The sequence below is a fragment of the Sceloporus undulatus genome, chromosome 1 (assembly GCF_019175285.1).
Source record: "Sceloporus undulatus isolate JIND9_A2432 ecotype Alabama chromosome 1, SceUnd_v1.1, whole genome shotgun sequence".
In the NCBI taxonomy this organism is placed as follows: domain Eukaryota; kingdom Metazoa; phylum Chordata; class Lepidosauria; order Squamata; family Phrynosomatidae; genus Sceloporus; species Sceloporus undulatus.
This window is the reverse complement of record NC_056522.1, coordinates 277,814,707-277,886,795: the sequence shown is the minus strand read 5'-3', so window position 1 is coordinate 277,886,795 and position 72,089 is coordinate 277,814,707. Positions and strand designations below refer to the sequence as shown.

At 39.6% G+C, this 72,089-nt stretch overlaps 1 protein-coding gene across 3 annotated transcripts; it reads right to left on the bottom strand.

Annotated features, from left to right (window-relative positions):
* Positions 1-17,436: 17,436 nt before the first annotated feature.
* Positions 17,437-68,230, bottom strand: SWAP70 (switching B cell complex subunit SWAP70). 3 transcript variants are annotated; one of them, XM_042461241.1, is made up of 12 exons: positions 68,028-68,229; positions 52,947-53,087; positions 49,253-49,429; positions 45,795-46,022; positions 38,685-38,831; positions 36,349-36,457; positions 32,523-32,704; positions 28,727-28,834; positions 28,347-28,513; positions 26,393-26,591; positions 25,260-25,359; positions 17,437-22,675 (listed from the first exon to the last, which is right to left on the bottom strand). In XM_042461241.1, exons 1-12 carry the CDS (start codon positions 68,127-68,129, stop codon positions 22,563-22,565), a joined length of 1,773 nt encoding a protein of 590 aa, XP_042317175.1. In that variant the 5' UTR covers positions 68,130-68,229; the 3' UTR covers positions 17,437-22,562. The 3 variants fall into 3 exon arrangements, with proteins under 3 accessions (XP_042317175.1, XP_042317183.1, XP_042317191.1); XM_042461249.1 differs by having other exon boundaries at positions 25,263-25,359; positions 68,028-68,228; XM_042461257.1 differs by lacking the exon at positions 25,260-25,359 and having other exon boundaries at positions 68,028-68,230.
* Positions 68,231-72,089: the final 3,859 nt, after the last annotated feature.

The window sequence follows — 72,089 nt, the reverse complement described above, 5'->3', positions numbered from 1 at the left end:
AGGTCTGTCATGTCACTATGACACTGCAGGAAAAGATGCTATTTGTGGATACTTATCAAAAGAGAAGATATGCTGCACATACCTGAGGGAAGAACACATAAGTGATTATCCCGGACACTGGAACTTCTGGATGCTTTCTTCCTCGGGTCCCTTGTTTAAGGTCTGTTTTCAGCCTATGATTGATGACATCTGCCTTAATATGTGCCATTTTTCTTGTTTTGAAAATATAAATAGAACAAAAGAAAGATAAATTCCTCCATAAGAAAAAAGTAAATAAATATTTATATGTAAATACATTTTTACACATAAAGCCATAGTTGCAAAATCATAGAATCAAAGAATCATAGAGTTGGAAGACATCGCTCTAGTGGAAACTTTCACATGCAATTCCTTCCTTCCCACTCTGCGAAGGATGATATCACAGTGACAGAGAACCTGCACTGAAGGCAAGAGATATTGGGTACAATTGCTAACAACTCCAAGTAGGGCTTGGGATGCTTTCTGTCTGAAATCTGAGAAAAGTGTTCTCAGTCACAGCTAGATGAGCTACTAATCTCATCTTCCTGTATTCCCAAAATTGATTTACTTTAGGCAAGGCCTGTAAGTGAGTGCTAGAGCACATGTTTGATATGCAGAATATCCCAAGCTGAGCCCCTGGCATTACCAGATATGGCTAGAAAAAGTCCTGCTGAAACTCTGGACAGCTTTCTGGATCAGGATGGGCAAGATGTGGCTCTCTAAATGTTGCTGGGCTTGAACTCTCAGGATTTCTTACTAATGTCTGAGGCAGCTAGGGTTCATGGGAGTTGCAGTCCAATAGCATCTAGATGACTGCACTCGTCTACATCTGGTCTAGATGGACCAGTGGTTTGACTCAGTACCAAACAAATCTCTACATGAACCCAACTGTTCAGTTATGCCTTTCTAACTAACCTAGAACATTTGAATTCCAAGAACAAAGGATAAATAGCTGTTATGATGATATTACTAAGCACACTCAGCAATTGCCACTGACTCTGCCACTGTCATATTTGTCTCAACTGAATCATCTCTTTCTTCTTTGGAAATAGTTTCAGTGCTTACAAGATAAGTTTTAAAACTTACATTATTTTTTAAAAAAACAAACTAGTAGGGAAAGAACCCAAAGATTGCTATCACTCTGTGAAGTGTAGCATACAGCTACATTTATTCCTTCCCTTCAAAATAATCTGAAACCAAGATTACTGTCTTTCTTGTGCAGATTGTGTCTGCCATCTAGTGCCCAAAAAACTACAGTACTGTATTTTCTTAAGGCTCTGACTAAGCCTATGAAAAGCTAGAAGTAAATCCCCTATTTCCTATTTCCAAGGAAAATGTGTTTAAGGTGGGCCTGTATCAGTGTCATTTGTTTGCAGCCAACAAAACATTTAGTACATATCAAATGTGAAAATACAACACGGAGAAAGGCGATAGAACACATGCTACAATGCAAAGGATAAAACTACAAGGATTTGAAATCATATTCAACGGTCCCAAATAAAATGTAGGAACTAACAATCAAATAGGATCTGTAAGATACAGCAATATTTTAAAATTAGTACAATTCATTCACTACTTTTAAAAGTCCCATCGATAAAGACTGAGCATGTACTTAAGACAAGGTGCTAAACTGGAAATGAAGCTTATTACCCCCAAAATATAGCAACAGGTAATACTTCAAGGAAAAGCCGGCATGGTGCATTGGTCTTAAGTGTTGGACAAGGATTCTGGGAGACCAGGATTCAAACTGCTGTCTAACCATGAAACCCGCTGGGTGACCTTGAGATATACTCTCAACCTCAGAAAAAGACAATGGCAACCCCTCTAAACAAATTGCCAAGAAAACCCCCTGATAGGGTCCTTGACAGGGTTATCTTAGGTTTGCCATACATAAGTCAGAAACAACATTTATATTTCAGGTATAAAATAGGGATCTGATAATATGCAGAAATCATAAAATATGTTGCTTGAAAACCTGTAACACAGGTTTTGGCAAATTTGTTCCCTGTTTGCCACCTGTTCCCAAAACCTGAGTTGTGTAGTTTGGGATCATGCTTCCACTCCCCCAAGCTATTCCAAACCCTTCCCTAATCTAGAGTAGGCAGCAAGTAAAAGTGGACCATAAATATACTGTGATGAAAAGATAATCTGTGTGCCTGATTGTTTTTGAAAGCTAATTAATCAATCAAAAAAATCTGGAAGGCAGTCATGGTCTTCTACTTTGAGACCATGAACCGTAATATATTCTTATCTAAATAGAATTTTACAGAGAAATCTGTTTAGAATCTGCAACATTTGTCACTGATATGACACCTTTATGATTTGCACTCTTATTTTACGATTGTAAGATTTATTTCTACAGACTTCATCAATACGTCTCATGTACATTTAGTTCTCTCTTCACAATATAACTTTGTATGTGTTTGTGTGTGTGTACAGTAATCTCATGTGAGCACTCAAAGAATAATCACTTGCCAATAATTATTCTGGCAAAGGTGTTAATTGCCTAACAAGCTGCCTGTACTGGTTCCCTTTGTTTGGCTGCAGGCTGTAGCATTTTTTACTGGGTGAAAGGGCAACAAAAATCCTGTTGTGGGAAACTGCTGCTTAAGGAAATGTGCTTTGGAGCACGTTCTCACTTTCACCTGCTGATGTTCAAATCAACCCCACCAGCTGCTGTGGAGTCTAACTCAAGAGTTCAGAGTGGCCTGCAGGAATCATCATTTCCTCATTCTTGGCCCTGCTAAGCTATAGAGTTAACAACACCGTAATAAGCCTACAGTTTCAGCCCTAGAGAAATGAAGCCAAGCACTACTTGCTCTTTCAATGGCTTGGATATGTGGATTTTGGATGTTATTGTACTTTCGATGGTTAGTTTTTTCAAGTAGACATCACAATTCATTAAAGTAGAGTTGTGTGTGGGTGCATGCCTTCAAAGGGGAGAAGCATGTGTCTGATTCAAAAGTGGAGAAAAAGCTCCACGTGCTGATAGGTGGTAGCTTGTTTTATTTCTTATTAATTTAAAAAGCCCAATGTGTTTCAGCTTCAATCTTTGAGCCTTATCACATTACAAAAGTAAGACAAGACAAAGGAAGATAGAAGTGGTTTTCTGTTTACTGATCTGTATGCCCTTAAAGCACTTTTGTTCTATTCCTGAGGGAGAAGATTGTAAAAGTGTGCCATTCGTCCTGCTGGAAAAATCAGTTGGCAAAAAGCACACTTTTATTACCGTCTCCCTCTGGAGGAAGAACAGAAGTGCTACAACATCGTGCAGAGAGGGGGACAGAAAGCCATATCTTACTACCTCTCATCTTATTTTTGTAAGTTAAGTTTCTTCAGGGGCTACACTAAAAAATACAAACACTTTTCATTAAATATATTTTCAAGGAGAACACAAAATTGGTTGCATTCTTTAGCATTGCTATATAGTCAGCCCTCCGTTCTTGTGGGGGATCTGTTCCGGACCCCCCTCCCCGCGAAAACGGAGACTCACATATATTCAAATGCCATAGACTTGAATGGGGCACACCCCCAAGAGCACATGGGGGGTGCACGCCATGGGGAGCGCCTCATTGAAGATAACAGAGGTCACCTCTCCATGGATAATCAAGAATGCAGATCTCAAGTCTACAAGAAAGGAGGGGAGACTGTACATATCAAAGTGTGTGTGTACACACACACACACACACACACACCTTTAAACAGAAATGTCTGGAATTGTATAAGACACTCTCCAAAGAACTGGACCATTAGGCAGAGAGAACTAGAGACTATTGTTCTTCGTTATTTATACAGAGATTCAGATAGCAAAAGAACCAATGATTTATCCAGAATTGGTCACAAGATTATCTGATGCAATTGCCCTGAATGTTGTATCAGTTTACTTAGAATCATAGAGTTGGAAGAGATCACAAGGGCCATCTCGTCCAACCCCCTGCTATGCAGGAAATTTCAATCAAAGCATCCCCAACACATAGCCATCCAGCCTCTGTTTAAAGACCCAGGGAAGGAGACGCCACTACACTCCCAGGGAGTTTGTTCCACTGTCGAACAGCCCTTACTGTCAGGATGTTCCTCCTAATGTTGAGGTGGAATCTCTTTTCCTGGAGCTTGCATGTCTCATGTCTATCACATTTATCTTTATATTAGAGATTGTAAATTCAAATCTGATTTTAATCTTGGGATATTTCCCACTAGAAACAAGTGACTAATAACAAATTCATAAATATAAATAAAAAAATACAAATTGACCTGTACACATGTATACCTTTATGGAAGCCATTGACACAGTGGTTTGAGTGTTGAGTTATAACTCAGGAGACCGGGATTTGATTCCCAGCTCAGCCATAAAACCTGCTGGGTAACCTTGGGCAAGTTGCATGCCCTCAGCCTTAAAGGAAGGCAATGGCAAATCTCTTCTGAACAAATCTTGTCAAGAAAACTCCATGATAGGGTCCCCTTAGGATCATCATAAGTTGGAAATGACTTGAAGGCCCACAACACATAATAAAACCAAGATTAGGTGAGCACCTTTGTAATTTGAAGAATAAAAGGATGAGTGCTCCTTTAGCTAACCATTTCTTAAAAACAAAACATTCTATATCAAACGTATGCTTTTGGACTGTGAATAGAATTAACAATCATAATGAAGAATTAAGGGGGATAGAATGGATTTTAAGATTAAAAATCACTTGTGCCAACAGGTTTGAATGAAGATTGGAATAACCCATTTTTGTGAGTCCCAGAGATTATGAAGAAGTACGCTATAATAATAATAAATTTTATTTCTATTTCCCGCCTCTCCCGACAGATCGAAGCAGGATTACAACAGTATTTCAACTACAAAATTTTTAAATTACAATTTAAAAACATGTAATATCAAAACGTAACAATACCATATTAAAACCACATTGCATCCTGCGGTAAGGCTATCTTATTTTTCCTGAAGTGAAGTTTCTTCAGATCTTTATAGAAGATCAGGGGGGAGACTTCCGGAAAGATGGCGAGGTAAGAAGTCGCAAGTCACAAAGGCAGGTGACAAGCGATACCACTCGAGGGCTTATTAGCCAATAATAACAACAACTTTCAGCACTGAAAGACGGCTAAAATATCCCCCCGATAAAGGGGATCCGGACGGAGCCCAGAGGGGTCCCCATATCGGAGGATTCGTTTGGATCCCCCCCGCTCGCGGGAGGGAGACAAGGAGACTCCGGGGGACGAAGGGCAACCGCGGCCGCGAGTGGTGGCTGAAACCATATTAGAAAGACCGCAGCAGCAACCTCGCTTTAAAAACTCCCGAAAGGGGAAGAAAAGAAGATTTATCTCAAGGTGCATGTAGGACTACACAAAGATTCCTGTGAGCAATACTTCATCGGAAGACTGAGGAGCTAACAGAGTGGGGAAAGAAATAAGGACACCGGGCTATGGGACTTTGAAATTGGATTAATAAGAGGAGTTGTATTCGGGAAGCTGTTTGACTGCGGGAGCCCTCAGGAGATACAGGAAGGAAAGAGGACGGTCCGGAAAGAAAATAAGAGAAACCTGATGAAGGGAGGACGGTGCAGTAAGGAGAAGAGCGGCAAGCGAAAGTGCTGAGAGCCTGGCAAGAAGGGAGAGGAGTGAAGGGAGAAGAGGGCTCTCGCAAGGAGCGGACTGGTCCGGAGGAAAGAGAGGGAAGAGGGTACCCTTCGGCAGACCCCAGGAAAGAAATAGACAGAAACGAGGACGAGAAGCAGACGGAGAACGAGGACGAGAAGCAGACGGAAAACGAGGACGAGAAGTAGACGAAAAACGAGGACGAGAAGCAGACGAAAAACGAGGACGAGAAGCAGACGAATCGAGGAGGAGAAGTAGACGGGAGCGAGGACGAGAAGCTGAGGAGAATGCGAAGCGGACGGAGAGCGCCCTGAAAAGATTTGAGAGACTTGAACATTTTGAGCAAAAAGGGCAGGTAGAGTAATAAGAGGGTCTGATAAAAGAAAGGTTTCCTGGAAATAATAAAAGAAAAGAGAAGAAGAAGGGAAAAATAGCTAATAGGGAGGAGAGTTTTACCTGTTAGCTCGGCGTTTTCAAGGACGCGGACCGCATGGTGTACAGGAAGTAGGGGGGGCGGAAGTGAAGAGGTAAACAAGAGGAAGGCAGAAAGAGGGAAGAGAGGAATAGGTAGAACTAAAGCAATAGGAAATCACAGCGACTCCTAGAGGCGAGGAGGGTTATAGCTACTATTACTGAATAATAAAGAAATAAGACAGAAGGGGAATAGCGACACGTGGTGGTTGAAAGGGAAAGTGTAACGCTTTAAAAAATTAAGGAAAACAGACATTTAAAGCCCTGAAACTAAATTGAAAGATCCTATTGGTAAAACTGAAATAGAAAGCTATAGAAAGAGGGCAGAAAGTCAGTTTAGGACTGATTGTTTTGAGGGAAAATAGAGACTGCCCTTTGGGGTTGGGAGAGTGTGTGGGTAGGAGTTAAAAAATATGAGTAAAGTATATACAACATCAATGGTGACTACAAGAGAGATGGCAGCAAGAGAAAGAGAAAGGGAAAAAAAGGCGCAGGGACAGGGGGAACATAAGCAAACAATAATAAGAAGGGCATCAATTGAGCTGAAAACACCAGACCCAAATCTTAAAGTATTGGAGGCAATACAAAGAATTGAGACAAATATTAGACAAGAGATTAAGGACTCAAGAGATGAATTAAGAAGAGACTTCAAAAGAGACATTGATGATTTAAAGGACACGATGAAAGGAATGATGGCAGATATAAAGACAATGAATAAAAGAATGGGAGAGTTAGAAGAAAGAACAAATAAGGTGGAAAAAATTACCAAAGATCTAGAACAAGTACAGAAACAGGAAGCAAACCTACAAAAAATTGAAAGAAGTTAAAGAAAGGAAAAAATGTATCAAAATTCGTGGAGTAAAGGAACAACATAACGAAAATTTGTATGAAAGAATAATCCCAGTTCTGGCAGAGTTGTTAGAAACCTCAACTGATTATGTGGACGCGGAGGTGGACAAAATTTTCCGAATAAACTCAACGGCAGCGAGGAACCGCAACCTGCCCAGGGACATAGTGGTTTACTTTATACGGGAAAGGATAAAGGACAAGATTATTCAGGAGAGTTATGATAAGAGAGTGGATATAGACGGAGCAGAGATTAAAATCTTTAAAGATGTCCCTGCAGAGACGTTGAGAAGGAGAAGGGATTACACACTACTTACAAGAATGCTACAAGAAAGGTCAATAAGATACAAATGGGAACCCGTGGAAGGAATATCATTTACATGGAGACAGAAGCAAATGAAGATAGATACACCAGAAAAGGCAAGAATCTTTTATAACAGATGGTTTAAAGATGAGGAAGTAAGAAATAGAGAAAGAAAAGAAAAGGAAAGGTGGAGACTTGAAGAGAAAGGTAAAGAAAGACAAGCCCCAGGAGAGAGAGATGAACAGACGCGAGTAACAGAGGGAAAAGAACTGCAAGAGGAGGAAAAAGGCGCAGTCGGAGGAATTACAGATAAAGAACTGGAACTGGAAATAATTAGAGCGGCACTGGAAGAAGAACGGCAAAGAGAAGAGGAGGAAAGAGAGGGCGAAGAAGAAGGAGAAGAAGGGGGAGAAGAGGTATAGAAATAAGAAAGCAAAATGAAGTTCCTTTCATGGAATGTGAAGGGAATAAACTCAATTTTTAAGAGAAAGAAGATTTTTCATGAACTTGAAAAAGAAAAACATGAGATTATTAGTATTCAAGAAACAAGGATAAGGCTACAAGATGTTAAATATATTAGAAACCCGAGTGCAGATAAGAAAAAGAAAAATGGGGTAGCTATGTATGTAAAAAATAATATACCGGCTAAAGAGATGTTAAATGATGAAAATGGGAGATACATAGGAATTGAAATCGAATGGAATGGGAAGAAGACTTTGATATTGAGTGTTTACGGACCACTACAAAATAAAGGAAAATTTTATAAGGATCTGCTAAAACGGCTGGATAAATTGGAAAACATTGATCAACACATTTTTATGGGGGACTGGAATGGAGTCCTGGAACCTACATTGGATAGACAATCTAAAAAGAAAATCAAGGACCAACAAGGAAAATTGCCCCAAAATTTTTTTACATTACAAGAACATTTTTCATTAATTGATCCCTGGAGATTTAAATTTCAAAAATTAAAGGACTACACATTTTACTCAAACCCACACAAATCGGCCTCGAGAATCGACATGTTCCTTATATCAAAAAAAATAATTCAGGAAATAAAAGATGTTAAGATTAAGATCAACAAGATGTCGGACCATAACCAAATCGAATTGGAACTAAAACAAAGGAAAGCAGAATTCACTTGGAAATTAGACGAGAATTTATTAAAAGATGAAAAGATCAAAAATCAGATTAAAGAACAATTAAAATACTATTTGAAAGAGAATTTAGACCCAAACATGAAAATGAAAGTAATATGGGACACGATGAAGGCGGTGATAAGAGGATTTATAATAAAGAAAAGCTCAGAAAAGAAAAGAAAAAGAAATAATGAAATTACTGAAATATCAGAGAAAATCCAAAACCTAGAGAAAGAATTAATAAAAGCCAAGGGTGAAAACAAACAGTTATGGAGAAGACTGGCAATGCTGAAAAAAGAATTGGAGAGTAAATCAAATGAAGAACTATGTAAAAATATGAAATTTCTAAAACAGAGGCACTTTGAATTCGGGAATAAGATAGGCAGATACCTCGCCAAGAAAGTAAGAAAGAAAAAGGAGAAAAGCATGATATGCGAAATAAAAGAAGATCAAAAGTTGTATACAGAAGGGAAAGAAATTAAAAGAATATTTTTGAACTACTTCCAACAGTTATATGAAAGGCAACCAGCATGTAATGAGATGGAAAAGAAGATTCAGAAATACCTGGATGATACCCAAAAATTAAATATAACGGACGAAATGAGAAAACAACTAAATAGTAAAATAACTAAGATGGAAATTAAACAAGCAATCAACAAAATGAAAAATGGGAAATCGCCCGGCCCAGATGGCTTTTCAGTTGGATTTTATAAAATTTTTAGCCAAGAATTGGAGGATCTCTTTCAAAAAACCCTAAATAATATAAGTGAGGAGGGAATCCCAGACACGTGGAAGGAGGCCAATATAGTGCTAATCCCAAAGGAAGATAAGGACAAGACAAATAAACAAAATTATAGACCGATATCTTTGCTAAATTGCGATTATAAAATCTTTGCAAGTATAATAGCCGAACGGATCAAGAAAATACTTACAAATTGGATACACCAAAATCAGTGCGGATTCTTACCAAAAAGGCATACAAAACAACATATGAGAACAATTATTAATTTGATTGAATTCTATGAAAAGGACCCAGGGAAAGAAGCGGTGATACTGTTTGCAGATGCCGAAAAGGCTTTTGATAACTTAAATTGGACATTCTTATTAGAACTGTTTAAAAAATTAGATTGGGGAGAGAAGATCCTGGCATGGTTACAACAAATATACAAAGATCAAAGAGCTAAATTAATAATAAATGGAAGCAAAACTGAAGAATTTAAAATTGAAAAAGGAACGAGACAGGGGTGCCCTCTCTCTCCCCTACTTTTTATTATGTGTTTAGAGATTTTATGCAGGAAAATAAGGATGGAAAAACAAGTAAGAGGCGCACGAATAAGAGGAAACGAAATCAAAATACTGGCCTATGCAGATGACATCGCATTAGTAACAGAAGAGCCATTAAAGAGCATACCAAAAGCAATAGAAATAATCGAACAATATGGAAGATGGGCGGGCCTAAAATTGAATAGAAATAAATCGGCGTTGCTAGCTTTAAATATGGACGAAGGGAAAAGAAAGAAGCTTCAAGAGGAGGTTGGCATACAAATCCAGAAAAAGATAAAGTATCTAGGAATTGAGCTCTCAAATAAAAATTCAGAACTCTTCGAAAATAATTATAAAAAAACATGGAAACAGATTAAGATAAAACTCGTAAACTGGGCAAAATTAAAATTGTCATTATTGGGGAAAATTTCATTAATTAAGATGAGCATCCTTCCGAAAATGATGTTTTATTTTCAAAATTTACCTATCATACTGAGTGAAAAAATCTTTAATCAATGGAAAAAGGATATCCTAAATTTTATCTGGAATGGAAGGAAACCAAGAATAAAGTGGAAGAATATGACTGATCTGAGAGAGAGAGGGGGACTCGCATTACCTGATTTCAAATTATATTTTCATGCTAATTGCCTAGAATGGATTTTAGAATGGATTAAGCTTAAAAATGAAGATCTATTAAATTTAGAGGGATTTAATGTGAATTTTGGCTGGCATGCATATTTATGCTATGGGAAACTTAAACAAAACAAAACCTTTAATGATCATATAATTAGAAGAACACTATTAAAAATATGGGTGAAGTATAAAGAGAAATTATATAGATATTTACCAATATGGACCTCACCGCACGAAGCTTTCATGAAAAGAAGTAAATTAATAGGGAAAGGTTGGCTTAGATATGAGGATTTAGTAACAAATAAGAATGGGAAGATTACTATGAAAAGCAAGGAACAATTGGCTCAGGAGGGAATAAATTTAGGATGGTTCATGTATAGACAATTATGGGAAAAATTCAAGGAGGATGTGAGGAACACAGGGATAGATATGGGAAAAACGGAATTAGAGATAATAATGCAAAAGAGTGAAAAAGAAAGTAGAGGGCTCATTACAAAATTATACAAATTATGTCTTAAGATAGAGCTCGAAGATGAGATAGTTAAAACTAATATGGTTGAATGGGCAAGAAATATTGGGAGAAACATAAAATTAGAAAATTGGGAAAGAGCATGGGGTAAGGATTTGGACTCTACTGTGTGTATCGATATAAAAGAAAATTATATAAAGATGCTACATAGGTGGCACTTCCCTCCGGTAAGATTAGCAAAAATGAACCACAGGAATGAAGCAAAATGTTGGAGATGTAGAAAGGAACAGGGATCACTGTTCCACATGTGGTGGACGTGCCCCATTATTAAAAATTTTTGGAAGGAAGTACATAATATTATAAGAGAAATATACAAGTTAAACGTGGTTTTAATACCTGAAACCTATTTACTGAATATAATTGAGGATAAAAAGATTCGGAAGTGTTTGAAACAGGTATTGTATCTTATTACAACGGCAAGAATAGTCATTGCCAAAAACTGGAAAAGACAGGGAAATATAGAAATAGATGAATGGTTAATAAAGGTGTTAGATGTAATTGAGATGGATATGATCACAATGAGACTAAGAGATGAAGAGGAATATGAAAATAGCATTGAGAAGATCTGGAAACCTTTGTTAAAGTTCTGTGAAAAAAAGATGGTTTTGAGAGAACCCTAAAAATATTTTAGACTCCTCTCTTATCTACTATGTATAACAAAATTAAAGGCTTTGTATGAAACAGACTGAGAGAAACAGGATAGATAAAGAATATGTACAGGAATTACAGGGAGGGTAAGGTAATGACAACTCTGTAAATAAATAGACAAAAAGACTGTGGTGATATAGGATGGTAGAGAACTATTACATAACCTGGAAAAATAGTTAAGCAAAAGCATTGGTAAACAATGTGGAGAGATGAAGAAGGATAAACGATCCTGTGAAGCGGGGAATATATTATAGAAGAGCCAGAAGAAAGTAAATCCTAACAGGGAAAATAGCGGGGAATAATACCGGAAGACAAGAACTATGGGAAAGAGATGTATGCAAGACATTATTATTTTACAGTTATTAGTGATTTCATAGTTATGAATATTATGAAGAAGGCGAAATATATGGGAAGAAGAATAAGAAATTCGTGAGCAATGTGGGGGGGGAGGGTAAGAGACAAAGGAGAATATGTGTAAGTAGTCATTTGTTTTTGATGATGTTGTTTCTGATGCTCATGTATGTAATATAATTTTAAATAATAAAAAAAAAAAAAAAAGAAGATCAGGGGGGTAAGCTTGCCAGAAGAGATTTGTTTTTAGTGCCCTCTTGAAGGCATCTAAGGTTGGAATCAGTCTGATCTCTTCTGGAAGGTTGTTCCAGAGCGTGGGAGTCATAGCTGAATATGCTCTTTGGGAAGTAGTTACTAGTCTAACTTTTGTGTGATCTAGTAGATTCTTCCCAGTTGTTCTGAGAGTGTGGGGCGGATTATACAGGGAGAGGCGTTCCCTCAAGTAACTCGGGCCCAAGCCATATAGGGCTTTAAAGGTAATAAACAACACTTTGTACTGCGCCCGGAAGCTAATTGGCAGCCAGTGTAACGATTTTAATACAGGTGTTATGTGGTCTGACATGGAAATTCCGGTGACCAATCTGGCTGCTGTGTTTTGGACTAGTTGAAGCTTCCGAACTTGGTACAAAGGTAGCCCCATGTAGAGCTCATTGCAGAAGTCTAAACAAGAGATTACCAGTGCATGTACCACAGTTTCAAGGTCCTTTTGGTCCAGATAAGGGCGCAATTGGCCTATCAGCTGAAGCGGTACCAAGCATTCCTGGCCATTGCATCTACTTGAGATGATAACTGTAGGGATGAGTCCAGGAGTACTCCCAAACTGTGAACTTTGTCCTTTAGGGGAAGTGTGACCCCATCCAAAACTGGGTGACAAATCACCGTCCCTGGACTTGGGGTGCCTATCACGAGTACCTCTGTTTTCTCTGGATTCAATCTGAGTTTGTTTTCCCTCATCCAGCCCATTACTGACCCTAGGCAGGCATCCAGAAGAGAGATGCCATCCTTAGTCACTGTATCAGTCTGAGACATAGAGAGATAAATCTGAGTGTCATCCACTGATAACACCGCGCTCCATGTCTCCGGATGATCACACCCAGCGGCTTCATGTAAATGTTAAACAACATGGGGGATAGAATGGCATCCTGAGGGACGCCAGATGTCAGCTCTCTTTTACGAGAGCAGCTGTCCCCCACCTCACCATCTGGAACCTCCCCAAGAGATAGGACCGGAACCACTGGAGCGCAGTGCCCCCAATACCCCACTCTCCCAGGTGTTCCAGGAGGATACCATGGTCTCTGGTATTGAAGGCCTCTGAGATGTCCAAGAGCACCAACAGGGTCACACTTCCCCTGTCGATGCCCATAGGCAGAACACCAGCAGTATAGATCTTCTGACCTCATTAGAAGAGGAAACTTCATCAGAAAGAAGATCATCAGAAGGTAATCCTGGACTGTAGTACCAGAACAATGCCCATGATTCGATGGTGATGTCAGGGGTAGACAAAGTCAATGGTTGGAAATTCTATGAATGTTTGTTGTTGTCTCTGAAACCTTTTTGTAGAACATTACAGTTAGAGTTTGCTGTCTCTTTTTAACTCATCAAAGCATTGCTGCAGGGCTTGAAATCCTTCAGTGTTTGACTTTAATAACTTTAATAACGCTACATTCCACTGAAAGATCTTATTCCATAATTTTGTCTTGTAATGGCTATGCTATTGGAAACACTTTGGCAAATTTGTCTGATGTCCACATTGCTAGTTCTGTTTCTGTTTCTTCCTCTTCCTCTGAAGAGTTTTGATTAATGTTCATCCCAGTAGTGAAAGATTTCCAGCACTGCATTATGTCCATGTTAGGGTCAGCATCAATTGCTGCTACAATATGATCAGATACCTGCAGGTGCATATAACTTTTATAAACTAAATGATGCCCTGGTAAAGGAGCTGAATCAATGAGGTTGTGTTGGGAGATAAAAGAACACACCAACATTTTCATTTTCATAGTAAACAGATTCAGGATGGTCATGTGCATTGGTTACTGTTAATAGGACTTTAAGTGCCATTTTGCAAATATTTTTTCACTTCTGGGATGAAGCATTGGTCAAACCATTCTGTAAACAAGAATGCTTAAAAAAAACAAAGGCAGATAAAGTTTGTTTTTGTTTTTAAGAGCATGTGGGTTCTATGCCTGGCTTTCTCATATGCCCTGCACACTTGCCACATAGGATCAGAGTTAATCTGTCATTCTTTGCTTTATGCCCTGGTGTCACCTTTGCAGTTTTATGAATGTAGGATTTTTCCCCAGAAGGTCCTAGTTCCATCGCAACGCAACAGCTTTTTTGGATGGTATCCTTTCTCCTGAATTAACTTCTTAAACTCTTCTGGAAATGTGGCAACAATTTCTTCATTGGCAGTGAGCCTCTCCAGTTAATTTTACATTTTTAAGTCCATATCTATTCCTAAATCTGTGCAACTATCCCTTTGTTGTTGTGTGCCTTCAAATTGTTTCCAACTTATGGTGACCCCAACGTGAACATATCACTGAGTTTTCTGGGGCTGAGGATGTATAACTTGCGCAAGCTCACTCAGTGGGACTGCATGGCTGAGTGGGGAATCCAACTCTGGTCTCCAGGGTCATAGTCCAGTGCTGAGAACCGCTACACCATGCTGGCTCTCAACCATCCCTTACTTGCATTAAATGGCTTGATAGCATGTTTTAGGGGATACCCTGTTGAGGTTTTCATATAGGCTCAATGCTTGTCCAACACCTTGCCATCAGTGGGAACTGGTTTTCAGTTCATATCTTCCACCCACAAATTTGAGACCTTTCCCATTTTTACTATGCACTTATCATGCACACTGGACATAACTTTGGAAATTTGATGTGCCACAGCAAAACTATCATGAATTTCTTTTCCTTTCTTCACACTTTCACAGCTAGAAGATTCATTCTTAACATAAATCTTAGCAATTTTAACATATGATTTTTTTTATCATTCCTCATTAAATTGAGAACTTTTACCTTCTCATTTAAAGAAAATGCTTTATGCCTTCTCTTAAGTATATCCACATTGCCAGCATCATCACTTTTGTGCTTTGTGCCAATTATTAAACAACACAAACACTTTACCAGCATGAGTACTTTACCAGCATGAGCATTTTACTGTACTAGTGCAAGTGACTAACAGGCGGCAGTAGTGTACAGCAAATCAATGAGGGACAGCATGCAAGTGTGACTAATGGGCAAGTGGCATACATCTAATCAACAATGAACACAAGATAGCACAAACAGTACAGGGTGCCTGAGGCATCTCAAGGGATCTTCAGAGATAACTGAAAATATGGTAAGTGAATCTATATTAAATGGAGTCTTACTGTATCTTTTTTGTTCTTGGTATACATTTGTTCTTGGTCAACATTTGAAATAAAATAATGCTGAGCCTGGGACACAGGGAGGAACCTGCAGGTAGACCATGGTACTTTAAACTAGGTTCAGGATGGAGACCAGCCCAACACTATTAAATATTTTTGTGTTCCATCAGAATTTAAGCCAGTCCTACCAACCCCTTCCCCATCGTCTATGTCTTTAAAGTTCACAGGTCAATGCAAAACCCTAACTCCAGTGTCTAGCAGGAAACAAATTCTGCAGATTCCTGAGGTGGTGGGGGAGAAAAATGGGAAACAAGAAGATAATAGGCACTGCTGCTAAGATTATTGACATCACTAAAAGGGTGGGGAAACAGAAAAGGGCCCTCTGAGGTACTGGCGATAAAACCCCTGGGGCAAAAATGGAGGGTAACAGGAAACAGGAGGCCTCACGGACTCCTTTGGGGGAATCAGGTATAGACCTGGGCTGTGCTAGGTACACTTCATCTAATAAATCAATTTTTTACCTCTTTTGAATGTATTGATACCTTCTTCATTGTGTTTACCCATTTGGTGTAAACACAATGTAGTAATGGACAGTTTAACACCGTTTACATCAAGTATTTTTACAGTTCAGAAATGCAGTAAACTTCAGACATGTCTCAGTAATTTTTTCATGGTTCCCCTAGGTCAAAAGAATGCCTAACAGTTCTGTTTAATCCTATAATATCAAAACAATGGTCCCTTTCTTTATGCTTGCTGACAATTACACGTGAATTAAGTCTTTGCAACAACTTTGCAAAGTGTATGACTAGCCCAGTGGCTTCTAAACTGTGCACTGCAGCACCTTGATACTTCAAAGCAGCCTGGCCTGGCTCCGCTGGATGGACAAACTAGAAGCAAGGAGAAGAAGGGCAGTGACTTGCCCCCTTAGCAGCCTTGCCAGCTGGAGGAAGCAGCAATAGCAGCAGTGAAGATGAGTGAAGCAATGATGTGGCCCTCAGCAGCATGTTGTCACTGGTGCTTCTTCCACCTGGCACGGTTGCTAAAGGTCAAGTCAGTGCCCTTCTCCTTGCTTCTAGTTTGTCCACCCAGCAGAGCCAGCCCAGGCTGTGGTGACACACCAAGGTGATGCAGAGCAGTTTGGGAACCAATGGGCTAGACATATACTTCCTAAGGTTGTACAGACTTAATTCACATGTAATGTCACCAAGGATACAGCTCCTCTGCTGGTACAGTTCTGTTAATTCAAAAAGCACGCGTACAGGAAACTAACATATATGACTGGGACTACACACTGTGATCTTTGCTTCCTTGGAGGTCTTTAAACAGAGGCTGGATGGCCATCTGTCGGGGATGCTTTGATTGAGAGTTCCTGCATGGCAGGGGGTTGGACTGGATGGCCCTTGCGGTCTCTTCCAACTCTATGATTCTATGAATATCAGTGTATTAAGAAGACTAACCGAACACCAGCGAACAGCTATGATGAACCTATGAGCAGCAAATAATGGATTAGCATTCTAAACTACATATAAATGCTAAATAAAATGGCAAGACTTGGTTCTATTGAGCCTAAATAATAATAATAATAATAATAATAATAATAATAATAATAATAATAATAATAATTATTATTATTATTATTATTATTATTATTAATTTCTACCCGGCCCCTCTGTGTAACAGAACCAGGGTGGCTTATAAAATTAAAACATACATTCCTGTATCTCAAAATCCCATCTCCCCCCTAAAATCCCACCCTAATTAAAATGGCAGCAACTGTTCCAAGGTCTTAGGCAGAAATCCTGTATTCTGAAATCTTTGTAACTGGATGTGTCAGGCATCATTTAAAAAATATGCATTCTTCCAATAACACATAACTACTATTTTTCTGTTGGCTAGAAAGGAATAACCATTTGATCTCTCCAAGCAATCAACATATGTGAAAAAATAGGTGTGCTGGAACTGTTATAGTTTTACCTCTCCTGACAAGTGCTAAATAAAATGCCCAATAAAACTAGTTTTCTTCCAGTACATACATCTCATTCACCCCGTAACATGCTTAGTGCTAGTGAATTAAGGGCTATGATAACGGAAATCCTTACATCACAGAGGTTTCAGTTGACTCCATTTGTATGGGAGGTTTGTGCCACCAAGTGGTCATATGTATCATCACAATTCTGACATATATCTTACAAGGATATTCCCTCTAGAGATAATTTTGTATTTAGTACATCTCCATCTGACCCCTACCCAATTATGAGATTAACCAAACATGGAAGTTATACAATTCATTTTAATAGATTTGCTAGTACAAACAAAACAGTACATTTGGAAACAAAAATCATTGGTACTTCTATAAAAGGGTTTAGCAAACTACAGTAGTCAGCAAAATATCAAAGTAGCTTACCCAGTGCAACTTGGCAGTGTACACTGAACTGGCTGTTTGGACATTATCAATATAACTAGATTATATTTTACCACTAGTAAAACCAATGCTAGTATTGGTGGTGTAAATAAAGTTAGAAATATAAACATGTCATCAGTATAAAAAGAAGCAATATGTAATGTGCAGTAACTAGAAATTTGAAAAAAATATTTTTCTTTTCACATACATAACCATTTGTGGAACCAATTTTATAAACAAAAGCTTTTAAAAAAAAATTTTAAAAACACCACTAGCCACATAAATATCTCAATGGAGATAATGCTCTTCTCCATTTGTTTGCTTCTTATTTTATAAGCTCCCAAATCATGGGGGTCCCAATTTAGACAGCATTACTGCTTCATAAACCATTCATTTCAAACAATTTTGCATGAAAGACTTGCATCCATAAGAAAAGCCCAGAAGGTTGTTTTAAAAATTGGGAAACAATGTCATATAAATAAGTAAAAAATAAAGAATACATAAATTGAATGAATCAGACACTATAAAATCAAGACTATAACAAAATCTCCCAAATAAGGTAATAACTAACAACTGGGGTTTATGAGATACAACAATATTCAGTAATTTTGCAACTTGTCCACTGTTTTCATTACCAAACCAAAAACTGCCAATAAAATGTATTTAGAGCAACCTACACATAATTTTTAAAGGATGGATGATATATTCCTTAATCCCTGATAAAAGTGAGAGATGCTGATCATGCATTTATAAAATAACTAGAGAAAGCTCATACAAACAATTTGAATAATAGTCTTCTGAAGTCTTCAAAGATATCACATTTAATCTGAGACACAAGAATAATATTTCAGTACTTGGTAATTTCAAGAATTTTACACAAGGAATACTGCTATCAGGGACAGGCTGGAGTAAACCTGAAAACCTGCAAGGTGCATAGGCACAAGTTCTTAGTCCCTTCAAATCCAATAACTTAGGCCTTGTCTTTACTGGCCAAAATGTTCCAGGAGCAGCCCAGAGTATCCTGGCTTTGGTCTGTTTCTTCACTGCAGCAGCTGTCTTCATGGGTGTCCCACTGAGCCACCTGGCCTGTCCATCGTTGCCATGGCAGGCTCACTTTTGAGCTCAGAACAAGACAGTCAACAATGGTCATATGCTGGGCACTTTGTTCTGACCTCAGAACAAGTGACCCATGGGAGCCCAGCAGGATGCCCATGCAGACAGTCACAACAGCACAGAAACAGAGGTAGGCTTTTAAAATCCATTATAACCTTGTTATGCCCCAGTCCTGGTCAAGGACATGCCAGACATTGTCTGGATTTACTCACACCAGAACCAGGACTTGGGCTGTATGTCATCAGGACAGGATGATGCCAGAACATGGGGAGAAACAGGCCTTTTGGCCCATGAAAAGAAGGCATCAGTCTTTGTTGAATTCAAAAGCTCACTAAATCTGCATCCAAGGACAACATACAGAAAGAAAAAAATTCAGTGGCAGGAAAATTTTATTTAATTATTTTTATTTGTTTGTCTCTAACATAAAGATTTGACAAGTACCTGCCAAATAAGGGTCTTGGAACTGGCTGGAAGACATATTCAAAGCCAATGAAGTTAGGTCAGCCTCCAAAATTAGAACGCAGCACATAGAAATGTAGAACAGAACAAGCAACACATTTGAGAAACCCAAAAATTCCACTAAAAAAAGCTTTTCCAGAGAAAACCAAAGGCCTAGAAACCATATTGGAGTGCTATAAAACTGTCATGCCTCTGGAACAAACTTACATCTTTTGTATAGATTTGCTCTGGTACTTTGCTTTGAGGTTCACAGATACTCCCAAAATTTTCCAATTTAGTTACTCATGAAACAAAGGTTTACTACATTTAGAAGTGTTCTTGTTCCAGTCTGTAATCATCAACCTGAACTTCCTTTCTAAGAATACTGCAGTCCTTGGATTCATGAAGTTTATTATTAACTTTCCTACAAACCAAATAAAATGGAGAATGCTGTTTGCATGATTCCCTCCATGGGCACGCCTACATGGGCCAAATAAAATGGTCTCACTTAGTTTTCACAGCAAGTTCTCCAAATGACATATGGGACAATTGGGACTTTTCATGGCCTCAGGGCTTTATTCAGGGGTGGGGGAGAGGGGATTTATACTGATTTTAAATGGAAAATCCAGATATTTACACGTGTGTGCACTGCACTCCATAGTTATGCTTGTATGAGACCAGGGGAGGTAGCTCAGAAATAAATAAATTTGCATGCATGGGGGGGGGGAATGGGGAAACTCTGAGCAGCCATAGCTGTGTGGCCACACATATTGTGATTTATCTGACTCAGTGGGTGTTTGAAATGGACAACTCACTTCAGTGTGTGTAAAGCCCATGGTTGCTGCAGAGCAGGGTAACCCAATGGTAAGTCAGATTTTCCTGTCAGTGTAGATGCACCCAATGAGTTCAAGAGCAAAGCAAATAACCTCTCTTGAAGGTTGCAACATTTCATTAAGATATAGAGAATCCGGTAAAACTATTCCATATTCAAACACTGAAAAACATATTATTTGCAAGATACTTTAGTAATTATTAGCCGCAGTAATTATTCAGGCCTTTGGGGGAAATGCTCATATTTGAAAAAACAAGGACAATGGGTTAACAAGTTAAATAAGCAAACACCTCTAATTCAGAAAGTAGTTCATTGGCCTGTAGTATGATCAGAGGTTGTAAAGGTTAAGAATTTTTACACTACCAATCTCAGAATATTCCTCCTCCTCTGTCCGGTGTGGCCCTATGCACATTCACTCAAAGAACCACTATGTTCTGTAGATCTTACTCCCAAGAAAGCATTGTGTAGGAATGCATGGAGCAGGTTAGGTAACTTTCATTCAGCAAAAGATCAACTGTCTTTAACACTGATTCCGAAACTGCACATCATGTTACATATGTCCACTATCCTGCATCCAGAATGGGCAAATCCTGGGAAACACCAATTTTCATCCTTTTGCTGCAAATGGGCAAGAAATGTATAATAATAAATGGAAGTGCAGATATATTTCCATTTTGCACCCCTTTCTCTTTTACAATGTACTATGAAAACAAAGCATATGTCCTATGCAAACAATGTAACATTTCTGTTCTACTCATCATGTATTTTAATGCAATTTTTTAAAAAAGGCATCAACATCTCAGACTCTATAATGAAGTTTGTGCTTGGGTAGAGGAGTAATAATTCCAGAAGCACTGGTACTGCCCAGAAAGCAGAGTAATAGCCCTGATCCCTTACTCACTGAGAAAAGGACACGGAGAAATCAAAGGGGGAGGTGAGGTGTGGAATTAACTACTATCCTGCAGTTTCACACAGATGCTTGCTCACTGTTCTGGGAAAAGAATATTTCTGAGCATAAAACAGGGGTGGGCAACCTCAATGGCCCAGGGAGGACAATATTATGCCTCGGGGAGTTTGCCAATGCCACAAAACAGAACAACACAAATGTACTTCTAGCCACTCCTTGTTTTGAAAAAAAGAAGGTATTTTTATGTCAACAGTGGAAGAGACACCAGTGACCTATTTAAAAGACCTAGATGTTTCCAGGACATGGTTGTTTGTTTGTTTGTCACTAGAAAAAAAAAAGTCTGAGTGGCCACTGGGGGACAAAAGTGAAATATTCCTCCAATATTATTCTGGGGGGACTTGTGCTCCGAGAGCTAAAGGTTTCTTAGCAGAATTGTTTCTGAAGCACAAACTTGATATGAAAAGTTTAATGCACTAAATTACTGGTGCCTGATGCCTAATATAGAATATCCAAGTGGACACAATTCCCAGCCCACTACCAATAACAATTCAATTCTTTGCCAGTGCAAAATTTACAGAAAGTAAGCAGTTGGAATACATACAAGATCTTCCCTCACAACATACGTAAGGACTATTTTGTAAAAAAAAAAAAAAAAGTATTCAAAAATATTTTAAAGGCACAGGAGCTCATGTTACCAGGATTGAGGTATAGGTCTAAATCCAATGTGATGCTAGTGGTATAATGTGAGCACAGCAGAATGTCTGTCCCAAATGCCCTTGGAGCTCCCCAAAATTGGTCCCTAAGCCCCTTGGGGCTAGTTTCTGGAGTGCATAGTTGGGGTATCCATATGGAAATAGGAGGCTGCCTCTCACCCACTTCTGAATTCCACTGTTCTGCCAGCAGAAGCCCAACATTGCATCATACACAGGAATGTGTAAACCAGATTTTCTAAAAAAGGATTGCTTAAATTCTCCCAAGGCCTATCTTTTGTCAAATATAATGTTTGGATTCCTCAAAATTACAAATAATTTGTACCACTTGGAGATAAGATTCTGCCCAATGTTCAGCTATCATTTGGGCTACATAACACAGTCTATTCCCACACAATTCATGATTTCTCTCCTTTTCTCACAGGCTTACAATGATTCAGAAACTGTAACCTCAGCTGTTTTCCTGATAGCATCCCGTATCTCTGTGAGAAGGAATCCAGTGGCATTTCAGCCATACATTTAAATGATATGTTGATTCAGTAAACGGGCTGATGTGTTTCTTCATGAGACTGTAGAATGTACAAACTAGTGATAAGAACTCCAAAGATCTAACTGCTTAAATTTTAAAAAATTTAGCTAGCCTAGAATAAGAAAATGTATGAATAGCCCATTTTGTTTCACAATGACTTTTGTGTTTCAAAAAGCACAACTGAAATGAGAACATAAAAATTTCCTTTTTAAAAAACTTCAAACAGAAATAATGCAGACCTCTGGCAATCTTAATTTCTACCTCTCCCAATTCTGGTGGAATTTATGCTCCCTGCATATGTGCCTGAGAATTCATTTCCAAAAAATATATATGCAGTTGACACTTTGTATTTTGTAATCCAGTTCAACATGTTGATGGAAATTTTGAAAGAGTTCATAATAAATTGGTGCAAATTATTTCATGTAACATTTAGTTTCTTCTCAGCTTCTAAAAATACACCAGCCATGCTCATTGCTCAGAAGTGCTCCTTTTCCCCTTCCAGCTCTTTTCTCTCTGCTCAAGCTCAGCCTTAGTGAAAGCTGCTGGTCCCCAATTTGTGATCAAGTGAGGATTCTTGGAACCTGTAAAATAAAATATTTTATTTACTATAGTTTAAAACACATATACTCTAATCTTCCTTTGATTGTGATCAGTTATTTTTGAGTAATTACACTGGTATGTTGACAGGAAAGTGCATACAAATCATATATAAAGTATTTATTGATTGATATAAAGTATGTCTAGGCTACCCTTTATCTTTAAGATAGCAATCAGTTAAAAAAATTAATACAACAGTGATGAAGGAGGTATACAAACTTTATAAACAATATATAAAGCTTAAAATGCCTGGGTAAATATGTTTTGACTTGGAACTGAAAAGATTATAATGCCAGACTCAAACTCCCACTTACTGGGAGAGAATTTCATGGTTTAGGTACCACTGTGACATTATCCACACTATGATGACATTATCTACATTTCAATAATCACATCTGAAAAACCACACATTCTTCCAAAGAATATGCTGCCACCAAGATCCCTCATTGGAACCACCTCCTCAACGTTTTTTTAAAGGCTATACCCTTATAAAAGCTGTTATTTTATCACTTGTAGGTTCTAACTCTGCTAGAATACCAGCATAGTGACAAGGGAACAAATGTGGTTACAACAACTAGTACAGCAATTTCCACTTTCTACTGTATCTCTCACATCATTACTGGATATGAGAACCACCTACATAGAGTGGTCCCATCTTGTCAGGAATCACCCTCTGTTTACTGACCCAATGGCTGTAGACCATTACCAAATGCAATCTAATTACTTGCACAATCTCAACTGATCATATGGCAATTTTTTTAAAAAGCTGAATATCAGCAGCATACTGTCAACATTTCACACTAAGCCTTTTAGGATTCCATCAAGTAGTTTGGAGGACAAGCCAGAACTTGGCAAGATCACACCACATTTGCCATGGATTTGTGTATTGTTACAGGGTTCCCAATTCTACTTTCTGAAACCACAACCTGCATGTAAACAGGAAACTACCGCCGTGCCCCTCTACACCCATTAACTCATAAAGTTAATACAGTGAGGTACAACAGTCATTAGTATCAAAGCTGCTGAGGTTCAGAAAAATCCATAAAGATGACCCTGGCTGTCTCAGTATCAAAACCAGATCTCAGCTCAGATTGAACTGAAGCTAAACTATTTGTTGCGTTTTAAACCCCCTGGAACTGAACTGTTTCTTCTCCATCATGGTGGTAGGGATATTCCTTCAAAAGAACAAGCTGATACTGTGAAGATTTCATAGTACATTTTTGTTTTCTAAAGACGCCAAGTGGAATGGGTTATATAGCAAGGATTAGGGGATAACTGTTTACCTTCCAGGAGACTGTAATAACTGAAGTCTAAAAGACAAAACATCTATGGAATTTGTTAACTTCATGGAATTTCCCCAGTGCATGTGCTCTGCACAGTTGCTTTGTAACCCTGGCAAACTATATTAGGATGTAAGAACTATTCCCATTCTTTTTAGATATAGTTGGCTCTCTGTATCCACAGATTCTGCATCCACAGACTCAGCCACAGTTCAAAATAGTCACAAAAACAAAATTCCAAAAAGCAAAACTCAATTTTGTCATTTTATATAAGGGATACCATTTTACTACACAACTGTATGTAATGGAACATGAGCATCCATGAATTTTGGTATCCACGGGGGGGGGGGGGTCCTGGAACCAAGCCCCAGCAGATACAGAGGGCCCACTGTTCCTGTCTGTCATGGTAGGGAACAAAAGTCTAAATAAAGTTGGATCCTTGATTTACCAGAATAGCCTGCTAATCTTTCTTGTTGAGTCTGGCAGAAGCAATTGCACTTCACTTCCTTCCACCTTCCCTATTAGAAAGAAGGTAACCACACCTATAACATCCCTGAATTGGGATACCTACAAAAGAGATCTTTCACACTAGTTTTCTTTTTAAAGAGAGTCGTCACCTAAACTGACAGATGCATTAGTTTTAGGGGGGGGGGGGGGAGATGGAATTACAGCAGGAGGAAACTCAAACGGCAGCAACATAATGCACAAAGGCTCCCAACTTGTTGATTCTAACCCACTTCTGTTCCACAATAAAAGCCTTCTGTGAAAATAGCATTTGTCAGTAACAGCTAGGATAGTAGTGTTCTCTGGTGGCTAAAGTCACTGTTTACCCAGAAGACAATAAAGAAATGGGCCTTAAAACCACTAACAATTTGTTAGGAAACCACCCATATCCAGCTCACATAACAAGGAAAACTGAACTGCATGCATACAGAAACATCACAACACGTACTCTCTTCTCTCTAACATTTGTCATTGTTTTGCAGATTGTGTAATCATGTAAAAGGTGCAAATCATAAAAACAAAGCCTATTGTATTATGTCATGATAGTTTATAAAAAGACTGTCATGTAGGCACCTACAACTTCAGTTGCCATTGTATGCAATGTATTTCTTTTCTCTATTCAAAGCTTATTTTAATCATGTTTGCCAAACAGTGGTATTTCCCGGGAAGTGCAACCCAGGGTGACTCAATAACAGTTCAGACTTCTTGGAAACCACAATAGATTACTGTGGATAAAAATAACTACGAGCCACTGTGCTGACTCATGAAGTAAGACGTTACTTACTACCTGGTTCAATTAATCGAATTAATCCTTCATGGTGAGCTACTTTATCTTTCCAACTCTTGGTCTTATTTGCTGCTACTTCCAGCTTTTTTTTCACTTCCTAAAACAATAATAAATTTAATAAATACATAAATAAATTTAAACATCACACATATGCTCAAAGACTTCTGGTCATTCTATAGCCAAAAAGGTTAAAAATGCAAAAATTAAGGTATACTATTAACTTTTGTCAAAAAAAGGAACCATCCTTTTCTCTGAGTAGAGTGGTGAAAGGAAAAAGAGCTTAGTCTATTCTGGGAAGACATAAAAGAAGCACCAACTCCCTCTACTCTCTCAGCATTCCTCTGAAGTGCCAAAAACCCACTACTGCAGCCATTTTTCCACCCAGGAATTCAAAAAGGCCAGAAGTGGAGCAGCAATGGAGAGAGTAGAGTGCGTGGTGCTTCTTTTAGGTTTTCCTGGGATTGACTCTTGCATTCACCACTCTATTCAAAGAAGGGGATAGTTCCTTTTTTAAATAAGAGCTAAGGTACAGTACTTACACTGGCCCATAAATAAGTTGACCCAGGTTTTGGGGGGTTGACCTTTTCACTAAAATTTCCAGACTTATACATGAGTATATACAGTACTTCTACAAACACTGATAGATAACTATTTTCCTGCACGCAAAAGCCCATCTGGGCTTAATCGTGAGAATGTGGCAGATCTACACAACTGCCAAATTGCAGGCTGACCATCCATAAACTGAGTGAGATGGCCGCCTAAGTATGATTTGTCCCAAAGCTGTGATGTAGCTAAATTTTCAATTAAGCCCTGAGTCTGTTCCAGAAGTGCTATTTGAACCCATTTCTCCTAGTTCTACATGCTATCACTGGACTGCACCTTCTTTAAGCCCAGCAATTCTCAACGTACAACATTATTCCTGTTAATGCTACTAATCTACACAGTACAAGGATGAATGGTCCCTAAGAAGAGATACAATGCTATGCAAGATCTGCCAGGGCCACTGCAAATGAGTGATGAGTTATGGCAAAAGTTTTAACCCTGTGGCTGAATAAGGCTTTATCAGTTCTTTAGTTCATTTAGTTTAATCCTGCTCTGTCCAACAGACATGCAGACATTCACTAACTCACCTCATATTGTTCAAGTGCTTGTTTCCTATCCACCTCCAGTTGTTCTAACTGTTGCATGGCAACTTGAAGAGCACGTTCTTTCATCATTCTCTGGTTTTCCAGCTCTTGCTTCTCTGCTTCAGTCACCTGAATGGTCTGTTGCTGTTCTAAGTGCCACTTCTCCAGCTCTGCTCTTTTTGCAGACTCTTCCTCCAATAGCCTAGAAAAAATTTAGTCACAAAGGAGTGTACCCCTTATAAAATACACCTTTTTCATATTCCAAACCTAACTACCATACATTGGAGTGGAAATAATCTGTCATTCTAGATTAATAGCCATCTTCATAATTTTTTAAACATCTTCTCCTCTAATTCATTTTACTTACCTCACCTGTCTGATTTTCCTCTGCCTATTTTAGATGTAAAAACAACACTGGTCTGATAGACCTTGTTTCGTTGTCATCCATGCTGCAGAATACTAGAAGCAGCAGATGGACACTACTGTAAGGATTCTGCAGCAGTGCGGGAATGATAATGATATTTGGCACTATTCAAAACTACAGTTGTTCCTCCATATCCACGGACTTGTCATTCACGGTTTCAGTTATTTGTGAATGGCAAGCCTGTGGGACAACTCCTCCCTCCCTCCTTACCTTACTGAGGCAAGGCCTCAGACAGCACAGCCTGGCCTCAGAAAGCGCAGTCTTCCTCCGGCTGGTGCGGCCTTGCCTAGGCCGGAGCACAGCTGGGCTGGCTGGAAAAATGGCCGCACTAGCTGGAGGAAGACTGCGCCTACCGGAGCAAGGCCACGCTGGGCTAAGGAAGGCCTTGTCTTAGCCAGAGTGGCCTTCCTTTGACCGGCATAGCCATTTTGCCAGCCAGTTCAGCCAAGGCAAGGCCACACCGGCAGAAGAAGGCCATACTGGCTGGAGGGAGGCCGCTCCAGGCTAAGGAAGACCTTGCCTCAGCTGGTGCAGCCTTCTTCCAATTGCCGTGGCCTTGCTCCTACTGATGCAAGGCTGTGCCAGCTGGCCATAGGCTGCTCCAATTGGAAGATGGCCATGCCGGCTGGAAGAAGACCACTCCAGCCTAAGGAAAGTCTTGCCTTGACCGCCATGACTTTTGGCAGGCTGGCAGAGCCTTGCCTCAGAAGGAGCAAGGCTGCGCAGGCCAGAAGAATGCTGCACTGGCCAGAAGAAGGCCGCGCCAGCCAAGGCAAGACTTTCTTCCGGCCAATGCAACCTTCTTCTGGCTGGGGCAGCCTTGCTCCTGCCAAAAGCCCCGGTGGCTGAGGCAAGGCCTTCCATAGGCCGGAGCAGCCTTCTTCCAGCTGGCACAGCTTTCTTCTGTCCGGAGCAAGGCTGCGCCATCTGGAAAAACAGTAGGGCCGGCTGGAAGAAGGCTATGCCAGCCGAGGAAGGCCTTCCTCCAGCTGGCATGGCCTTCTTCAGGCTGGCGTGGACTTGCCTTGGAGCAAAGCTGTGCTGGCTGGCAAAATGGCTGTGCCAGCTGGAGGAAGGCCGCTCCGTCCGAAGCAAGGCCTTACTTAGGCCAGCACAGCCTTGCTCCAGTAGGCACAGCCTTCCTCCAACCAGTGCAGCCATTTTCCCAGCTGGCATGGCCAGGTTCCAACCAAGGCAAGGCCGTGCCAGCCAGAGGAAGACTGTGCTGGCCAAGGCCAGGCAGTGCTGGCTGAGGCCTTGCCTCGGTAAGGTAAGGGAGGAAAGGGCTTGAATGTTCACAAATACTCAAGTTCACATTGTGCCTAATGGCAGTGTACCATTGGGGACAAAGGAACTTCAATATCAGCGAAATTTTGAATTTGCGGGAGTCCCCGGAACAGATCCCCCGGGAATTCAGAGGGATGACTGTATATCCCTTCAAACTTTCTATTCTGTTATATAAAATGGCATGTGAATAAATTCACTTTCACTCATTACTGATTTATTTATATTGTCATAAAATTGTGTACTCACCTGGCTTGAAGTCTCCTAACAGTCTCCTCATCTTGGCGTGCCTGTTTCTCATCTTCCAAGGCCTCCTCTAGCTGCTTATACATTTCCTCTAGTTCCTTTACTCTTAGTAAATACTGTTCTAGTTCAGATGACTTCTGTGCAACCTGTTCTTCCATCTTCTGTCTTACCTAGCAATATGAAGGAAAGGGATGCTGCTTCATCTTTCAAAACAAGTGAAAGCATTCAACTCTCTTTCAGAGACAACATGCCACACCCAGTATATTTAGCAACCCTTTCATTTTTACTTTCCATCCTCAAACATATAGGCTAGAAATGTCTCAGTAAAAATAATCAACCATTTAGGAGCTTGTTCATTGTTTTGCTGTCCCTCAATTATTTACCATTTTTTCTCTCTCCAGTTCAAGGCTAAATCGATCTTGCAATTCCATTTGAGTCTGCAGACGCTTCTTCTCTTCCTCTGAAGCACGAGCTGCAGCTTCTTCCAGTTGCTATGCCAGACAAAGAAGGGAACAATAGTAATCTCTGACTTATTCATGTATATGTACTGATACAGATCAATTGCTTATCATGTAATTTTAGTGTTATGATATTTTCAATTGTTTATATTTTTATGTTAATGTGTTACAACTTACACTGAGAAAAATTATTATGCTATAGGATATAAAATACCTTTGTTAAAGCCCTACATCCAAAGGTGGTAGTACATTTCCATAACTCTTGATCATGGAACGAGTTGTACCTTTTCTACACTTTTAAAAAGAGCACTGGATATACCATTGTGCAAATGATTCTCTTGCAAAATAATTTCTGTTCTGTTCTATCCCTGTACTATACTGGCTTACATGACAATCAGGTGCCTAGGCACAGTTCTGCTCTCCCTCATCTTATTACTTGAAGGGATGTCACATTGAGGAGGGAGCTAGCTTGTTTTCTGCTGCTCCAGAGACTAGGACCCGGAACAATGGATGCAAGCTACAGCAAAAGAGATTCCACCTCAACATTAGGAAGAACTTCCTGACAGTAAGAGCTGTCCAACAGTGGACACACTACCTTGGAGTGTAGTGGAATCTCCCTCCTTGGAGGTCTTTAAACCGAGGCTGGATAGCCATCTATCAGAGATGCTTTGATTTGGATTTCCTGCATGTCAGGGGGTTGGACTGGATGGCCCTTGCGGTCTCTTCCAACTCTATTATTCTATGGTTCTATGATTCTATTAGCTAAGACCTTGGGCACTGGAAATTCCACCTCCAGGCTGGATGCTTCATTCCTCACCCTATGATGCCACATGAGTAGGCAGGTGGTCCTTTTGCTCCACTGATGTTACATCCAGCCAGACTGACATAATTCTTGGCCCACCTTACATGAAACTGTAAGGTTAGGAAGAACCTAAATGGTAAGATGGCCTACAAGCATGAACGGAAGCAACATTCAAAATATCCCAAACTTATTAAACCAGATGGAATAGTGTGCTAGACCAGTGTTTTCAAGCTGTCTAATGTAGGGACAGTCTGGTTCCCCCCCCCCCCCCCCCATGTGCCAAGGACCAGTACCATAATTCTATTGGCTACAACAGCTTTTTTTTTCTTTCCTGGAAACTCTCCAGGGACCAGCAGCTGATGGCTCAGGGAATGGCATCAGTCCAAGGACCATTACTTTGAGGAGCACAGCACTGAATAGCAAATCACAGATGAGACAAAAGAGACACTGCAGTGGTACCTGCCAAGCAGGAAATAAAATTAGCTTATCACACTCACACAAATGAAGGGAATCATCTGGCCCTCCAGATATTGTGGCACTACAAATTCTAACAAGCCTAGCCAGTATGGCCCATGGTGAGATGGTAGGAGTTATAGTTCAGGAATATCTAGAGTAAAACAAAGTATGTCCCTGAGGCTGCATGTGGGCCCCAAAGATGTTTCTGTAGCCTGTAAGACCTCCAGATTAATCAGATTCAACCTTCTTTTCTGGCCAAAGAGAGAGCAAATTGGTGCTTTTGGAAGCCTCCAAGTGCAATAATTTAGCTTTCAAATAGGTTGCTGCACCGTCTCTGTACTGAGTGACATTTTTAAAAAGCCAATTTTTGAGAACCAGAGGTAGACTTCCAGACACTTTGAGGGTTCTGCTTTATATGTTTAGTAATTTCTGTGGCCACCAGACCTATTGCAGTTGCTCAGCCCTGTAGGATTCCCATCCATGTAAAAGTACTAAATAAAAGAAAGTCCAGTTGTAAGATAAAAAATTCCAGCACTGTGTACAGACCATAAAAGCACAAGACAACGCAGCTCATGCAGAACACACAGCTGAGCCCTGCTCATCTTCACAATTTTCCTAACAACTGGGATCCGAGAGGCATGATATACATTACTTCTCTGAATAGAAAGAGGAATGTTTGGCCTCTCCCTCCAGCAACACCTTCTCTGGAGCTTTCCTTCAGACAGACAAAGAGCTGTTACTGTGCCTTTTGGATCCTGGGCTGTCTCTCTTACACACATCCTCAACCTTCCTTTCACTCCATCCCTGCTCTGCCAAAATAAGATAAGCAGTCCTTTCTTGTAAAAAAGAGAATCACTGGGCAAAGTTTGGAAACAACTCCAAGAATCCTTTCATTGCTGAGGGATTCTGAAACTTTTTCTTCAAAAAAAAAATTTCCTTCACAAAAGGAACTTTTCCTTCAAAAAGTAATTTTTCCACAAGCTTACTCTGGTGAACTAGACTCCAAATTCAAGTAAAATAATGACAACTCTTAAATAAAATAGAAATGTTTAATCAGTTTGGCACTTTAGTGCTAAGCTAGAAATAAGAAAGTAGACTTACACAATAGTGTTTTACTACACTATTTACTCTTAGTGTTTACTACACAGGTCCTGTCAGCCCCTTAGTTCTCTCAGTTGCTGAACAAACTCTTGGGGAGCAGTGAGGGTTGTAAGACTCAGGCAAATTGGATGAGCTGAATCAGTGTACATTAGTTTCCTAACCTCCCCCCCCCCGCCCCTCCAAAAGAGCTGTCAACTGCAGGATCTGCACTGAATGCCATGGGTGATAATACACAACTAAATTAAACTCTCTCATTTGTGAAGCCTTGAAACTTCACATCTTATCAAGGGTGCTTTTCTTTTTAAATGAAAACCAACATGTAAATTTCCACTAAATTTACAAACACCAGCCACATGCCTTTTTACAGGGACAGAATGTGCTTTTCAATGAATTATTATCATTAGTTTGGATCTGTCCATTTATGCCCCATGTTCCCTCCTAGCTTTTATATTTATTGCTAGTAGTCCCATTCTGCATTGTGCTACCTTGGATAAATTTCTTTTGGAATCCTTTCTGCCTTCCACTACTGCCTGGCTTAAGAACCATCTCACACTCCTCTGCACTGTGCTTACATTTCCTGATAGGTTTGTCTATTATTACAAAATACTGTAGTTCAGATTATGCACCCGATGAAGACACTCCTATTCTCAGACTGCTTTCATCATCTTGTACTGTGTGCAGACATCACAATTTGCAGCCAGGGGAAACACCAAACAATTCTGATTCTTCCATTATCAAATCAAAGAGCCCCAATGAATATCTTTTATTGAAAATAAAGTTTGCTTTGATTTTGTGCACTGTATGCCCATGTGTATCTAAGACATAGGAAGGAAATGCTGAAGACATGAAATTCTTATCTTCTTCCAGGTCTGCAAATTCCCTTCAGGTTGAACGGTATGCTTGGCACCATTCAGGAAACCTCTTTCCTTGACAGAAGAACAAGCAAGGTAAGCAACATTCAGATTACTGGAATAACAGCATGGCGCTTTTACATTAGACTGAGCTTCAAAATCAAAAAGGCACTAGGGCCTTTCTAGTGCTTAGGAAAAACCTATTAAGTTAACTGGTTAAGACTATTGTTTTCTAGAGACAATACAGAAGCAGAAATCTTTACCATCCCCCTTCCCTCTCCAAGTGTATCAAACATTTGACTGGAGGAAAAAGCCAGTTCACATAGTTTGATCATTATGCTGGAGACAGATATTTTAGGACATAGTCATTCCACTACATTCTAAAAATATTTTAAATTTTACCAAGACTGAACATTTTGGTCAGTCACTACCTCACGCACTATACTTACAACCAAAGTGTAACAAAATGTTTCAGAATGACAGGGAGGTAATGCCTGAGGACTGCACCCACCTTTCGGACTGTCTCCAGTTCCTTCTGCTTGTTCTCATTTGCCATTTGGAGTTCTTTCATTTGCTTCTCCAGTTCCTCTTGTTCAGCCTGAAGCTTCTGGCGTAATGCTTTCCGTTTTTGTCGTGCCTCCTTGTGAGGTGGAGGGCTATTTAATCGTAGCAAATTTACAGTTGTCTGAATGGCTGTTTGCATAGGATTTGGGGAGGAGGGAGACAAGGAAAAACAAATATATTCTACTGATTGATAAATCATAATATTATTTTTTGTTTTAAGTTTAAAAAAAATTTGTCACAGCAATTAGTCTGGTAACAAATTTGTCATGTTGTTTCACTCCCTAAAATGAAGCCTCTATCACTAAGATGATCTGTTTTTATGATTTACTATTAAACATATTTTATATCATTATTAAAATAATAATCTGCTTGTAGAAGAATACAAAACAGTAAAACAGTAGTAATAACATATCATTTTTTTACGACAAATAAAAATAACTGCTTAAAATGGTAGTATGTAAAATCTGAAATTTGTTGTTGTTGTTGTTGTTAGCTGCCTTCAAGTCAACTTCAATCCATGACAACTCCATGAATGAGAGCCCTCAAAGTTAACATATCTTCGGCGGCCCTGCTTAGGTGCTGCAGACTCACGGCCATGTCTTCCCTTATTGAATCTACTCTCCAATTTACCAAGCATTATCGTCTTTTGTAGTGAGTTCTGTTTTCTCATTATAAAATCTTAAATATGCCTATTTATTTTGACTTAATGACTTTTCTCCATATCACTGTAGTGACCAGGAATACGTTTTGCAACTGCACCATGACAATGCTAGTGAAAGGTGCCAGCAAAAGCTTGACAATGCTAGTGAAATGTGCCAGCAAAAGCTTGACAGTTACAAAACACAAATATAAGGGAAGGTTATAATCCCCATGCAGACCACAGGATTGCAACCCGAGTAGCAGAGCTTAGCTATATTAGTTCCAAGTAAAGTTTAACTGAATTGAACTGGACTTACTTTCAAGTTAAATGATTGAGGTTCCGAGTTTAAAAGAGATTTGGAAAGAAATCACAGATGAATGATAAGAGTGCATAATCTGTAAACTGTGCAGTTAATGATTTCCAGTAGCACTTGCTGTGAAAGACCTCTGTTTGAGATATAGGAAGATACTGATAGTTAAACAAAAATGGACCAGTAGTAAGACTGAATCGTTCAGACCATTGTATTCCCAATTACCATGTATGGATGCGAGAGCTGGACAGTGAAAGAAGAAGACAGAAAGAAATGAAACCATTCGAAATGTGGTGCTAGAAAAGAGTACTTAGGATACTGTGGACAGCCAAGAAGACAAACAAATGGGTTCTTGAACAGATCAGACCAGAGCACTTCTTGGAAGCTAAGATGATTGAGACTACGATATTTTGACCACATAATGAGAAAGGGCGAATCACTAGAAAAAACAATAATGCCAGGAAAGGTAGAGGGTAGAAGAAAGAGAGGAAGATAAGACTCAATCAGGGGAGTTATAGGCAAGTGCAGCAGGATCTGGGCAAAGCAATGGAAGATACAGATTCTTGGAAATGTCTCATCCACAGGGTCATCATGAGTCAGAGTCTACTTGAGGGCAGCTAACAACAAAGTAAGACTTGGGAGAATGAAATTCTTATTCACGTTTCCAGACACTGGTGTCACTAGGGCTGGCATCACTTGGTGTGGTAACTCATGGTATCACCCCACCACTGACCTCCTCCCATACCAAACCATTCAGAATGCTTAGTAATGTTTTTTGTCCTAATGTTACTCATAAATCACAATTCCCATATACCCCACAATGTAATGGCAATAGTTGTGACATAAACAACTAGCAAAATTAAAATTATACCTTTAAAATTACAATATCATAAACACAGCCTAAATGTATCTACATGTACATTGTTTCATGTGGTTAAAGTGACAATTTAGTAAGATGTGATATTTTTAAAGAAAATTTAAAAATAATTTTTAAAAATTAAAAATTGGAGGGAATATGTAATTTTTTTAAAAAAAAACCTTGGTCCTCTTCTTTTGCTTCCCAATAATCCTTGCCTCAGTCACATCATCTCTTCAGCATTTTAAGGGTTAATGCCACAACCCATTTCTGCCAAAAGGCAGATGTTTGGGGAGCAATGGTGTCACCTGGTGTGGCCTGCACCCCTTTTGTGATGCCCATTTCCAGATTATATTAGTCACATACACAGGTGAAAGGACTAAGCCAAATCATAATACCAGTTTATAAGTACTGTAAAAGGGGAACTTCCACTGTACAGTACATGTGGTTGGTTGTGGTGGGCAGTATTATATTTTCAGCCTCATTACTTGAAGACTCTGGAAACTGAAGACCAGCATAAAGTGAAGCAATGACTATAACAAGCAGAGCTCAGAAAGCAGCCTCCCCACTGGAGGGTTGTAGTTCAAAAAAGTAACTTTTCAAAGTGTTAAGTTCAGTCAGTTTCTGGCAATGTGAATCATGATAGTTTATTAAAGAAATGACAGTTAGAGATGTGTAGCTCAGTACCAAGTAAATGAAATAATATTAAAATGGAGAGGAGACAGATGTAATGGCACTTCAGTTGAACTTCACGTAATTTCTCATTTTAGTTCCCCAAACCCATAATTATCTAAACTTACACTGTAAAAACAGACAGATTCTGTGCCACCTGTAGTACTTAACAGCCTGCATACTCTGCTGTTAAGACTGTGGTACAATTGTACACTGATATAATTATAGCTTTCATGCCACAAGTGTCATGTGGTATTTTATTTATGTACTTTGCTGCTTCTAGAGTTGTAGAAGAGTTTAAAAAAAGAATATGCATATAAAAGAAAAGTGCTTCTTTCAAAAGTTAAAAATGGTTTACTGTGTCATGTTACTACTATAATTATCTTCTTTCTCAATTTCTGTCATCCTTAATAACATTATTTCTTGCTAAATGACAATGGTAAAAAAGCATCACTTATAGGGATTTTTTTTTGCTAAAGCACGTACATCATGGCCTCCACACCCAAAACAATCCACACAAGAAGTTTATTTGAAAGAAATGCCTCATGTTTATTGTTTCTTACTGTTAATACTTTTTTCCTAGCAACAGAATGACAGAAATATTTTATAGTTGCTGAAACTAATGAAATCTCCAAAAGGTGTTATTTCACAGTAGAACTGAAACCCCACAAAAACTTGCACACTGAAAAATAGTTTGTCTGTCCATTTTTCTCCATCTTTTTAAGTATGCGTATTTCCCTGTGTGTATGTGCCTTCAAATCGCCTGTCCACTTATGAGGACCCCATGAATTTCATAGGGTTTTTTTAGCCAATGAATACTTAAAGGTGGTTTTGCTACTTCCTTCCTCTGAAATATTCTACTCATAATTATACATTTAAGGTAAGATGATAAATGGTTAGTTACAGCATTTGTTGTCATACATACATACATTTATGAAGATAAACAGTTACACATATTTACAAATATAATGTCTCTTTCCATAGGTCTACATATGATTTATGCAGTCAATAAAAGAGAACAAAACTGTATCAAAAGTTGTTTATCTGGTTATTTCTTGCATCTTCTAGTTAATAAGAGTTTTACATTAAGGTATCGAATCCTTTCATCCAGTTGTCAAAACTGATATTAATTGAAGATTCCCAATGTAAAATCAAGTGGCAGTAGCACATGTATTGTGGTTCTAAATTAAACAGTTTTTATTTATTTATTTTATTTAACTTGTCAAATTGTTTAATGTTTTAGTCGATATAAATTATTTTTTAAATAAAATAAATAAAACAAAAGATTTTCTTACCTTGAATCCACTCCTGTTTCTTTTTCTTATCAGAGGCACTAATCTCAAAGCATTTCTCAAAACTATTTATAAGAAACAGACATTTCTTTCCATCTTTATCAGGTAAGGCCTAAAAAAGAAAAGAAAAGACATTTCATATTGAATAATAGTATGGTATTACATTGGTGTACACAAAATTTTGATAAATGTAACTGTTAAAGAAAAGTTCAGAAGAACCAAATATGAATATGGAATGCAGAAAATACACTTCAACTAGATTGCCCTCCCCTCCTTATTAATATCTGTCTTTCTGTTTATTTACCTATCTAAACATACGCACTTCCTTGATTTCACTGAAATTTGTGATTAAAAAAAAATCTTTGAACTATAGATATAATGGTTTTTATGCAAGGGTTTTCTGAGACCTGAAAATTATTGCAAGAGTTCCTCCAGGGTAAAAGTTTGAGAAAGGCTGCTCCAGCACATGGGTAGCCAGTTTAATGTACAATCAGAACCAAAACTCATAGTATTTCTGACAAAGCAGACAATTGTTCCATGCTAGGGATTCCAATGTTGATATACTGAAGTCTGCTGTAGAGGCTACATAAGTCTTAGAGCCATTATTATGAACTATACGGGATGACAGGGACCAAGACAGAGTAAAGTCTCAATGGCAAGTACAGTGGGCCCTTGGTATCCACTTGGGTTTGGTTCCAGGACACCCCATAGATACCAAAATCTGCAAACGCTCAAGTCTCATTAAGTAGTGGCATAGTAAAATGGTGCCCTTTATATAAAATGAGAAAATCAAGGTTTGCTTTTTCAAATTTATATATTTTTTGAATATTTTCAAGTCATGGATACTTGAATCTGTGCATAAAGAATCTGTGGATACAGAGGGCTAACTGTAACAGCATAAGCTGGGTGCCCTACAAGAGATTTATAGGGATCCATATTAGCTACTTACTTGGTTTTTACCCTGCTTTTAGGCATACTGCTGTGAACTCAGTAGGACCATTAATAGGCCCAGATTCCAAGCTTTTTTTTTTTTTAAAGGTTTCTAGTTCTTCTGGAAACCAAAATAGGAGACAAAAAGTACAAGCTTATTGTGTTGTAAGAAGCCTGTGATCATCTTGCAGTATTTAGTCAATGAATAAGTTTCACAGCTTGACAGAGATTTTAAAAAAAAGCATTGACCTTTTTTCAGTTCCCATGCCAAATATTTCAACCGGGATGAGCTCTGTGAAGTTTTGTTTATTTGTTTTACAGAGTTGTCTGCAAATAGTGTGTAGAAAAAGAGCAGAACTGGAATGTAGGGGGGAAAGTAAGATGAAAACGCAACAAAACAAACAGGTAAGGTAGAGCAAAATAAAATTATTTTATTTTATTTATAAAATAAATAAAATTATTTATATTTAAAGTACCCCCATTTGTATGTATGGTTGTGAAAGCTAGACAGTGAAGAAAGGTGATAGGAAGAAAGATGATAGGAAGTTCTGAAAAACTGCTGTCAAAAAACACATACAACTGGAAACAAAATAAAATGCTGTTGTTATATTATTTGTAAGGTACCAGCGTAGCACATGGCTGCTTGCCCCCTCCCCAAAAAATTATCCTCCCATGAACATGTAAGGAACCTTTACTTGAGAGTTAGTAACTGGCCAAAGGACAGCCTGAGGTTGGGAAATTGTGACCACTTACAGATGCCATGAGCCCTGCATTTTCCCCCAAAAATGTTGTTGCGGGGGATGCATTTTACTCAAAAGGCCCTGAATCCTTTAGGTGGTGGAGGGCAATTTATGTACCATGGTCTATTTTATGCTTCAAGGACAAGCCAGGTTACTTCCTGGTTTGAAAAAGGCCTCTACTATCAAGAAGAATTTTGTGGTTTAAAACATGCTGGCTTGAAAATCAATGTTTTTGCATTCAATATTTATGCTAAACGATTATTAATGGAAGCATGAAGTTATATAAAAACTATCAGTGCTTGCCAATTTTACACATACACATTCATAATGCCTGGCACTTGATACACACACAAAAATTATCAGGTGTTGGTGATGTGAGCACGGTTGTTTCCGTGGAAACAGTAGATCTATAATGTACTCTTTCTCACTGGAATTAATGAAGCAGCCCAGGCAAGTAGGTTTTTTTTACAGGTTTTCTATAAAATTATATACTGTAGTAATACAGATTGTATTTTTGTTACAGTACTAATGAAAACCAAGGTAGTAGCACAACAGGCTGAAACAACTGTTAGGGGAGAAAAAATTAATTATCTTGTTATTCTGCCTTCTTGGAAAAGAACATTTCAGTGTCTACTTTTACATTTCATGTATTTATTTATTTATTTTTACCTCTACAGTACAGTTGCCATTCAGTGCTATATCTCCTCTTTTGTCTTTCAAATCTTCACTCACATAATATGATATTATATTGGGTTTTAAAACAAACCAACGTTCTGTCCAGTTTTTCCGTCTGTGGCCTTTCTTCCACATATAACCCTGTAAAACATAAATTGTTTATAATATCTTACAACAAAATTTCTGGCTTAGAATTCTGATCTGAAATCCAAACTTAAGTTAATAAAAGAATCCATTTATTTCCTTCAACAGACATAAAACAGACCATAATAGTATAACCTATCTGTATTTAGTATAACCCAACATGGCATAAGTTGTTTGAGTGTTGAACTGTGACTCTGTAGACCATGGTTCAAATACTTGCTCTACCATGGAAATCCACTGGGTAACCTTGGGCAAATCACATTCACTCAGCCTCAGAGGAAGACAAAGGCAAACCCCCTCTGACCAAATCTTGCCAAGAACACTCACCCCCCATGACAGAGTCGCCTTAGGCTTAGAGCGACCTTAAGTGGGAAATGACATGAAGGCTCACTACAGGCAACTTGGTACCTTCCAGATATTTTGGACTACAACTCCAGCTAGCAATGGTGAAGGATTATGGTATCTGGGAACATCAGGCTGCCTACTCTCATCATTAGAATAAATGTTCAAAGAGAACGAACTGTAAAAAAAAAAGCATGAAGATCAAAGCCCTTTCTAATCCAGCATTGTCTCTGCACAATGACCAACCAGATGCCTATGGAAAACCCACAAACAGGATGACAGCAACCTAGCATTCTCTCATGTGTGTTTCCCAGCACCTTGTATACAAAGGCATGTTGCTGTAGACGATATACAGCCAATAGGACTAGAAGTCACCGCAGCTGTATCATCCAGGAATTTGTCCAGCCCCTTCTCAAGAGAGTGTCTGCTCCCATCATCTGGAACTCCCTTCCACTAGAATATAGGATGGCCCCCTCCCTGCTTTCCTTTCACTGGAAGGCAAAAAATGTTCACAATAAAAATTTTAAAACAATTAAAGCCACCACATAAAACTGTTTTGTTTCAGCAGGCTTTTAATAGGTAAGCAGGAGAGTTTCTTATTGGAATGTTTTATTGACTATAATAATAATAATAATTAGGCTGAGTTATTATTATTATTATTATTATTATTATTATTTGTATACCGCCCTGTGGCGAACCAATCCGGGCGGTTGACAACAGTAAATATAACAGAGTAAAATATAAAATTAAAAACATTATAATCCCTCCCCTCCTTATGAAAATATTAAAAAATATGACAGATTAAAAACACAATATCAAAACATAAGACATAATTAAAACAAACTAAAAACCCTGGTGTCCCTCTGGAGATCCTCAACCATCACTGAAGATGGGGCCACGAGAGGAAAGAGGGGATCAGGGAGCCCAGGCCGGGATGGTTAATCTGGAAAGGCCTGCCGGAAGAGATCCGTCTTGACCGCTTTTTTAAAGCTGTCTAATGATGTTATCTGACGGATCTCATCCGGCAGGTCGTTCCAGAGTTTGGGGGCGACAGCAGAAAATGCCCTCTGGGAGGTCGCCGCAAGCCTAGCTTTTAAAGGCTGCAGTAAGTTCTTCCCAGAGGACCGGAGAGCGCGGGGAGGATTGTACGGGAGGAGGCGGTCCCTGAGATAGCTTGGACCCAAGCCATTTAGGGCTTTAAATGTAATAACCAACACCTTGTACCGGGCCCGGAAGCTAATAGGCAGCCAGTGGAGGGACCTCAGAACCGGAGTAATGTGGTCCCTCCTAGATGTACCAGAAATAGGCCTGGCTGCCATATTTTGTACCAGCTGAAGCTTCCGAACCAAGCACAAGGGTAGCCCCAAGTAGAGTGCACTACAGAAGTCCAGGCGTGAGGACTACAGTTCTGGAGACCGGGACCCTAGCTACGCCCCTGGGGTGACCATGGGCTAGTGACATGCGCTCAGCCTTAGGGAAATGCAATAGCAAACTTCCTCTAAACAAATCTTGCCAAAAAAAACCCAAACATGCTAGGTTCACATTAGGGGCACCATAAACTGGAAACAACCTGAATGTACACAACAACAAATATCTATCTTTCTAACTTTTATGCACCTTTCAAATGATTTTATACAGTTTTATGTGGTGGTTTTGATTGTTTTCAGCTTTTTATTGTGAATGTATGTAATTGACTCTCTTTAGGAGCTGCCTTTGGCCTCCCTCTGAGAGAAAAGTGGCACACAAATGGAACAAATAAATAAATAAAGCTGTCGAGGTTAGTGGCCATCTACAAATTGTGGTAAATAGATAGGAACATATAGAGCTGTCACACAAATTTATTCAAGTCTTTTTTTTTATGTCTACAGTTTATGTCTACAGTTGACAGCCATGTCTGAAGAAATTATATTTTGTACAATGAAGTTAAACAGATACATAAACACAGACACACTTTGAGAGCAAAGGTCCAACAGTACAGTGGTACCTCGGGTTACGAAATTAATTCGTTCCGCGGCTAATTTCGTAACCCGAAAAACCTTCGTAAGCCGAATTGCCATAGGCGCTAATGGAAAAAATAGCTCTCTGCTGCCCTCCGGTGGCGGCCTTTCCATTTAAAACAGCGCCGGGGTTTTTTCGTAACCCGAAAAAACCTTCGTAAGCCGAAACAATAAATCCCTATGGGATTTTTTCGTATCCCGAAAAATTCGTAAGCTGGGTAATTCGTATCCCGGGGTACCACTGTATTGCAGTTAGCATGCTACTTGTGAGAATACAAAAGTATTTCAATACAATAGAACAAAAGAAATTGCAATACAATAGAACAGAAAACTAATAACACTTCAAACACACCTGAAATTCACAGCAATTATTCTAGTGTTCCTGTTTCATACTTCAAACCAAAGTGGAAGTAAAGGAAACATTGAGGAATATTAGTGCAACATGACAACCAAGAATTACAGCAGTAGGATGCTTCAGAAAATGATAAATCATGGCTTGATATTATGTGAAAGAGTAGTCAAGAACTACTCAGCTTCAGAACATTTGAGGTAAAGCAAAAAAAACACACCATGGCTTGCACTCACCTGTCAATACTACACTAAACCCTGATTTGCAGTGCAAGCATGAATAAGAATTTAATTGTTTAAATGAAAAAACAAATTATGGATTGCCTGAAAGCAAAATTATATGTAGTTAACTGCAAACAAGAAGAAAATGTACAAATGTGAGGCTTCTGCTGCTGCTTCACGCAATGTGAAACCATGATTTGGCATTATGTATGAACCACAGTAATATCTTATAAAAGACCTGCAGTGTTTGGGAAAAGACCAAGGATAGATTCCGTCCATACAGTACAGTATATGCATGCACTGATTGAGCATATAAAGCTCCCTCAGAATAGGTCCTCAAATCTTCATGAACAATTCCAACAAACATGTGGCTGCATCACCATCCCCATGCAAAAGTTTGAGTAGGAGATAGTGCAGTGCCCAAAAGAAAGAGATAAACAGAGAAACACACATAACATGCAAGAATCTAGCCTCTGAGGTGTGCAGACTGCTTGCCAAAGGCCATTTGGTTTTTAACTACAGTATAAGTGTAACTACAGTATAAGTGTAAATGTCTCTCCTCTATATTTAAAAAGACAGTAGTACGTACCTGTTGATTTTTATCCAATATAGGCAAAACTGTTCAAAATGGTATCAGAGAGAGAAAGAGACAGAAATGCAAATTTAAAGATAGATCATTCCATGTAACTATGAAATCTGCTGGCTTTAAAAAGGATATTAACAAGCCTTAAGCAAAGAAGGCTTGTAGAAATATTGCTACTGCTCTATTCCCCCTGACCTTAAAGTCACAACCTGACACTTTCCCTTGCATGGAAATGTATCTCTGGAATTGCAAGAGGAATCAGAAATGACAGCAATTAAGCTGCTTTTATATGTAGGAAGGAGGAAAAGCCTAAATAGGTGGCAAGCAGGTCTATTTTGCCTTAAGCACTTAATTTTGTTCAGACAATATTTGACCAACATCCTACAGACCAAATTGAGACACATAAAGTTTGAAAAACAAACCAAATCCAGGAGAAGCCGAACTAAACATTCCATTTTCTTCAATCAGATTTCAAGACTGTCTTGAACACAACTGCTAGTCCCAACTAAAACAGACCCAGTGAATCAAAGGAATTAACTTCAGTGCTGACTCATAACTATTCAGCAATTGATCAAATACATCTCTTCAATTAGGACTAGCAACTGGATTTAGGCCTTTTTTAGCCTTTTAGCAACCATAAAAATGAACCTCTGCTTGCACAAACAAAGATTTACTCAAAACAGTGCTAAATGAGAAAATTAGCAGAGCAAATTGGCCTCTCTGGCCAGAAGCTGGTCTTCAGCACCCTTCCTTCCCTTTGGTCATACATGGCACTGCATGCAGAGAATAGTATCTCAGAATAGTTTTCAAATACTTTTGCTGTAGATGCAGTCATTCAACAATTCCTGTGTTCCACTATTCATTTATTAAAAACAAGAACTACTGTATATACTCATGTATAAGTTTAGAAATTTAAGTAAAAAAATTGACCCAAAAAACCCTGAGTCAACTTATCCATGGGCCGTGAAGTCTTATTTAAAAGAAGAAACCATCCCCTGGTGAAAAGCAAGAGGATAATCTATGCTGGAAGCAGTGACCCCATCTACTCTCTCATCCATCCAGCCTTAAGAGTAAGCACCAAGAGTTATGTCTACTGGAATTTGCTAAATTCTTTGACATTGTTTTGCTTTGCTTTGCTTCATCCTTTAGATCCTTTGCTATATTCCCCTAGGTTTCACCCTTGACCTATCCACAGGTCATAGAAAAATCCATAATTTTGTCCCAAAATTTGCCGTCAACTTATAGTCGCGTATATACAGTGTAAGTTACTCCTCTTCAGCGACTTAACAACAAAACTAAATTGACTTTTAATGAACCATTAAAACATAACCAAATTCATAAGAGAGCATGGAGAAACTTATCATCAACAAAACATCCTTCCATTTCTTTCCAATATCTGATTGTCAGTACTGCTATTAAGGCTACAGTATAAGACTTATTCTGCACTACAGTAATTCTGGAGACAACCTGCATTTTATTTAGAATAAATCTAACTGATCCAATCTGCTTGCTTGTTGCAGTAGCATTTATAGGCAAGTAGTCTCAGGTGCTGTAGGCTGTATTTCAGAGGAAAGAACTAGAGCTGTTGTAAACTGACAGGTGACTTGAAGGGCACATACACACAATCTCAAGATGTCATTCTAATGGGAGAGGATGGCAGGAAGAATCTGTTGGAACGAAACACAATCAACATAATGGCAAATCTTCATAAATAAATGAACTGAAGTTAGAAAAAAGTAGATTTCAGTTAAATTTTTACAACAAAATAACTGTTTTTGCAATGTGACAATTTTCCAGATGGAACCCTCTCCTCCACTCCCAGACAAAGGTACAGTGAAAGGATGAGAATGAACGACAGGATACCTCAGAGGAAGAGAAGAGCAGACAGGCACAGATCCATTATGCCTAGGCCAGCAGTTGATGAAGGGCCCTTCCTCCCTCCCACCTTCCTCTAAGGGTGAGAAGAACAAGCAGTACCTGCTGGGCTTGAACCTCTTCCCCATTGCTATTCCCCTTTCTTTGTATGTGCTATTTTATTTAGATTGTAAACTAACTGAGCAGAGAACTGTCAAATTAACAATTTGTAAGCCATTCTGGGAGCCTTTTTGGCTGAAAGGTGAAGTATAAATAGCCTAAATAAATACATAAATAAAATTTTAGAATGATTTATGTAAAAAATATCCTAGCTTCAATGTATGAAGAGATTTGACAATCCATTAGGTTGTATCCAATGCTGTGACCATTGTTGTTATACAATTGGAAGCCTGCCTTGAATGAACTAACCAAATGACAATGAATTATTTCAAAGCAAGTGATCAACAGTAGGCAAAGTTCATAACTTCCTCTGGGCATGTCATTTCAACAAAGCTAATCTATTAGCAGTCTCTCACTTAAGCAAATTCTGCTCCCTTCCACTCGCTCAGTCACAGCCTCCACTCATGCACCTGGACTCTGTGAGAAGACTCTTGCTTCCTCTTTATTCCCCCACAGGGCTGCATGTTTCAAGTCATATTCAAACTTACAACTCCACACTAAGAAACTGTGGACTTTAAAAATAGACTGTGCAATTTCTGTTGAATTTAACTCTCCAGCCAAGAGGATCCAAAGGAAATTCTGCCCAACTTATCAATTAGTTTTTAACACTCCAAATATTTTTAAAATTTTTATTTTGCACAAATTAAAACATCAGAAATATGTTACCAATCATGGGAATTGAAATATCACCGTGATGTCAACTGGGCCAGTCTCACAAGGGTGAATTGCAGGAGCACCCACATAAACAACCCTGGTAACATTTGGATAACTATTCCACCATCTGCATGGTTTTTTTCTTTAGCCCCTAAAATTTTGTTAATATGCCCTACTCTATCTGAAATTCTTTATTAATGAATAAGCCTCCAAACTGACAATCCTTATCAAGCTCCTCCAATATTTCTTAGAAGAAAAGTGTCGCATATGAAAAATTCTTTTTTTTTCAAGCACCATTTAGAGATGCTATTGAAGAATGTGGAGGTATGGCAATTTTGTGGTGCATTCTGTGATGGTAACAAATAATACTGTGGCAGAGAATCCAATGTCCAGGAATTTGAACTTTCATTTCACACACACACACACACACAAAGCTAACAAGCAAGCTTTTAGCCACCAAGTATGAAAAGATGAACTTCAACGTTTTGGTCTAAGAAACCACACGGAAGATAGTCAAGAATCTCTGGTGATTGGGGCCTTAATCTCCCTCCCTCTCTCTCATGACAATAAAAAAGATTAAAAGTTATGTAAAGAAGGAAAATATATGTAGTCAGGCTGATTAATCTGTCTGTTTTTTATACACATTGCAGGCCACACATTTCTTGGTATAAAATGAGTTTTTCTTTGAAAGACTTTAAGAAGAAAAAGTATAGATTGTACTTTATCACTCACTAAAAATAACTTATGCTAGTATTTTTAGCAATTGTGTGCATATCTTACCTGTTTCAACACATCCAATATAAGTTCATTGAAGACTTCATTAATTGCCATAGATACTGTTTGTCTATCTATCCCTTTGCTAAATTGGCCGCTTCCAATAAGCTCAATCAGTTCCCAGGCAGAAAGACCTTTCCCATTAGCATCCAAGATAACCTTGTAATGTTCAAACTGTTCTTGATGCCAGCCTAATCCCATGGCTTCGGTTAGCTTCTTAAGCAGGTATTCAATCTGTACAGAAAAAAGACAGAATCTGAAGAAATAGAACAGCAAAACATCTACTTAAAAATGAGAGGCAGGAGTGCTATTCTCCCATACTACAGTTATCAGTTCTGGGGGTGGGTAACCCAGCTACAAGGGTGCTGTCCAGATGATCAAAGGCCATCCACTTCCATTGTAGAATAATCAAGAATTGCCCTAAAGAGTAAAAAGTGCTGTACTAAAAACCCTTTGAATTAACAAGGCATGAAAACAATTTCAAGGTAGGGCTATTCATCCAAGCTAAATATGCTGGGAAGATTAAAATGATTCAACCGTCCTCAGCTGACAAGACACATAAAAAGCTTTTTAAAAAAAACTCTGCTAGATCGAACCCAAGATCCAGCATTCTGTTCCCAATACCTGAGGGAAGCCCACCAACAGGTCATGAGTACAACAGTACCTTCCTGATCATATTGCCTGGCATCTCATACTATATATATAGGCATGCTCCCTCTGGGCACAATCCAGCAGATGCCAAATAAACCAGGGGGTTCCTCTCCTGTCTGCAACCCCTGAGCCCCCCAAACCATTTTTGGAAGGTGAGAAACTGCTCAGGACTGTAGTTTGGGTTTTCAGGATGCGGGGAAGGGAATCTAACATGGATGTGGGACAAGGACTCTGAGAGACCAGGATACAAATCCTTCCTCAGCCATGGAAACCCACTGGGTGACCTTGGAGAAATCACAGCTTTAGAAGAAAGCAGTGGTAAGCTCCCTCTGATCAAATCTTGCCAAAAAACCTCACAATAGGTTTCCCTTAAGGTCACTATAAACAGAAATTATGTCAAGGCACACAACAACAACAACAACAACAACAACAACAGGAGAGGGGGAATAATGGAGATAGGAAGTGAGGAAAAATCTGAAAATTCCATGAGTGGAACTCCATGAGTGGTTCTGGAGGGAATATATATCTACTGTGACTGGCAGCTACTGATAGCTCATACTTGTCAAGTTTCCTTTTGAAAGACATCCAGGTTGGGTGGGTCCCATCCAAGCCACTGCAGCTCTTTCTTGACTTCTTTTTCTTTTTTAGAGACTATGAAAAACAAGTGAGAGCAACTCAGGTGATAACTGCTAAAACTGTTGTGTAGCAGGGTTTTCAGTAGACGAAAGGAAAAATAAATTGCGGAATGGGACATTAATGGAAAAATGAATCAACCAAGGGGCTTGAGGCTGCCCCTGAGAGAGCCAGATTGGGGCCGCGGCAAGTGCACACTGCGGCTCCAATCTGCCTTTTCGCTGACCCAAAAAGAAGCAGCAAATAGCCGCTCATTTTTGTGCTAGCAAAAAGCCAGGTTTTCCACCCTGTTGTTGGCGGATGCCAGCTTTTAAGTGCTATAGCAGTGTGCAGCATGTGTGGGCAGCCAGGCAGCATAAAGCCAGCTATCAGGCAGCTTCAGAGCATTCAGCATCAAAACAGGCAGCATAAAGCGGTAGTCTGTTTTGCCCCCAAGTAAAAAAGTGATAGAAATAACAGAACAGTAAGCTTTTTTAGCAATTTTGCTTCCTTTTATTTCCTATGTCAACACAAACAGAATACATTTGTTCCTGCAACTACTCATTTAGATTTATGGAATAATGTACTGTCACATGAATTTGTACAGAGTTGTTTATTTCATCGATGTGGTTGATTTTGATTTTCAGATGACTTGGTTGATTCTGTTCTTGGTTTTCAACCGTTTTCTATTGATATTAAAGTCAATCAAAATTAGGGGCGGGCAAGTGAAATAATCCCTTAATATCCTCATCCTGATCATACTTCTATTTTTTGATTTCTGGAACATAAACAGAGATTTTCCTCAGAATAAATTACAGAAAAGATGTTCTGCACGTATTGTCTGAGTAACAATGTTTTCCCTACAACTGTCTTGTAGGTTAGAAGAATGGAGGAGGAAGAGGGAAATCTCCTACATATGAAGGGAGAGCGTAAGGCATGCCCTTCTTTGCAGATGATATGCATGCTGCGTCCCCACAGCTGTATGTTCAATGTGTCTGAGAAGAAGCTCAAGAGCTCCTCTACACAAAAGGGAATTACCTATATCAGGTGTGGAAGAATACTATGTACTAAGGTTGATATGTACACAGGTCCTCTTCCCATATGTCCCAAATGAGCAGGTGGGAAAGTGGCATGGATGCTGGGCCCATCATCATCAGAAGGCAAAGCTAGTCTGCATAACACTTACATAATGTGTGAATGTGTGTGGAAGGAGGAACATCTGAATGCATGTTCTGCCTGCCTTAATCTCCAGAATCTCTCTTTTGTAATAAGTGGAAAAAACACACAGCTTTCTCACAGAGTGAGAAAGAGCAAGGAGGAAGGAAGACCGTTTTTGTGGAGTCTGAAATTTTTAACCTCAGACAGATTGTCTTAAAATAACTATTCATTCTAGGAACTGTATAGAGGACTATCACTGCCTCCCCTTCTCCTGTTTGGGGAGCAATAAGAGTATTTCAGACCTCAGCCAGCACAGTACACATCCCTGCCATCTGGAACTGCAACTGGAACTACAGAGGGCTGCAGCCTACTATGCCCATTTTAGCTACATGGGTAGAGGCTGCTCTAGTAAACTTCAATAGCCATTCAATAGAGTGGGTAACAAGTCAGTTCACTCATTCTTTCTCATGACAAAGTTTGGAAACAAGCCAATCTTCCTCTTGCCCAACTGCACACATACCAACACTTTTTTTTGCATATGCAAACGATCACCAATGCACTTTATTTATAAAGCACAACTTATAAAAAGAACTAAGAATCCCATCTGGCAACAGGCTTACACTCAAAAATATGTCACCATAACAGTGATCAGGATCCAAAGAACCATGAAATTGTAACAATGGGGACTTAGATTTTGTTTTGTTGGGGGGAGGGATCAAAGACCATTAATGCTTGAAAATTAAGCAAATTTTTTAAATGACATGGACATGGGGTCAGCTGTACCAGAGCAACTTCCTGGTATTAAGTAACTCTTTGATCACATTCATTATTTGTTTTTTGTTTTTGTTTTGTTTTTTAATTAGAAAGGCCTGGGAAGTAGAGATGGGAGTCTTACATTTCACCTTTATAGGCATGCCTATTCAATATTATTCCTCTACAATCAAGTTAAAGAGAACAACTGAAGCCAGAAAGATACAGCCAGTTTAGAGACACCTGGAAGAAGAATATTTGAATAAAGAACATCTGAAATAATGATTTCCTACCTCTTCTGGTACAATGACCAGTGGATATTTGTCCTCAGACAGGAAATTGAAGATGACCCACACTTTAAAAGCATCATCATCATCAGTAAGGAGCAAGGTATTTTTGGTGAAGTTCTTTTTGGCGCACAGTGTCCAACACATTTTATTAAATTCCACTTTGTCAAAATTTCCTTGAACCTAATCAAAGCAAAGCAATGTAAGTGATTAGGCAAAGACATAAAACGGCAACATTACCAGTGCTACCATACTGAAATTAAAAAAGAAGTTTTTAGAAGTTTTCACAAGAAGCCAGAAACTAAACAGAAAATTACTCTTGGCAATCATTTCTTTTTTGTTCTTTATTTCCTTTCCTTTAATACAATCAGTGTGTAGTGGCCTCCTCTGAATATGTAGTCACCTCAAAAAACAAAACAGGACAGGACAGGACATAGCAGAACTGAGCCAGCTGTACAAATGGCTTAAGGAAGAATACATGTGCTAGAATTGGCTGTTGCAATTTCAAGCTGTATACAGAGCTCCCCAAACATTACTTACAGTATTATGGGCAACTGTACAAAATTGTTCATGTGACTATGGCATAGCAGTTAGTAGCCCTGCTTCTTTTTTGCCTTCAAGACTAAGCTAAAATAATACGTGGATAAGTCTGTCACCCAGTCTTGAGTGTGGTCCTCTAACAATAGTTTGTTAAAAACATGAACTTGCATGGTATCTTTTGATTTAGCTTATCTTATTTTTAATCAGAGATATCAGCAATTCAGTACTGTACTCTACTAAGTTTGCTGCTCTGCTGAACTGCCAGCCTGGACATTTTTCCACACTCCCTTGGTTCAACAATGCAGACTTTGTTAAAGGGTAACTTGCTCTCTCCACTAGTTGAGCTAAATAAATAATTCATTTGCAATCAGGAGGACAAGAGGAAGTATTTTAAGGAATTGAGTGGTCAATGAGATTTACGTAGGAGATGTGAAGTGGGGTAACAGATTTCCTGTTGAGCCAAGAACTCATTGTTTTTTGTGCATAGATTGTCATTACTGCTCACAGGAAAATGATTCGGAGTAATCTGTGAATGGGTTACAGCTGGAAAAGCAGAACAACCCACTGAATATGGCTAGATAAAGTTTCCAGTTTGTAACCAAAACAAACAGTGAGAAAAAATGTGTTACTTGATATTTTTTTCTAAATACATGCCTACTGTGTTCACTGTCTGAGAAACATCATCCACCCTGTGCCCAATATAAAGATAAATTATTGAGATTTGTCACTACCGGGGTGGGTGGGCGGTGGTGGTGGTTGTAAATTGACCTCAACTCATGGCGACTCTTTGGATGGGACTTCTCCAAGACCCGCTGTCCTCCACAGCTCTGCTCAGGTCCTGCAGACTCAGGCCCGTGGCCTCTTTAATTGAGTCCATCCATCTAGCAGGTGGCCTTCCTCTGTTTTTGCAGTATTTGACAAGTTGTATTATTATGAGGGGTCATAGTCACAAGATTGCTGTTGCATTTTGGGGACTCTTCCATTCAGATCTATTACAAAATTGTTCTGCAAAGCTTCACACACGGAAGAAAGAAACATGCACATGCCTGCCTGCCATGTCTATCAGTAGTATTTCCTGTGAGGCAGCCATATTTTTCATTCTCCTCACCATATAGACATGCTATGAGGATTTAGGAAAAATCACTGCCCTCATGCAATCAGATCAACTGCAACCTACACATGAATGGGTTTGACTGACCAAATTAGGATATACAGCAAAGGTACTCAAACCTTTTCAGGCTACTGCCCCCTTTCCTCTTGAATGACAAACCTACCACCACCAACCCAGCATGTATTTCTTGATATTAGGTGTACTGTTCTACAGCAAATTCAGAACAACCAGTTGCTACTCTCTTTGCACCTGGTCGCCCTGGGAGCAGCAAGCAAGCAACTGGCTGAGCAGTGGTCAAGAAGCTCCTTGCCCATACCAGCTTTGCGGCAAGGGCCAGTGCAGGTGAAAGGCTCCCAGAGTGACTGGAAACTTCTCTCCAGTAAGGAAGGAGTCTTAATCCTTCCTCAGGGTGGAGAGTGGCACAACTGGTATGTGTATAGAGAGTTTAAAGAGGCTACATGCTCTGGAGACTGGCATGGATGGGAAAAGGGAGAGGTTTTAACTACAGAAGCCATTCCAAGGCAAAGGACTCTTTCCAAGAATCGACCCTCGATACTCCTCCTGCTCCTTCACCAGAGATGTGCTATCCCTACACAGCTTCATGTGTTCCCCCCTGCACACAAACAGAAACATTGTTTCTTCTGCTACCTCTTCGCTCAGCCTTTATGATGAAAGAAAAAGTAGGCGCATCCGTGCAGCTCCAACCTGCCAACCAAGTCCTAGTTTAAGCAAGGTCCCAAATTTGTAAGCTCCTTTTTGCTCTCATTTTTCCCCTGCCAGCACAAGCTCCTTGCTCCAGTCAGTCTATCCTAAAATGGCACTGCTCCAAGCCACAGAAGTGATGCCCTGCACCCAAGCCTCACAAGAGTTTTCCAATCACTATCACCTCTACTAGTGAAAGACATGGCTAAGGGATTGAGCTCATGTAGGGAGTTGAAGAATGGGAGACACCACCACGCAAAGCAATCAGCAAAGCTGTGCAGTGGTTTAAGGGACCCTGAAAAGAAGTTTTATGCAAGCCTCATCCCACCATGGTTTTAAAGGCCACTGGTTTCTCTTGGTTTTTTTGCACACCAGTACTTTGACTGAAGGCCCATTGTCCTCCCTTTCCCCCTCACCATCCCCCTGCTGCCTCTTTTCCCTCTCACTATCCCCCTGGACCTTTCCATTGCCGCTGGGAGGTGCATATGACCCACTTTGGAAATCACTGAAATACTGTATAAGATACTATTAGTATTCAATTCACGAAGCAGCATGCCTCATCAGCAATCGAGACTGCTTCCAAAGAAACAGTAACCAACACGCTGGGTGTGTACAGTTTTGTTAAGACAGTTCTGCCTCATGGTCTATCACTTCATAAAATTACAATTATACAATTTTGTAATTTGAGCAATCCGTTAGTAGTTCCCTGAGGAGTTTTCAATACAGAATTGTTGCTACTAAACTTGGCTTTACTGGAAAAACTGGCACAGATTTGAGAATATGGGAAGCTACCCTTTACTGAGACACAAACCAAGTCAGTCTAGTTCATTACTGGCAACTGTGAGGAGTAGGCATGACTCTCCAAGGTTTCAGGCACCATTCTTTCTTGCCTTACTAGGATATCCCTAGTCTTAATTAGTGGTTTCCCATCCAAGTACTAATCAGGCCTGAGCCACCTTAGCATCTCAGATTTGTTCACTGTGGTAAGGTGTTTTTCAGCAGAGGAGCAATGCCCGAACCTTCTTACACTGTCTGATACCATTTCACAAAGGGATGAGAGAGTCTCTCCTGTACCATCTCCTCATAAATCATTCTGGAAGGACTCTATGTTTGAGGCTCTTGAGCATTTAATTTCCTAATATGTTTCTGTATTTTCTGGCTCTCTTTACACTTTGGACTTATTCTTCTTTCCTTCTCCAGATTGTAGTCATGTTTGAATTGCCTCATTTTGTGTTTCTGTATATTTTTCCTGTTTGATATCAATTTTGCTGCTTGAAATATTTGAAATTCTAAAACTAAAATAAAAATAAATAAATACAGCATGGATATGGAGGCAGACGCACTCACCTTTTCCAAGATGAATCTGTTTAAATAAGGCATATATCCCTGATTGGAAACAGGCCCTTCATCATCATCTCTAAAATGCTCTTCTAAAGCCACAGGGTCATGTGGAACATTCAGCAGTGTGCACAAGTTGTGCGAAAGGACCTAACCAAAAAAGAGAGAGAAAGAGTGAAGATAAATGAGAATTCAGCAACACATGTACAGAGAAGACATTTCTTTATCACATAATTTAGTCAACACAATTTCTTTGAGGGGGAAAGGCATGTTTTCAGTAGTGTCCCTGACAGTTTTAAATATATTCTGCTACATGTACAAAGTCACTTTTAAGAGAATATATGCAGAATTGGAAGTATGGAACTACTGATTTTTGGTCTTAAAAAAACACATGTTAAGTCCAAGTAGAGCTCTATTCTTTTCTTCTATTTACATTGGCAACAAATACAAAATGAGTAGGACTGATCTTCTAGATTAGCGGTTCCCAACTTATGCTCCGAGGAGCCCTTAGGGCTCAGTGTGCACTTTCCAGGTGCTCTGCGGCTGCTCCAGGAAAATGAAAAAAATAAAAATTGAATGAAATCAAAGAATAAGAAACAAAAAGTACTACTACTCCTAAACACCATTAACTTGTAAATCATAGAGTAGGCCTCTTAGGGGCTTCGCCATAGAAATGGATTCTAAAAAGGGTTCCATGAGTTAAAAAGGTTGGGAACTCCTGTTCTATATATGATAAGAAAATATATTCCTTGGACTGTTTGACTCATGTCTTTCTCTTAACAGGTCTGATGATAAAGTATCACCAGGGAGCCTGCACAAAGTGGGGGAAGAGGAGAGAACAACAGGCTGTCCCACCAACCCAGGAGAGAGATGTGTACTACCTCCTGCTGCTGTGTGGACTTGCTGCTTGCTACCTACATGCTCCATGTCACCTGGTGGACTGCTGGCCTCAGACTGCTTCCTGTTATGACCATGCCCCAGGTACCTAGCCAGGAACACCTGTTCCCCTTGGGGAGGGGATAAAGGCTGGGTGCCTGCTGCAGAGGGATCACCGCTATTATTAAATGCACAAATACTGTACACTGCTGAATCTAAAGCAATGTAATCTGGAAGTTTATACAGACAGAGCTATATTTAAAAAACTGTAATGGACCGGAGAGGTTCAAGGATAAACAGTTCAACTACTATGCTTCTATGTTTGATTCTATGTTTGACTGATGACTCATCCTAATCGGCTTACTATCCTTCATGCTGATTTGCATGTTTTCTCCATGTCATCAAAAAGACAAAGTATGCATTTTAGTCCTCCTCTCCCCACATCCATTCTTAGTAGGATCGCACACAAATACATTCATCCTCTGTGACCATAACCAAAGGAAATTCAGATTATGCTTATTCAGAAGGAGATGGATTATATGTTTGCAGCCTGCAGATTCAGCAAACCCTCAAACAGGCATCTCAGACTTCCTAGATGGTATGGAAAGATTTGCCTTCCTGGTGGCAGTATACTGGCAGGGGAGTATTCACTGGAGTGGGGAGCAGGAACAGATATATGAACTGGAGGGAGTCCAAATGGTTGTCAGTTGTCAAGGAGAGAAAGATCTCCTCCACCCAGTTTGGCTTAATTCTCAAAACCCCAGTGAATCTAAAGATGAAGTGAGATGAAGTGATAACCTTGTGACTAAACTAATGATTCAGACTACAGGTGGATGCTCATATGACAAAATACCCCCCTAGAGAGTTAAAAAAAAATTTCAATGTGGGGGAGGAAAACACTAACACACCAAAGAGGAGTAGGTTTTGAAAGCTTTGTAACAGAATCTATGAATGGGGAGGGGTATTTTCGTTAAAAAGAAAGAAAGAAAGAAGATTCGGTCATGTGTGTCTCTGTCTGATGACAAACATGTGAATATCCATCTTAGCTGCTGAGTTTATAAAATATAGGTGATAAATGTGTGTGGGAGGTGGGGGTGGGTGGACAGTACTTCAGAGTGCACTTCAGATGCAGTAGTAATACTATGACCAGCAGGGGAACACATTACAAGACCAAGGAGAAATAAGAAGACGATGAAAACAATCAACATAAAAGAAATTAAAGGTAAATGGATTCATTCAAGAAAGAACTATATGAAGACAAACCTCCAGTTTTAGAAAGTGAAGTAGAAGCTGCACTCAGAGGACTTAGGAGAAATAAATCACCAGGAACAGATGGCATGCCTATAAAGCTGGTACAGTCTACACAGACAGAATCTACATTAGTTCTAACTAAAATCTGTCAACAAATATCGAAAATAAAACAATGGCCCACAGATTAGAAATGCTCCATATGCAGTACATCCCAGTCCCCAAGAAAAGGAACATCAAGGATTACCCACAGGACCACTGCATTAATTTCTCAAGAAAGCAAAGTGATGCTCAAAATTCTACAACAAAGATTTTTATCATATGTGGAGCAAGAAATGCTCAGTCATTAATCACAATGGAGACTGCAGTTAAGAAATCAGAAGAAGACTAGGATTGGGAAGGGCAGTTATGAAAGAACTAGACAAGAGCCTGAAGTATAAAGATACTGTATATCAATGGATACTAAAGTTAGGATGGTCCATGCCATCGTATTTCCATATATGTTTGTGAAAGCTGGTCAGTGAAGAAAGCTGACAGGAAGAAAGTCAACTCATCTGAAATGTGGTGCTGGAGAAAAATTCCATGGATAGTGTGGACTGCTAACAAGACAAATAAATGGATCCTAGAGCATATCAGGTCTGAACTATATCTAGAGGCCAAGATGACTAAATTGAGACTGCCCCATTTTGGCTATATCATGAGAAGACGTGACTCACTAGAAAAGTCAGTAATGCATGCTCAGGTAGAAGGCAGTAGGAAAAGAGAAAGACCCTATTACAGATGGATAGACTCAGTCAAGGAAGCCACTACCCTAAGTCTGCAAAACCTGAGCAGGGCTGTTGATAATAGGGTGACTTGGAGGTCTCTCATTCATGAGGTCACCATAAATCAAAGTTCACTTGCTGGCAGTTAACAACAAACAACAATATTATGACTTACACTGAAAAAGAGAATCAGTGCAGTGTAGTGAAGAAAACTTGCCAAGAAAACCTTGTGATGTGTTCACTTTAGGATTGTCATAAATTGTAAACAATTTGAAGGTAAACAACAGCAACAGACTGAAATGATACAGTCCATTCTACAAACACCAATTCACTCTACTGTCCAGATAGCGCCAGCTTTCTTCTAGATTAATTCAGTTATGGAATCTGTCACAATGCAAGTTGCATAACACTTGAGCACAGCTCACACAGCTAGCAAGGCACAGATGACAAGGCTGCACTTAGAGAAAGCTAAGCTTGGAAAAGTTTTCCTGGCATAACATGCATTCCCGTACAACAGTTGAATGAATAAGTAAGAATCGAAGGGTTATTTAGACAGTGAAAACAAATCTTGGATGAACGTGGAATTAATCTCTATTTTTGGCATTCATTTCAAATGCATCCACTAAAGTTTTTTGGGGCACTACCCAAAAACCCGCAAATCCCAGGATAATTGATCTCAGGGTTTTTTTTTATTTTAATTTTTTTAGATTTTCTAAAATATTCACATTGTCAGCTTTGTTAATAACTGATGCAAATAGACCTGGGATAAACTGGAATAAAACTCTACATGCCTTGAACTTGTTTTCAATACATTAGCATCATCAACTCCATCTTTATTTAGAGTGCTGACACATGTGAGCAACAGAACTTGCAGAGATGTGCATAGATGCAGTTCCAACAAAAAAAATAATGTGAACAACACAACCAGAATGCATGAGTAAGATTCTTTGCTTAGTTGCACTAACATAAACAATGCCTGAATAACCCTAAAGATGCATATACAGTGGACCCTTGTTATACGCTGGGGTTTGGTTCCAAGATCCCCCGTGGATATCAAAATCCATAGATGCTCAAGTCCCATTAAATATAATGACATAGCAAAATGGTACCCCTTATAAAAAAAGGAAAATCAAGGTTTGATATTTGAAATTTATACTTTTTTTTGAACATTTTCAAACCGTGGATGCTTGAATCCGTGTATAAGAAATCCGTGTATAAGAAGGGCTGACTGTAATGTAGAAAATGGCCAAATCCAAAATTAAGACTACTTTTGCACTAGGAAGCTTCAAGGAAACATACTTGTCAAATGAAAATGCCAATTGGGAATTTATCTTATACTGAGTGTAAGGGCTAAACCCCAGTAAGAACTAAATCACTACATATGTGTATTGCACTGTATGGTGCCAATTACTTGTAGGTACCAACAAGGAACTATTTTGTATAAACAAACAAACCTCGAATGTCTATGTGCTAATATAAAAGGAGAATCATGGAATACAAGGAAAAGTCTTTTTAGTAACAGAATGCAATAGATGACCAGAAATTCACTGGACAAAAATATCCAGGCTGAGAGACATAAATTACAAACAGATGTAATTAGCAAGCAGATAAATTCAAAGCAGAAGCAAAACATATATAATTTCTATTAGTGATACAAAACAGTTCCTGATGTAGGACATAGTAGTGAAGTGAAATACAATAAATCTCCATGAAATTCACTAGATTAGACTATCCAGGCTGAGAGAACTAAATTACAAGCAGATGCAATTGCCAAGCAGTATATTCAAAGCAGAAGCAATATAATTACCAAGCAGACAAATTCAAAGCAAAAGCAAAACAGCCACCCAGCTCCGGCTAACTACTAAAGGACATTTTGATGAAACCTTCTTCAGTCGCTCTCAATTTCAACACCATGTCAGCCTTTCAAATCAGTAGCAATATTGGTAAACTCAACAGCAATCAAAATGCATAGTCTGTCTCCCTGGCTTTGCTTCGCGAACGAAGATTCAGGAAGGACTCATCCCGCGCTTTGTACAAGCGTGTTGGTGACTAAAAAGGCCAATTCGGGATAAACAGGTCCGGTTGCAGAAAGCACAGCATAGTATCATTTTTAAAAAATATAGCTTCAATGGTGGACCCTTCTCGTTCACTTCCAGGTGCCCCATGGATGGAAAAAAACCCAGAAGGTCACGCCCCATATTATTCAATGGCAGTGACATCCGCATGGACATGGACACGTGCTGCCAATGAATAATATGTAGCATAGCAATCTGCTAGCAGTCAGATCCATAGACTGCCAGTCTGCCAGTACAGAAGGTCCACTGTACAGATTACTGGACAAATATATCTCTGATCAGGAATATGCTGAATTTTTTTTAAGGAAACGTTGTGGTCCATTTCAGCTCTACAATTCTATGATTCTATATTGGGAGAAAAGCAACAGTCTTGTGGCTCTTCTGATTGGGTGATATGCTTGACAATTCCAGGAAAGTAAGTGTAAAATCTTAGGGGGTTATATCCAAGCAGAATTCAACTAATATAGATTAAGTACTCTACTTCAGATTAAAACCTCTGTTTAATATCAAATATATGATGCCCCAAAATGTAAAAAAAATAGTCCAGCATATACAAGAATAATTTAATTACAGTAATTTGATCTTCCAGCATCTGTCTTAATGCTTGAAAGGAGAGGGTAGCAACCTGGTTAGGGAACAAGTGCTGAAGAAGCTTGATCAGAGTCACACATACACACTGAAAAGTTTCTAGTAGCCTTGTTTGTTTGTTTGTTTGTTTGTTGCACTTATATCCCATCTTTCTCCTAAAATGGGCTCCAATTTAATGAAAAGAGACAAGTACCTATAAGTTTCTTTTTTTCTTTAGCAAGACTCTTGGTAGTTTCGTGCAGAGGAAAGACATCTTGACTGGGAGAGATGATGCAATCTAAAAGAGTAAATACAAGGCCTCGGCCCCTTTAGCTCATTTGAGGATACAATGCGCCCACATCATACGTGAGCGCATTATATGCTGCTTTCAGCATATGCTGAAAGCAGTGCTGCTTCTTCCGGCGCCATGCACCAGAAGAAACAATAGCACATGTGTGCCGCCAGCACCACACGCCAGCAGGAGCACGAACCCCATTACTTGCAATGGGGCTCGAGCATACACGTTTTTTTGTTTTACGTGTGAAGGGAGTCTGGAACGGATCCCCCGCATAAAACAAGAGCGCACTGTATATCCAATTTGGACAGGGCATTTTGGTCAAAAGGCAAAACAGAGACTACATCTGGACTAGGAACAAAATGGTTCATAATTTCTGACAAGTACTGTTTACCATAATGTATTTCTCTGTCTTGAGGCATTACTACACATGGTTTTTAACCACAATTACACCCAGAGAGAAACACCATTGACCATACTTATCACACAATGACACCTCTGACCCGTAACTGCTCTGTCCTTGACCTGTCCCTTTTCACTGATGGGGAAAACCCATCAATGACCTGGTAAGTGCACAAGTCCCCAGATGCAAAATGTCACTCCCAGGGCAGCTGCAAGCCACTTGGAATCAGTGTCCCCTCCTTCTCCTCACTATTTCCAGGTAATAAAAATCCTTTCTGTTTATTTTCCGGGTATGAAATATTTATGGGGAATTTCCAGGGAATCAGCCCTTCCCTCCAAAAATGGCCGAAAATACCTTCCCCCTCCCAAAAAATGGCCGACATACCTCCCATCCCGGAAGTCCCCAACCCCTTTTGCCTTCCCATAGTGCCTTATTTCAGAAGTCCCCGTCCCCTTTTGCCTTCCCATAGTGCCTTATGTCAGAAGTCCCCGTCCCCTTTTGCCTTCCCATAGTGCCTTATGGCAGAAGTCCCCGTCCCCTTTTGCCTTGCCATAGTGCCTTGCGGCAACCCCTGACCCAAAAGTCCTACCCACTGATCTGGAAGTCCCACCTGCTTCTGGGGAATTTGGAGGCATTCCGGGGAGCCTATCAGGGGATTCCCTTCAAGGGTGATTGGCAACACTGCTCCTGAGCTTCAGAGCCACCAACAGCAGTAGCAGCAATCTGGCTGCTACTGTCATACTACCCTCTTCTCAGAGTGTATTTCACACAGAAAGCTGGCAGTCTAACACCACTCCTTTTGCTAGTGAGTTTTAAAAACTGTTTTAAAAAGAGGAAGGAAAGAATGAGTGGCCATCAACCCAAATTTAAATGTTCCCTCTCCTGAAACAATACCAGGGTATGAAGTGTAGCTCAGAAGCCACAGAAAGAACCACTCTAATCTATTCCTTACATATGGTGGAACCAAATACTGGGGAAGGCAGGACCCAGCCCTTTTTAGCAGTTTTTTAACATTAGGTCTAAGAGTCTTGCCTAATCTCTAATAAAAATTGCATACCTAGTCCTGCTATCCCAAGCAAATACCTCCCCCCCATGCTTTTTAGCTTTAAAATACGTTTACTCCTGATAAACATATATAGAATTGCACTATGCTTAGCAATGATGTTAGCAGGAGTATATATCTAGCAAAAAGGTAAATTGTGTTTCCAATTTAGAGCTATCAAATTAAAATCTATATTATTTGGGGCTTAGGGAATAGCAAGCCAAGAAGTGAAAGGCTCTCATGGCCATCACTTGGAGGCTGTGACTCTTGAGGAAAAATCCCAATCCAGTAAACATAGTCACAAAAAAGGGAATATAAATAAAAAGATTAATAACTAATAATCTTAATAAAAGAAAATTAGAGATGCTGCAAAGTGTCATGATAATGCAAAGAACCTGGAAAAGCTGAGTGATTCCATGAGTTGCAGTCTCAAAAAGTAACTTCTTAAAGCTCTGCAATGCAACCAGCAGTGTTAGAACAGCAAGAAATACAGCTGAGCAGAACAGCAAGTGGAAAATCATTTTCTAAATTTATCTCTGTAACACTGTAATAAGAAATGTATTAGAATCAGATTCAAAATCCAGGATAGGGGAACTCTATTCTAAGCAGATCCTATTTATAGCCAGATTCTGCAGGAATCTGCATATGTTGTGTCAGCATATCCTGTGCTGCAGTGATGAAACTATGAAATGCATACAATTTTCTTTCTTGGTGTTTCAGTCATTCCAAACGACATAAGCATTCCAAGACAGACAAGTTCCCCATTACTTCCAAGCACCATAAGGAGTGTATTTTCCTAATATAGTTCACTATAGCTCTGGCCCCAATGTTGCTGACTTTCCACTAGTTTATCATTGTGGAATTTCCGACTCAATGTCTGCAAATAATTGCCTTGTTGGTTTTAACTACTGATCTTTGACATTTGAACAAACTACATTGTTCATCTCATCAAGTTGTGACCTTAAGCAGTGTGCAAAAAGCATGTTAACCCCCTCACCCTGTTTCGCTACATTAAAATATAAATCATGTTATACACTTTGACTGGGAAAAGACTCTGGCTGTATCCACACAGCAGAATTAATCAGGTTTGACACCACTTTAAGTGCCATGGCTTAATACTGTGGAATTCTGGGAACTGTAGTTTGTTGTGTCACCAAAGCTCTCTGACAGGGAAGGCTAAATGTTTCACAAAACTACAATTCCCAGAATTCCACAGCACTGACCTAGGGCAGTTAAAGTGGTGTCAAACCGTATCATTTCTGAAGTGCAGATTATCGTATACATTCGTGTTCAAGCTGACTTCAAGTATAAGTTGAGGGAAGGTTTCAGGGTCAAAAACATGCATTTTGATATGTCCCGTGGATAAGCCAAGGGTAAAACCTAGGGGGCTATAATGAAGGATGGAAAGGGAGAAATATCATGTCTGTCCCTCCTTCTCCTCTGGACTTCTCCTGACCACCGATTCCCATTTTGTCCCTCCCCGCTCGCCGTCCACAAATGGCCAAGACCATGGACTCCAAGTCCACAAATCAGGAGGGACAACTTTAGTTCAACACGCCTTATCCTGTTAATACTACAATATTTTCTACTGCCAACTGCACTTTACCAGGTTTTGAAACTGCAACATGCAAAACAAACCCTACAGGAAGGTTTAAAAAGAGAAGCATACATTTCTATGCAGCATAAAACACAAAGACTAGAATAAACAAACTGTAATTATATCCAGAATAAATACACTGTGATTTTGCTATGCTGAAGTTTGAAAACACAATGTACAGCAAGACAATATCTGTCTTTAGTGTAAGTAAAGGGGAGAGCTAAAGTAAGTAAAGTAAGTAAAGGGGAGAGCTAAATACCCTAAAGGCACAAAATCCCATCTGATCTTGTAAGCTGAGCAAGGTCAGCTCTGGTTAATATTTGGATGGCAGACCACCAATGAATACCAGGCACTGTAGACTATATATTAGAGGAAGAAACTGGCAAAACACCTGAGTATTCCTTGCCAAAGAAAACACTATGAAATTCATGGCGTCACTAGATGCCAACAGGCATCCTAATGGGACATATGCACCGGGGGGGGGGGGGGCAGGGAGGACAAACATAATCAAGAATACAGGAGACAAAAGGTGGAAACACCATTCAAACCTTGGTTGGGAAACATCTTAACCTTCCATCTACTCCTTACTTTTCTCAAATTAAAATATGTTTTTCTGGGTGTATTCCTCCTCCCCATACCACCACCAATATAAAAATGGAACTTAAATTACAGCTCTAAAATGAAATGTGATATGCCACCCATGTATTATACTAGAAGTTATGCGGAAGACTTTGAATGTTTGAGTATGCAGAAAGAACACTCAAATATCTTTTGCCTCCTGATTCCTATGCATCTCCACCATTTCTGCACTGGGTCACTCCCCTCTTCCCTTCTACTGGATCCAGGAGCAGCTTGCTCATCTCAGTATTGGAGGTGAAGGTGGTAGAAGCACCCTAATTTTGGACACTACAAAGAAACATAAGGAACAAGAGCAGAAACCTGCTTGCAAACTTCTCTTTTCCAATTTATTTTATAAATGCCCAAACATGATTTCAGATTCCAAGATAACAACTTCACCTGTGTATACTGCATTACCCAGGGCTGACTTTCTTATTCAGGATTACAGCCTGCAATTATGTTAAAAGGTTCTAACCTTGGAAAACAGTCCATGAGCAAAACAGCACAAATGCCCCACAGGTACATGAAAAATAAGAGGAAGAATGACTGAGGCAGCTATAAATTACATTACAAATACAGTGAAGAGTTCAGAAATAATCACGCTTCTTCTTGCCCCTCCTTGGCAGAGGCAAGTCCACTGGTCTCATTGTACGGTCAGAAATACCACTCTGAACTATGAACAGGGCTCACAGTTTGGCTAGGAGCAGCAGCAGCTTACAGATGACCTAGTAATCATTACAATGACTTGCTGTCCAAGGCATTCCACAGGTGTTGAGTCCTCCACAAAACATTTTTCCAAACTTGGCTTAACCCAAGAAATTTAAGGCCAAGAAAGCCTGGCTGAACGTGCCCAGATTCTCTGATCAAACGTTCCACAAGCCATGTGAGAGTTTTGTGGAAAGCAGAGTATGCAGCAAGAAAAAGAATGGGGCTCTTGACTGCTTTGCCAGTTTGCTCTCCAACAAGAGAGCAGTATAAAATCTCTCTCTCTCTCTCTCTCTCTTGCTTGGCAGGCTCCACACGGACCTGAAACAAAGCCAGCTCTTTCATTTGGGTGCCTGCATGTCATGGGCCACTGGGGTAGAAAGAAAGCACTGGCTATGACAAACAGCTCAAGCAGGAGGGAATTGGGGTCTGACATATTTTTATGGTGCAAAGGATGAGGTCAGGTTTGTCAGATATAAAACCCAAAAATAGGATAATTGTTGTAACAAAATGGTTGTGTGAATCAGCTCCATTACAATTGTGCTTGGCACCTCCAATCATAGTATAAGGATAGCTAGACTTACGTGCTCTATGTCTACATAGCAAAGGATGATCTACAACAATAATGGCCAATTACAATTCAATCCAATTATAATTCAATTCAGGAACAGCCAACTACAATTCAACAATGTTTGAAAGGATTTTACAGCAGAGACAACAGGTCTTCAGAGTCCAAATATAGACGTGCCTGATCTCTAGTCCACTATAATACCCAGCCCTCTAACAATTTTTAAACAGAAGGGTTAATTATTGGCATAATCCTTTCTTTCAAAGTAACATGTTTAGCCTGCCTTTCTAAACATTCAAGAATAGATCACAGCTCATGGTGGGAGCATATACTGTCCACTTTGTCCACAGGAGTGTCAATCCCTACAAACTGAGATTCAACCCTAATTAATCTCTAGGTTCAGGTTCAATCCCAATTCATCACCAATTAACAGTCATGTAAGCAAACAATATTAGGGAATATTCCTAGAGACAACCCAAGACAATTATGTTAAAATTATGAATGAACATGGGACATTACTTTAGGCCAAGTGCACACTGAACTCAGCTGGCAACATGGGGAACTAGTGATTTCCTGGAAGCTGCTGAGGCATCCAGTAAAGTATCCAACCCATCCTGGCCGTTGTGTTTAATTATAATTATAAAGTTTAGTTATAATGTTGTAAGCCACCCGGATTCCCAGTGATTGGGTGGCATATAAATAAATCCTATTATTATTATTATTATTATTATTATTTCAAAATCAATGCCTTCCTGGCTGCTGGGATCATTTCAAAACAAAGTAAAGGCCTTAATTTGCCATGAATGCCTCTGGCTCCCATGTGAACCCAGAAACATTCTTAAGAAATAAAGATGGTAGGCAGGAGGAGGTGAGCTGTAGTGCTCCTGGTCACCTGAAGACCAAAAAGAGGGAGGGAGGGAGGGAAAGAGACCAAAAACATGGAGACCTTGGTCATTGATGCCTAGCAAACTTACAATTGTGGGGACAGCACACTGACCTGGGAAAGCTGCTGTGGACCAGTATGATTTGGGAGCTGTTATTGAGGAGCAGCAACAGATAGTAAATGGATAAGGACAATGGAAGCCAGGATTGAGAGGATGTCAGAAGCAAGGGTTCACAAGGAGCCCTGGTGGCGCAGTGGTTAAATGCCTGTACTGCAGCCATTCACTCAAAACCACAAGGTTGCGAGTTCAAGACCAGCAAAAGGGCCCAAGCTCGACTCAGGCTTGCATCTTTCCGAGGTCGCTAAAATGAGTACCCAGACTGCTGGGGGCAAATTAGTTTACTTGCTAATTAGCTTACTTGCTGTTCACCGCTATGATCTTAGGAATAGCGGTATATAAATAAAAACAAAAAAACAAATTTATGTGTTTCTATGTGCAATTTCTGTGTGGTGCAGGTGGCTACGTGCCTTGAAAAGGGACACTTGTTATAGCAGCCATTTTGGGATGGCACCTTGATGGCACATGAAATGTGCCCCAAGGTCCCAAAAGGTTGCAAACTCCTAGTGTATACATAAATATAGCAACTCTCCAAATATTCAGGCTAGAGTAATTTGCAGGACTAACTGAGAATACAAAGGGTCAAACCTCAGACCTCTGGCATGGAAACCATGTGCTCTGCCACTGACTCATAGCCCTTTGCCAAAGACAACAACGAGCTAAATTATTAATTATACCCTGCTTTTTAAAGAGGATGCCAAATCCTGCCATCTGAATCAAACCGATTCACCATTCTAAGGCCAACCCTGACTTTTCATCCTTAAAAAGTCAGTTCAGATTATCGGTTTTGCACTGTTTTTGACAGGTTCTGTCCTATATGGTGGCACAATTAATGTCGCCTAACCTACAAAGCCAGTCACAAAACACCCCACAGCTGGTCAACACACCATTTCAGTGATGACAAGCGAGCAACATGCCTCACAGAATATATGGCAGAAAATGTAAAAAACAGGGATGTATATTATTTCATATAACCTTTCCATTGTATGGGATAGTAGACCTGAACAAACTGGTGAAGTACTGCATTACACTTTATTAGTACAGTACAGTAAAAAAAAAATTAAATAGGTATTTTCCCCCTTTTGTTTCCCTCTGGCATGCTTTCAGATAAACGTTTCCTTATACCTTGAAAGGTCAACATGATTCATTATGCTGATACAATAAGATTTTAGTGTTCCTAGGGTTTTTGTTAAAAGGAGCCAACTGTGATGAAAGAACTGAAGCTGTTTCAAGACATCTTCTGAGACAACGAAAATAAAAAAAATTCCCTCAGAAACAGGAACAACTGGAACTATCTTGCTTAAGTAACTCCTTCATTAACTGCTCCTGCAGCAAGTCCGAACTGCAGCCTTAAGCAGAGAAGCACCTTAAAAATGCTTCTGAGAGATCAGGAAATAAAAGTCGCCAAGTCCAACCCTGACAGAAAAGGATGAACTGAAGGGAGAAGTTCACCAGGGAAGATTTTATGCAGCTTTTATTTATGACTCCATCTCACCAGTTCATGCCTCTGAGGAAGTTGACCTAGGCTGCATCCGCACTGCAGAAATAATCCACTTTGGCACCACTTTAACTGCCATGGCTCCATGCTATGTAACTGTGGGACTGTCATTTTGTGAGACATTTAGCTTGGTCTATCAAGAGAGCTTTGTTGTCTCAATAAACTACAAATCCTAGAACTGTAACACTGAGCCATGGCAGCTGAAGCGGTGTCAAACAGGATTTTTTCTGCAGTATGGATACAGGGTGATCAGACATCCTCCTTTTTCAGGACACAGCCTACATTTCAGCCTTCTGTCGAGGATGAATTCCAAAATGTCCTCCATTTTGAGCATTACTAAGAAGCATGAATTTATATTTCTATTAGTGTTTTTGGCTTTTGTTTGGCAAACGCCAATCATTTTTCTAGAACATCCTACATTTTGTTGTGCCTTGTCCTCCTTTGCAGTTAGGAAACCTGGCGTGCATCCATACTGGAGAAATAATCTGATTTGACACCGCTTTAACTGTGACGGCTCAATGCTATGGAATTCTGGGAAGTGTAGTTTGTTGCGGCACCTTTTGAGCACAGGACTATATGTCTGGAGAGCAGGATTCAATTCCTGGCTTGGCCATAAAACCCACCAGGTGACCTTTGGCAAGTCACACTCTCTCAGCCTCAGGTGAGGCAACGGCAAACCCTCCTCTGAACAAATCTTGGCAAGAAAACTGTTGTTGTTGTGTGCCTTCAAGTCGTTTCTGACTTATGGTGACCCTATTGTGGGGTTTTCTTGGCAAGTTTCTTCAGAGGGGGATTACCATTGCCATCCTCTGAGGCTGAGAGAGAGAGACTTCCCCAAGGCCACCAGTGGGTTTCCATGGCAGAGGCAGGATTTGAACCCAGAGTCCCAGTCTAGCATGCAAACCACTTCACCACCTTGGCTCCTCCTGAGGTAGCGGAAAACGACTTGTAGGCCAACAAGACACAACACAAAAGACAAAGGTCCAAAACGCACTGCAGAAATAATCTGGTTTGAGACCACTTTAACTGCCCTGGCTCAATGCTAGGGGATCCTGGGAAGTGTCGTTTTATTGTGGCACCAGAGAAGGATCAGTATCTCACAAAACTACACTTCCTTTTCCTAAGCAAAAAAGACTTATAGAAAATGGAAAGATAGAACTTAAAAACCTTTGCATTTCTAGAAAGAAATCAGAGCCAAGGAATCATCAGTGAGAATTTAGATGCCCCTCAATATTGTAAAGTGGAAGTACAGATACTACGCAAAATACTATCATGGTAATAAGAGAAAACCAAGACTGCAGCCAGGAAGGAAGGCTTTGCTCCTGATTGATCATAATAGGATTGTGTCATTATTAGACAAATGGTGTTTTCATGCTGGTTTGAAAGGCTTGACCTGTGCATTGTCTCTAGTTTGTGTGTGTGTTTAGGCAGGCATTTTTAACCTTGGAAACGTAATAAACATTCATCATAAATAATAAAATAGTCATAATAGTTTAAAATAAAATATTAAAATAATAAAAAATTAAAATATCACAATAAACAAGAATGTTTAAAGACTACACTTCCCCACCAGCCTCCAAAGCCAGAATCCCTTGGCACTGAGCCAGGGCAGTTAAAGCGGGTCTAACCCGAGCAGTGCGGACGGAGGATGTGCGCCCTTTAATAAGAGAGACTTTGGACTTCATCTCCCAGGAGCCTCAGCCATCTTGGCCAACGGTGCGGGATTCTGGGAGATGAAGTCCAAAATCCCTTAAAGGGCCCTCAAACTGGGACCCATTGATCCAAGAGAAGGGAGAACTCCCCTTCCTTCTTTCCTTCCCTCCCTTGCCTTGCCTTGAGCTGGGACTTGGAGACCTTGCCGCTGCGGTCGACGTCGAGGGCGGTGAAGGCGTGCCAGATGGGCTTCAGCAGCTCTTCCTTCAGGCAGCTCCCCATGGCTTCCCCCTCAGAGCAGCACCAGCACCAGCACCAGGGCCTTCCTTCTCGCCTCAGCCCCGCCGGGAGTGGAGTGGAGTGGAGGCCAGGCCCTCCTCCTCCTCTTCGCTCAGGGGCTGCTCCAGGCGGGAAGGGCGTCGCCTTGGGCGGGCTCTGGCGCCTCTGACCAAAGGGACTCCCTCAGGCCCAAAAGTTCACTCACTGCAGGAACACTCCAGTCTGAGGCTAGTGCTAGGAATCCTGGGGGTTGTAGGTTATTGTGGCACCAAAGCTCTCTCTCTCTGACAGAGAAGGCTCAATGTCAGTCCCACAAAACCTCACTTCCCAGAATCCCCTGCACTGAGCCAGGGCAAGAGTAATTTTATGACACATTTGACCCACACACAATAGGCTCAGAGTCTCAGAAACCAAACTGGGGATGTCAGTGTGCATACAGTTGTGTGCGCATTCACATATCCAGGGATGCCTTCTGTTCCAGGTTCAGCCCTATGTATGTTGCATGACGTATATTACATTATATATGCATTACAGCATTAGGCTGTAAAACATTGCCATTCAACACAAGGGTCACAGAGGACGGGCAACACATTATTCCACTTGTGGGGGTTTAAAGTATGCAAGGATCTCAGCTATGGCCTGACAGATAAGCACTTTCCACTTTTCTTTTCCAGAAATGGCAACTCTAGCACTGAAGTCCTTCAATTAATAGAAACAAAAACAGTACGTACATTTCTATACCACTTATCAGTGCACTTAAGCACTCCCTAAGTGGTTTATAATGTGTGAGCTATATAAAACACACTCATTTTACTGACCTATAGAAGGATGCCAGGCTGAGTGGGCCCTGAGCCCCTGGCTGGCAGTGAACTCACAGTATAGGTGTTGTGTAAGGCTGTGTATTAATGCTACTCTGCAGTGATGTACAATCTCCACCAATGTGTGTTTTACTTCAACAGAAGTGACTGCACCCACCAAGTCCCTTATAAAAGTTATCTAGGGGTCTGTCTCATTTTAAGTTGTACACTTACATTAAGAGACCCAGTTCCAACATACATAGTAAATGATGCGTTACTTCTGCATGTTTAAACCATTTGTATAAACGGTTGCTCTTCTTGGTGATAAACACAAAAGCAGCAATTTGGGATATACAGCCATGCCGTTTGAGCAGCTATTATGTTTGTTCAATAAAGTGTAAATGTCCAGTCACTGCCAATAACTAACATATTTCCTTTGGCACCATGGTCTCCACTGTGGAGGGACTATATCTCAGGGCAAAGTTGCCTGTTAGGAAGAATGCATGAGGATGCTTGTGTGTGTGTGTGTGTGTGTGCCAAAATCAGCATTCTCTTATGTTCTGGCCTTCTCTTCTGCAATGTATATTCAGCTTTTCCCAAGTCCTGGTTTGCTTGCTTGCTTGCTTACTGGTTTATTTATTAAAACATTTTTATTCTGTCTTTTGGCCCAACAGGCTTAAGGTTTACCACAAGCGTATAAATCAAACTGATGTAACCGTGGCCCTGTTTTCATGGGCCAGAAGGCCAGCTCCCCCCATATTTTTAAGTGTGTTTTAATTCTTACATTGTTTAATAGTATTTTAACGGCCGGGGGTGTGTGGATTTGTGATTGTATATTTTTAATCTTTGTAAACCACCCCAATTGCATTTTATAGAGGGGCAGGATATATAAATTTTTATTATTATTATTATTATTATTATGGTGTCATCATGTTTCCCCCATCAAAAAGGCAGAGATGAGTATCTCTCTTAATATCTGCTGCAGACATGGAAATTCCAAATGCAGAGATGCTTTGTGAAAACACACAAATTTGCACTATTTATGCAGGATGTGAATGGGTGCCCAGTTCTTTTGCACAGACATGTAGATTTAAAAAGCAGAAGTTATTTTCTGTCAATCAACCTTTTTTTTATTTTTCAGTTCCGTCAGCGTTCTGACCAAAAATGTTCATGGTACTTATCAACTATGGTAAGGAAACTGTCTCATAGTTTCTACCATGATTCATATCTTTAGAAGGAAGCATTTACTAGACTTGCCTTTGTTCAGCCACAGAAAGTCACAATCACTTTTCCCTGAAAAGCTTAATGACTTTTTGTTTAGCCAACTAATGCATATATTTGCAGCTACACAGAGTACAATTGAAAATGTGGCCTATAGTTTTTGGCACTGAGACTGAGAAACTTTTATTAAAGTTCACAAATCAAGTCCAATAGTAGTTTTAACTCAGCAGTTTATTGAACAACACAGTGTTGGGTGGACTCTGAACTAGGAATTAAAACAACTTCATATAGAATTCTTACAAAGACAGGCAGCAACAAAAGACTAAGACAGTCATACAAACTCACCAATAAGGATCAAGCACTATGTACCTCACACTTCTTCTTTGTAACTTGTCCTGCTGTTCTGGCTATTATCTTATCAGCAAAACTTGTCAAGATTTTTTTTTAGCATGGCTTAAAATTTTTGTACATGATTAACTTAACCTGAAATCACTAGGAAATTAGTTTTTCCGTCTAAGCAGATTTGTTTTTTCAACGTGGCTCTACCTCATTTAGGCTTTACAGTCACTGAATTTTCTCCTTTACTGCCCTGTGAGGATGTCTGTATCTACACACAAGTTATAAATACGTACATTTAGAATCTAGTGGTTCCCACATCGCAGATTACTTTATCTAGACCAGAAAGATTCGTCCTCCTGACATCGTCACACAGATAAAGGTGTCTTGCTTATTACTGTATATTCTCTACTGCAAGTCAACCTCAAGTCGAAGGTAGCTTTTGGGGCCAAAATTTTTTGGGTTTTGATAGGACCTGTGGCTAAGTCAAGAGTAAAATTTATGAGCAAAGGATGTAAAGAACAAAGCAAAGGAAAATAATACCAAAGAACTTACAAAGTTACAGCCGGCATAACTGTTTGTGTTCGGCCTAAAGGCTGGATGAATAAAGAGGGAACTACCAGGCAAAGGTGGGACTAGAAAATGCAAAGGTCGAAAAGGATGAAAAGGCAAAGCAAAGCAAATGGCAACTACCGGTACATTAACAGTGATTATAGCTTTTATCTTTATTGTGATAACTTTGACTGATTTTAACACCAGAAAAGCTGACAAACATATACAAATGTATTATTCAGATCCTTCAAAGCCTGATTCCTCTCAAGACTCCTTAGAGGAGAAATGCCAGAGAGGTCCTGTCCAGACGTTCAAAATAACAGAAGTAGTGCCACTTCTCGTCTTTCCTCACTACTCAGAAGGAGATGCTTCCCTTTTTAATAAGAGTTAAAATACAGTATTTACATTGATCTGCAGATGTTGATCCAAGTTTTTGGGTCAGTTTTTTAACTAAAATTTCTAGACTTAGGGTATACATGAGTATGTACAGTATCTGGCTAAGCTTTGTTTCAATCTCTGTGCTGCACCATTGATAAAATGAAACTGCAAGACACAGTGGTATCTTGCAGTCCAGCCTGAATTTGAAATAAATCAAGCTATATAATAAATCTAAATGGTTTGAGGCAGGGTGGATTGATTTAAACCAGGCTGGTTTAAAACATGGTTTAAAACCTAGTTTAAACTGAATGACTTTTTGTTGGTTTTTTTGAAACGCTCCTTGTTTTTAAATTGATTGTTCATATTCTATATTAAAGTGTGGAGAACCAGCATGATATAGTGGTTTGAAATTGGACTATGACTCTGGAGATCAGGGTTCGTATCCCCACTTGGCCATAAAAACCCACTGGGTGCCCTTGGGCAAGTCACATTCTCTCAGCTGCAGAGGATGGCAATGGCAAACCTCCTCTGAAAAAATCTTGCCAAGAAAACCCTGTGATAGGTTTGCCTTGGGGTCATCATAAGCCAGTAATAACTTGAAGACACATAACACACATTACTATTTTCCAACCTTCTTACTGGAACAACAATGATTGGTTTAATTTAAAAATTTTAACTC

Excerpts from the sequence above, each read along its gene's own strand:
- SWAP70 (XM_042461241.1), bottom strand. The coding sequence starts at position 68,129 with ATGGGGAGCTGCCTGAAGGAAGAGCTGCTGAAGCCCATCTGGCACGCC. Across the intron at positions 32,705-36,348 it reads GAAACAGGAGTGGATTCAAG|CCATTCAGACAACTGTAAAT; the intron begins GTAAGAAAATCT and ends CTATGCAAACAG. Across the intron at positions 22,676-25,259 it reads TCGATTAATTGAACCAGGTA|GTTCCAAGAATCCTCACTTG; the intron begins GTAAGTAACGTC and ends TTTATTTTACAG.